The 60,948-nt window shown below is 38.6% G+C and overlaps 4 protein-coding genes across 4 annotated transcripts; all 4 read right to left on the bottom strand.

Moving 5' to 3' along the window:
* Positions 1–1,983: 1,983 nt before the first annotated feature.
* Positions 1,984–5,325, bottom strand: LOC133987384 (E3 ubiquitin-protein ligase TRIM39-like). The gene is made up of 4 exons (XM_062426734.1): positions 5,285–5,325; positions 3,903–4,172; positions 3,764–3,830; positions 1,984–3,209 (listed from the first exon to the last, which is right to left on the bottom strand). The coding sequence occupies exons 2-4, from the start codon at positions 4,161–4,163 to the stop codon at positions 1,984–1,986; spliced, it is 1,554 nt and encodes a 517-aa protein (XP_062282718.1). The 5' UTR covers positions 4,164–4,172; positions 5,285–5,325.
* A 1,480-nt stretch (positions 5,326–6,805) lies between these two features.
* LOC133999971 (E3 ubiquitin-protein ligase TRIM21-like) lies at positions 6,806–9,298 on the bottom strand. Its single transcript, XM_062439313.1, has 2 exons — positions 9,171–9,298; positions 6,806–8,646 (listed from the first exon to the last, which is right to left on the bottom strand). The coding sequence occupies exon 2, from the start codon at positions 8,630–8,632 to the stop codon at positions 7,403–7,405; it is 1,230 nt and encodes a 409-aa protein (XP_062295297.1). The 5' UTR covers positions 8,633–8,646; positions 9,171–9,298; the 3' UTR covers positions 6,806–7,402.
* A 5,069-nt stretch (positions 9,299–14,367) lies between these two features.
* Positions 14,368–17,297, bottom strand: LOC133987376 (E3 ubiquitin-protein ligase TRIM21-like). Its single transcript, XM_062426721.1, has 3 exons — positions 17,079–17,297; positions 16,898–16,964; positions 14,368–16,352 (listed from the first exon to the last, which is right to left on the bottom strand). Exons 1-3 carry the CDS (start codon positions 17,295–17,297, stop codon positions 15,079–15,081), a joined length of 1,560 nt encoding a protein of 519 aa, XP_062282705.1. The 3' UTR covers positions 14,368–15,078.
* A 9,241-nt stretch (positions 17,298–26,538) lies between these two features.
* On the bottom strand, positions 26,539–38,602 carry LOC133987368 (E3 ubiquitin-protein ligase TRIM21-like). The gene is made up of 4 exons (XM_062426708.1): positions 38,579–38,602; positions 30,680–30,751; positions 28,263–28,664; positions 26,539–27,752 (listed from the first exon to the last, which is right to left on the bottom strand). Exons 3-4 carry the CDS (start codon positions 28,660–28,662, stop codon positions 26,539–26,541), a joined length of 1,614 nt encoding a protein of 537 aa, XP_062282692.1. The 5' UTR covers positions 28,663–28,664; positions 30,680–30,751; positions 38,579–38,602.
* Positions 38,603–60,948: the final 22,346 nt, after the last annotated feature.

Below are 60,948 nucleotides of genomic sequence, written 5' to 3'. Positions count from 1 at the left end.
GGATAATAACGAGGCACAGGTGTAACACATTAGGGGAAGGGAGGCAAACAGGAGGGGAGGAAACTAGACAAAACAAGGGAAAACACACCAAAATAAAACAGGAAGTAGACAAGACAAAAACTAAACCTACAAAAATACATAACAACACTACCGGACCCTGACAGTATCCTCCCTGCCTTCCTATTTGTATGTAATATCTGTGTCTTTGTTGTTACAAATGAAAGAGAATAAAAGGAAATGTAAATGTAAGAACATGTCTTGGGGTCATAAGGAAACAAAAGTCCTTTAACAATCCTTTATAACTCTGTAACAATCATACAGTCAGTCCAAAGTTCGGCTCATTCTTTGTCCTGTAAAGGTTTATCATTGCTCATTTAGTTTTAGAAAAAAGTTTAATAAAACATGTTATAATTATGATAATATATATATATATATATATATTTCAGCCTTAAAATAAATGTCCCCAAAGTCAGATGACCATTCAATACATTTCCTTTGACTTACTTTTATTTTACAATTGTGAGAATATAATTACAGAATTATTAAATTATTGTTGTTTATTGTAATCATAAATAAAAAAACTGCTTAGTTTCACTTAACCTCATTTGACAAATGTCAGAAATGAAGAGTGTAAGTTTTGTGTTAATGCTGGTTGTTGAAACACAGTAAATATAATCAGCTGTACTCACCAGTATTTGAGTCAGTTGTTGAGAAAGAAGTTTAACTTTTCTTCAGATAGAAACAGACAGTTGTGTTGACTGCAGCTCCTCTGTGTTAACTTTCTTCTCTCCTGTAGTTGTTACTGAATCAAATGAGGAAGTTAAGAGGTGTGTGCAGTCTGTCCCTGCCTTTATCAACCTGTCCTCTCTCTCTGTGTGCTGTTATGCTGCCCTCTGCTGGACACAGGAGGGAAACACAGACATCTTGTACAAACCTCAGTTACTCAATAAGGTTTTTATGCGTCCATGTGGTTTAGTTTAAATTTAAAGGGGTTGAAATTTTAAAATAAACGTATGAATAACTTGCACACAGTCTTTTTTTGTGGACCCAGCATCAAATTACTGCTTTTAATCCATTTAGAGAGAATATATTAGAGGATTATGGCAAAAATGTCCAAGTGGTGTAACCATAAAAACTTTGTAGTTGTGGTCTGTTTGCTTAACGTGTATGTGTTCATTATTGTACCCAGGTCAGTCTTGGTAAACACATCTGGATCTCAATGGCACCACTCGTATGAACAAGTGTGTATTAAACCAGCAGTCAGGTGTCCATATGCACAGGTAAAGATGTTTACCTCTCTGTAATCATTCCTCCTGTTAATACTGACTATTAAAAGATCTCCTTCTAATGTGCTTTCATTGTAACACCTCTTTCAGACCGAGCTCCAACCAGGATTATTCCCTGGTCGATTTTGTGTCTGAAAGGGTCAACCACCTCTCATTGATACTGATACTAATATTAAATTATAAAACCTCATAAACCCCAATCAATATGTTTAAGTAGAACATGTACTGTACAACTGTAAAGATAACATATTTTCATCCTTTATTACAGAGACACACACTCTACTCTGTTCATGTTCTGATCTTGAACTTAGATGACAGTGAAATACTGAAGCTGAGGACACCATGAATCTTATGGCTGCATCATTACATCTAATGCAACATATCTTGATATATTGAAAATCACTGTAGATACATTATCCTAAAGTTCAGTCTTGATTTGTACAGTCTTGGTTTCTTTTAATATGTATCAGTTTTTCATTGATTGGTTTGTTTTTATGTCTCTACACTATTCAATCAATAAATCAATCAATCTTTATTTATATCGCCATGTAGTGAGTGCAGTGGCAGTATTGTCTGAAATATACTTTGTGTTTATTTACACCGTGGATTCTAAATGTACAGATTAATTCGATACGTGTATGAATTACATTATTGGCAGTGCTTTATTGTTTAATAAATGGCTGATCGAAAAAATCAATCAGGCAGTTTGATTGACAGGAGAGATGATCAGAGGGGCGGAGTTTTTACCACCATCATTAGTTAAGGGACTGAAGATTGGGTAGAGTTTCTCAGTGAAGGAGCAGCCAGTAAAGGAGTAGATAAGAGCTGCAGCATCTACGTCATAAAAGGAGACCAGACCCTCCTCATAATCCACAAACACCCCCACCTTCTGAGGAGGAGACTTCAGAGAGAGATCGACTGGAGGGTCACCCAAAACAAAGTAATAATTTTTTGTCAACCATATTGTCCAGAAACCATCTTCAGGACTCGGTGTGATTTCTCCCTTCCTGTTGAACGACTCTCTGGCCACTCCTAAAGTCCAGCCAGTCTTCTCTTTAACCTGAACCTCAAAGTAAAATCTGCCTGAAGACAAACTCTGCTTTCCTAACACACAAATATAAAAAGAAAATCTTTCTGGGTTGTCTGGGAGTTTCTTCCACACATCACTATCATATACCTGTTTCCCATCATCAGACAGGATGAGATCAGGATGTGCTGTATCAGGATCAAGAGTCACATCCACTGCATACTGCTGGACCCTCTTCAGCTCAGCCTCAAACAGCTTCTTCATCTGTTTACTGAGCGTCTTCTCCAGCTGAGCCACAACTTTCACCACAGTCCCCTCATATGATAGATGGACACTAACCTCTGTCCAGTCTTTGGTGGGTGGAGCAGCTTTCAGGGACAGGAAGTTTTGGAGGAAGTGGAGGTGGTCTTCAGAGTGTGAGAGCTTCTCCACCTCAGAGCTTCTCTTCTTCAGCTCAGAGATTTCCTGTTCCAGCTCTTTGATGAAGTCTTCAGCCTGTTTCTCTGTTGTTCTTTGCTTCTCTTCAATCATCTCAATGAGCTCATTCAGGCTTCTCTCAACAGACTCCTTCAGAGCGGTGAAGACCTGAACACCTTCTGCTTTCTCTCTGTCTGCAGCTTCCTCACTGAGGTCAACTGAGTGTTTGATCTCTTCAATCTTCAGTCGTCTCTTCTGGATCATCTCCTGAATTTCAGCCTCTGTCTTCCCCAGCTCTGCCTTCTGTCTTTCATATTCTTCTTTCAGGGGAACAACATCATGTGTCTTGTGGTCTAAAACAGAGCAGAACACGCAGACAAATGTCTGGTCGGTCTTACAGAACAGCTCCAGAGGTTTATTGTGCTTCGTACACATCCTGTCTTCCAGGTTCTCCACAGGGTCCATCAGCTGAGTTCGAACTAATCAAAATGTAACCAAAGAAAACAAAAAATACATCACTTATTGGAATGATAATACATGCTAACAACACAAATTAGAAACAGGTTTGGCCTTACAGACAGTATACTGAGGCAGAATATCTGACCATAGTAACTGATAATAACCTGAGACAGAAGGTGACAATGAACAGACTGAGTGACCACAGTCTAGCAATAAAGAAAGGCAGACCTGATAGGACAGGCTCTGCTGTCGTTGTTTTGAGGGAGCTTTATAGATAGAATTACACTTTCTATAAGGATAATACAGAAATATTAGAGAGGAATTCCTCCCATAATGTAAGAAAACAATTGCCCCTAATTATGAAGTCTAACAGAAAGAAAGAAATAACGCCTCACCCTGGGAGAATAGGACAATGTCACTTCCTTTCCAAACAGGTAGGACATTGGCATATAAACAGACATTTATAAAAAGAAACATTCTTATTACCATAATCTTCTTACTGCCACCATCCCCTTTAGTTTTGTATGTTATTTATTTATATGTCAAATGTCATGAATATTGAATTGAGCCTCACCGTAGATGAAGGCTAGACACACCGGAATCACCAGAAACACCAGAAGAACCAGACAGGACTTCAGGGCCTTCAGTTTGGTTCCAGTACAGACGTCACAGGGAACTTCTCCTGGTTTGGCAGCTTGTTGCTCTGAGCTGCTGCTGCTGGCTTTCTGTTGAGCTTCCTGTCTGAACTGAGAAACAACCTCAGAGAACAAAGTGTTGACCTTCATGTCAGGTCTTATGTTGAAAACCTCTTTACACATTGGACACAGGTACTGGTCATTACTGTTCCAGTGTTCATTGATGCAGTTTTTGCAGAAGTTGTGTCCACATGGTGTGGTGACTGGATCAGTGAACACATCCAGACAGATGGAGCACAGAAACGGATCTTCAGATAGGAGACAGCTGGCAGCAGACATATCTACACTCTGAGAGCAAATGTAAAAAAAAGTTAAATAAATGGATCGATAAATATTAGGTTGTGTTCATTGTGAAAATAGTTTTACGGGGTTCTTGGCAGTTGTCAATCATAATTAAGTTTGATACAGCACATTTATGGCTTTAGATGGAAAATGCAGCATTTGTTGGCACAGTTTCATGATGAGTCTGATTTGCTGTTTCAGCAGTAATTCTACTGCAAGTCATCAGTACAGTGTAGTAAAATATATGCACATGTATTTTAAAGTCTGTGTAAGTGTAATAATAAATATGTGTTCTGAGTTTGACATACCACAGAAAAGTGTGTTGTTAACCACCCTGCCAAATTTGAATGATTAAAAAAATCGCCAAATATATGAAATTAAGCTTCAAAGTTGTGTAAAAGTCTGCCTATTTCTCTGCTCCCAAACGCTGTGGGAGTGCCCGCCGAGTCCGCTGAAGCCCCGCCCCCTACCAAGTGTCACCTGTCAATCAAAGTCACCACCTCTACCAGAACCATGGACCCTAGTTCTGAGAGCTTTATGCTGCTAACTCAGCTGCTAGCTCGGCGGCTAGCTCGGCGGCTAACTCAGCTAACTATAGTAGTAGTAATGTGCGCTGAATGTATTTATACCTTTAGAGCAGCAGGGGCGGGTTTATGCCAATCACCGCTGCGTTCATAACGTGTCAGTGATTTTCAGACCCGCCCACTAAATCCTGAACACAGAAATCTTGAAACACAGTTTGTGGAGCCTAGCTCCACAATTCAAATATAAATGGTTGAAATGCTTTTTACACCTTTTATAGAAATACATTTACGACCTATTTAATGTGTTAAGAAGAAAATGCCTTAATTCACTTTACACGGTCTTTAAGAGCAGTGTTCTTGTTTGCTTCATTCATGAAGTTCACCTTTATGCACTAAAAAAGCAGATGAGATAAAAAGATGAAAGTCTATCAAAACTTATGAAAACAGCACTTATCTCAGTTCTCAGTCAAATAAAGACCCGACTCTGCACAAGCTATTGCCTCATATCATTGATCAACAGACATTAAAACCATTAGTTAAATATTAACATTTTGAATTGAGTGAATCATTTCCTCTCATTCACCCAGATCAAACAGGAGAAACTGCAGACAAGTTTGACTTTGGTAAGTTATTCATTTAATGGATTAAAATCTATTTATGGTAAAAATCACTACAAATGGATGAACTTCACACTCTGCAGAGGGACCAGACAAGGACGTTCACTATACTGTGCACTGTCATATATAGGATATATATTATTATTTATTGTACATGTATTTTTTTGTACTGTTTTTGTATTTGTATAGCTTCTTTGTTTATCTCCTTCACCTTTGAGCTGCTACCTTCCTATTATTTGCCCTTTTTTACTTGTACTTTTATTACTCACCTCTATTTTTTTAAAACATGACTGTGAGAGAACGTACAACAATTCCAATTTGCCTTTACTGTATTGTACTTGTTAAAATAGCAATAAACTCTATTCTATTCTCTCACTGAAAAACATTTAGTAATAAGTTTACTGGTAATTCTCTGAAATCCAGATTCTTTCATGATCATTGCAGACGGATCATTTGGCACGGTTTTAATTTGGTTAATTCAGCTACATTGAACAAAGCATATTCTAAATGTATTAAAAACTGCAAGAAAATAAGTCTGGACATTGCTCGCTATTTGTTGTTTTAATTCATTTGTTTTTGTTTTTCCTTACATGAATCCCCCAATTTTTATTTCTATTTTTATGTTGTATCTAACTTTGATCTGTTATTAATATCCTCTTGACATTCTGTATTTTTTCAATGTTCAATAAAGTTCTGAAAAAAAAAAAAAGTCTCTCAAAAGTAACTACCTAGAGCGCCGCCAGCGCCCCCTGTAGGTTTGGGGCACTTCAGCATTTACCTGAAGTTTAACACTTATTCACTACCAGTGCAGCATGACAGGATGAGTACGAGATAAAGAGAAACATACTATAATGATCCACAAGAGGAGAGCAGCCGAGAGAGAGAGAGCAGAGAATGGTGGATCTAAAGAATCAATTCAAATAAGCATCAGAATAAGTTAAACAACGAGGGTAGCAGATACATAAAGAAGCTTTGCATACCTGTGGTGTTCAAGGTAGTCAGGTAAGCAGGAACATGGCGTGTACCGAATGCCACAGAGAGCGTCCTGAAACCTCTTCATGTAATTCTTGTATTTTCTTCTCTCCTGTAGTTGTTAATAAACCAGATGAGGAAGTTGAGAGGTGTGTGCAGTCTGTCCCTGCCTTTATCAAACTGTCCTCTCTCTGATGTGTGATGTTATGCTGCCCTCTGCTGGACACAGGACGGAAACACACACAACTGGTACAAAGCTCAGTGACTTTGAGAGGAAGACTGATAGCAAAATAAAACACTTCCACACACAGTTTCTTCTTCTGCACAGGATTTAACTGCAGTGATGCTGAATAGCAGAGTAGTTTCATTCACCACAAAATGTCTTTTCATTCACTTTACAGCATCTGTTTTAGTCTCTGACATAAATCCACATTTTCTGTCTTTTAGGAATCAAGTTGAGGACTCAAAGATAGACTAAGTCACATGTTTAAAACAACCTGTCATGAGCTTGGAAAACAATTTTATTTGGTAATTATTCAAACACAGATCAGCCATCCAAAGTTATTTACATGAAACATCAACTATAAAATAATGAAAGACTAAAAACTCAAAGACATCAAAAGTAAAACAGTAGAAACAGTGAAAGAATATATTCAATGAAGTTTTAAACAGAAGATGATCAATTCTAATTTAATACACTGTAATCATATATTGAACATGACTGTAGATATATTTGCATAAAATTCATTCTTGATATAGACTTTATATCTTTACAAACTTTGGGATGTTCACTACATTTTAAAGCTCTGTTGGTTTGAACAAAGTTTCTTTTCACATGTTTCTCATGATGGATCCATCAACTATGAAGAGGTTATTAAATGAATAATGGAAGGATACTGAAGCAATAAAACAACAGTTAAAGGTAAAATCCAACTGTTCATTTTAAAATGTATCATCATTGTATGGTCTCTAATCCACTGACTGCTAATATAGACTATTGTGGCAGTATTGTAGTAGCATTGATACTGTGCATATTTACACAGTAGATGTAAAACAATCATTAACACATGAAGTAAATCAATTGTTGGCGCTGCTCAATAAATTGCTGATCATAGAACATAGATCAGACAGTTTGATTGACAGAACAGATGATCAGAGGGGCGGAGTTTTTACCACCATCATTAGGACCAGGACTGAAGTATGGGTAGAGTTTCTCAGTGAAGGAGCAGCCAGTAAAGGAGTAGATAAGAGCTGCAGCATCTACGTCATAAAAGGAGACCAGACCCTCCTCATAATCCACAAACACCCCCACCTTCTGAGGAGGAGTCTTCAGAGAGAGATAGACTGGATGGTTACTGCGAGCACTGTACTCATTTCTATTTCTCAACCATATAGTCCAGTAACCATCCTGAGGTCTCAGTGTGATTTGTCCCTTCCTGTTGATCGACTCTCTTCCCACCCCTAAAGACCAGTCAGTCTTCCCTTTAACCTGAACCTCAAAGTAAAATCTGCCTGAAGAGAAACTCTGCTTTCCTAACACACTGATAGATGTAGAAAATCTCTCTGATTTGGCTGGGAGTCTCTTCTTCCCCTTATAATAATCACCATGATTGACTTGTTTCCAATTATTTGACAGGATGAGATTGGGATGTGCTGTATCAGGATCAAGAGTCACATTCACTGCATACTGCTGGACCCTCTTCAGCTCAGCCTCAATGAGCAGTTTCTTCATCTGTTTACTGAGCGTCTTCTCCAGCTGCGCTACAGCTCGTCTCACCACAGTCCCCTCATATGATGGACGGACGCTGACCTCTGTCCAGTCTTTGGTGGGTAGAGCAGCTTTCAGGGACAAGAAGTTTTGGAGGAGGTGGAGGTGGTCTTCAGAGTGTGAGAGCTTCTCCACCTCAGAGCTTCTCTTCTTCAGCTCAGAGATTTCCTGTTCCAGCTCTTTGATGAAGTCTTCAGCCTGTTTCTCTGTTGTTCTTTGCTTCTCTTCAATCGTCTCAATGAGCTCATTCAGGCTTCTCTCAACAGACTCCTTCAGAGCGGTGAAGACCTGAACACCTTCTGCTTTCTCTCTGTCTGCAGCTTCCTTACTGAGGTCAACTGAGTGTTTGATCTCTTCAATCTTCAGTCGTCTCTTCTGGATCATCTCCTGAATTTCAGCCTCTGTCTTCCCCAGCTCTGCCTTCTGTCTTTCATATTCTTCTTTCAGAGGAACAACATCATGTGTCTTGTGGTTTAAAATAGAGCAGAACACGCAGACAAATGTCTGGTCGGTCTTACAGAACAGCTCCAGAGGTTTATCGTGCTTCATACACATCCTGTCTTCCAGGTTCTCCACAGGGTCCATCAGCTGAGTTCGAACTAATCAAAATGTAACCAAAGAAAAACAACAAATACATCACTTATTGGAATGATAATACATGCTAACAACACAAATTAGAAACAGGTTTGGCCTTACACAGACAGTATACTGAGGCAGAATATCTGACCATAGTAACTGATAATAACCTGAGACAGAAGGTGACAATGAACAGACTGAGAGACCACAGTCTGACAGACACATGCTCTGCTGTCATGGTTTTGAGGGAGCTTTACACTTTCTATAAGGATGCCATAACTACAGAAATATTAGAGAGGAATTCTTTCCAAAATGTAAGAAAAAAATTGCTCCTAATTCTGAAAGAAAGAAATAACGCCTCATCCTGGGAGAAAAGAACAATGTCACTTTCTTTCCCAACAGGTAGGACATTGGCATATGAACAGACATTTATAAAAAGGAAATTCTTATTACCATAATCTACTTAATGCCACCCTCCCCTCTTGTTTTGTATGTTATTTATAGACTGTCAAATGTAAAATGTCATGAATATTGAATTGAGCCTCACAGTAGATGAAGGCCAGACACACCGGAATCACCAGAAACACCAGAAGCACCAGACAGGACTTCAGGGCCTTCAGTTTGGTTCCAGTACAGACGTCACTGGGAACTTCTCCTGGTTTGGCAGCTTGTTGCTCTGAGCTGCTGCTGCTGGCTTTCTGTTGAGCTTCCTGTCTGAACTGAGAAACAACCTCAGAGATGAAAGTGTTGATGTGAAGTTCAGGTCGTTTGCGGAAACCCTTTTTACACAGTGGACACCAGAACTTGTTATTCCTATTCCAGTGTTTATTAATGCAGTTTTTGCAGAAGTTGTGTCCACATGGTGTGCTGACTGGATCAGTGAACACATCCAGACAGATGGAGCACAGAAACTGATCTTCAGATTTCAGATAGCTGGCAGCAGACATATCTACACACAGAGAACAAAAGTGAAATAAATGGATGAACAAATATTAGGTTGTGTTCATTGTGAAAATAGTTTTACGGGGTTCTTGGCAGTTGTCAATCATAATTAAGTTTGATACAGCACATTTATGGCTTTAGATGGAAAATGCAGCATTTGTTGGCACAGTTTCATTATGAGTCTGATTTGCGGTTTCAGCAGTAATTCTACTGCAAGTCATCAGTACAGTGTAGTAAAATATATGCACATGTATTTTAAATGCAGTGTTTGCTTCATTTATGAAGTCTGAACAGTCATATCAGCAATGGGAATTTTACCTTTATGCACTAAAAAAGCAGATGAGATAAAAAGATCAAAGGGTTACCAAAACTTATGAAAACAGGACTTATCTCAGTACTTAGTCAAATAAAGACCCGACTCTGCACAAGCTATTGCCTCATATCATTGATCAACAGATATTAAAATCATTAGTAAAGTGTTACCAAATGGATGTAGTGACTCTGCAGAGAGACCAGACAAAGATGTCCACTATACTGTCATGCTTTACCTTATTTCTACAAAATCCAAATAAATCACTCAGTTATTAAAATCATCAATGCCTACTCTAACCTCTGACTATTTAATACATGGGAACAAATCAATTATTTTACCATTAGCAGAAACAAAATACTATTAAAAGTGAGCTAATCAAGCAGAGGTGTGAACTAAGGGTGATGGCACACAAAGGAAGAGACACCAGCACCAAAGAGCCCAGCCACCAACACTTTAGTCCCCCATATACTGGAAAGGGACACAAGAAAAGACCATTAGTGAGGTGGCACAAAATAAATAAAAGATGCTGAAACACAGCAGCCATTTAAATTCCTCCTGTCACTGTGGAAACCAAAGAAAATCACCCAGGAAGCAACATGATTGTGTACAAAATAAACTGAATGTCAATAATTAAGAGCCCCAAACAACAGAAGTAAACACTTGAAAATGGCTCTGAGAATGCAACAAATATTGTACATATTGTCAACAAACGTGAGTCAGTGGCTCCGGGAGATAAGAGACTCTATGTGGACCTTATCTGGCTTCTAGCAGCATTTACCTGATGCTTAACACTCATTCACTATCAGTGCAGCATGACAGGATGAGTACGAGATAAAGAGAAACATACCGTAATGATCCACAAGAGGAGAGCAGCCGAGAGAGAGAGAGCGGAGAATGGAGGATCCAAAGGAGCATAAATCAGTTCCAATAAGCATCAGAATGAGTTCAACGAGGGAATCAGATACATAAGGAAGCTTTGCATACCTGTGGTGTTCAAGGAAGTCAGGTGAGCAGGAACAGGGCGTGTAACGATGCGGTGAGGGACTCATTGTGTCGTGTGTGTGTCTTATCTGCTGTAAACGCCTAAGCCTCAGGCATTTTGTTAAATCAGACAAGACAACTCATAGGGTGTCATCAAAGGTTATCAGTAGTCTTTGAAGGGTTTCTGTCCTTTATTACTTTACGACTTCACATTTGTTGTACTTTATCACTTTGTCACCATGTCTAATTCAAACTTCCACTGGGTTGCTGGGCAGAACGACTGTGTGTCCTTCTCCATGCTGGCATGTACTGAGTAAAAGAGAAAGATTCATCACTCCGTCGTCTGTGCTTTTCTTCAGAGAAACTTCTATTACAGAACTTCTACTACACTGCTTTGGTGGAAAATGGGTAAGAGAGCGTCCTGAAACGCCTCTCTGGTTTTATATTTCACCTGTCTGAAAATGATTGGCTGATGATGGACGGATCATTCAAGATGTGCAGCAACACATATATTAATAAACCAGAAAGGAATATACTATATACACTCTGCTACATCAGCATAGTGGGAATACTTCACCTCAGTAGTCTTCCTTCTCCCTCATCACAGGTACTATCCAACCCACATCAACATGTATAAGTGTGAGATACCTACGTTTCTTTTGACTTATTGTTTTCTATTGATCTGTGTCAATTGTGAGATCACCAGAATCTGGTCTTCCTCTCATCATCCAAATATGATGTTATCTTCTTTTTCTGCAGTGTTGTTTTATTTCAGCTCTGAAAGAATCAGTCAGTCTAAAGTTCAGCTCACTGTTTGTCCTGTAATGTTTTAACCTTTTCATGTAATTCTTGTATTTTATTTTCTCCTGTAGTTATTAACAAATCAGATGAGGAAGTTGAGAGGTGTGTGCAGTCTGTCCCTGCCTTTATCAACCTGTCCTCTCTCTGATGTGTGTGTTAGCGGCACCAGACTTAGGGGAAATCTGGACCAGCCGCAAGGGTTACACAGGCTAGGGAGCACTGTGTAGCCAATATATACATTAAATAGCTCTGTGGATTAATAAAGAGAGGACCAAAGTTAGCGTCTTGTTCATGCCTGAACTTGTTTATTTCTGACACACAATTGTATACAATTCACATTCCATCTTAATTCTCTGATTAGTGGACGTAAACTCAATACCAACATATTTAACCCAATAAAATAAAACACAGTGTAACCAAACTAATAGTAAATAATAAAAACATTCTGCCAAAAGAAATATAGCTGCACACGAATTCAAAATAATTCAACATATTTCATATAAACAGAAATGGGCTTCACTCAATTTATAACATATACAATCCTGCTTACACTCATCTTACTGTTACAGGTCTCAGCTGAGAGCCTGAATACAGATAATATACCTGAATAAACAGCAGAAAAGATGAGACAGTTGGTGTTACTTCTGTCCAGTTCAGCCTCGCTCAGCAGAATTATTTATTTACAAATATGCAAAAATGAACCTCATCATAACTCTTTCTGTATGTTTCCCAGTTTTCACTGTTATTCCAAACAAAGTACCACAATATCGAAAACATAAACATAATGTAATAATACAAATAAATGAGTATTTTTAACCTCTTTTTCCAGATAAAACACATTTTTCATTCACTATTTAAGAGTACAGTAACCCTCAGTTCAATCAGTATACTGCTGCTTTAACTAATTATCATTCAGTCCTTTCACTGAGCTTACATTTACATTTTAGTTCACATCCAACAAAAGAAAACACTCAAATACAGTTTCTCTCTAACCTGTCAGTGTGAAAATAAAAAATAGCTAAATACTGCTAATGTATCAGTTAGCAAACATGCACGAGCTGCTGGCTGGCAAAGCTAACTTCTCTCAACACCGCTTATATTATGTCATATACATGAAGATATTAACATTATACCTTAAACAGTCAAACAGATAATATTCACATAACGGTATGAAATGTACTGGCGCCAAAACTAGACCAAAACTTACGTTGGTAACAGAGAAATTTAACGGCTGGCGGCATCTTGAAAAAAAACAACATTTCTCTACTTGTTCAGAAAAGCACATAAATACATATTCCACTTTTCCAAAACCAGTTTAACCTGTACATTAAGCATTCAGTAACATGTACATGTTCTTATCTAAGTTGTTAATACTTCTCAAACCTGAATAAACAGGAGAAAAGATGACAGTTGGCGTTACTTCCGGTCAGTTCAGCCTCGCTCAGCAGAATGAACGAGGAAACGAAAGTCCGCTCAGAAGAGGGTCCAACAAGGAAGTAACACGCCACACTGCCCCCTGGTGGCCACACTGACATCTGCAGGGTATATTGTAAGGAAGCCTTATAGGTTTAACAAGGGACAATATTTGACCATTATGACTCATATTAAATACTCTTCTCGGCTGAATGATGGTCAGTGTTTATTTTCACGAACCTTGTACACACTTGAACACACCGTAAGAGCTACGAAAGAGGACAAAATAAAATAATTATCTTTCTTTATAACAATGAACGTATCATATCATAGCCTTACAAGATTCACCCAAATGAAATTATGTATTTTGAACTGTTACAATAACTTACAATCATAGAAAAATCACTTTTTAACCCATTTTAACCTAAAGACAACCTCTAGTAGAGCGCTGTATGTACAATCATATTTAACTTGAAATCAAAGTTTTTATTCCGTCATTTTGTGTCAAATATGCAGTTTTAACCATATATTTTAAAGCTAATATAAAACACACAAATACATCTCTTGCATTAATAAACAAATCAATAAAATAACTGGCTTTATCTCCTTTAATCTAAACGGATAAGATGCTAATTGGCATTCCCGCTAGCCAAAACACATAATCATAAAACTGCATGAAACTATAAAAGACACCACAATTTGAGCTAGGCATTAAACATGAAATGAAAAGAAATGACCACAAACCTTGTGCCCTTATCAGCCAGGTGCTAAATAAACAATATCTGTTTTCCTCCCGTCAGGTATGAATGTATCTGACTGTCTTTGTAAAATGTTAGTTATTACAATAAATGTTAGAATCGTTCAATTATTAACCAAAGATAGGAGAGGTATACATAAAAAACTAAATCTGTAGCATTTTCAACCTACTACATGTGCTATTATGCTGCCCTCTGCTGGACACAGGAAGGAAACACAGACAACTTGTACAAACCTCAGTGACTTTGAGAGGAAGACTCTGATAGCAAAATAAAACCCTTCCACACACAGTTTCTTCTTCTGCACAGGATTTAACTGCAGTGATACTGTATAGCAGAGTAGTTTCATTCACCACAAAATTCACTTTACAGCATCTGTTTTAGTCTCTGATATACATCCACATTTTCTGTCTTTTAGGAAGAAAGTTGAGAACTGATGGACTAAGACACATGTTTAAAACAATTTGTCATGAACTTCTTGTAAAACATTTTAATTTTAATTACAGTATTCAAACACAGATCAGCCATCCAAAGTGCTTTACATGAAACATCAACAATAAAAAACATCAAAAGTAAAACAGTAGAAACAGTGAAAGAATATAATCAATGTAGATTTAAAAACAAGTAGATTCTAATTCAATACACTGAAATCATATTTTTGTATAAGCAACAACAGTCAAAGGAAATACAAATATTCAATACATTTCAAATATTTTGTTATTTTAAAAAAGTAATATGAAAACAGGCTGCAGCTGAATATTATTTTTCTCTTCGTGTTCAATCATTGAAGCTAAACATTGAAATATTCAAACATCATGAATTTTAATGGCTGCATCAATACATCATGTTTCTCTTGACGGCTCCATCAAAACTGAAATACAAACAGATGAATAGTGGAAGGATGCTGAAGCAGTAAAAATATGAGTAAAAGGTAAAAATCCAAGATACAAAAAACTACTTTATACTGAACATATACATCTGTACATTTATTTATTTACCTTGAATGACTAAATCTTAAAAGTTTTGATTATAATAATCAGATCATCATTGTTTGGTGTTGTTTTATGTCACTAAATTAAAAAAAACTATTGCCATGTATTGACTGCTGTGTCGTTTTCGTAGTATAAATACTGTGCCTTCATATACCTTACACAGTAGACTCAAAATGTACTAATTGATTTACTTATTAAACACTGTTCATTATTGGCAGTGCTTCGTTGTTTAATAAATTACTGATCATAAAAAATAAATCAGACAGTTTGATTGACAGGAAAGATGATCAGAGGGGCGGAGTTTTTACCACCATAATTAGGACCAGGGCTGAAGTATGGGTAGAGTTTCTCAGTGAAGGAGCAGCCAGTAAAGGAGTAGATAAGAGCTGCAGCATCTACATCATAAAAGGAGATCAGACCCTCCTCATAATCCACAAACACCCCCACCTTCTGAGGAGGAGACTTCAGAGAGAGATCATTTAAAAAACCAGTGAGAGCTTTGTAGTTATTTCCATTTCTCAACCATATAGCCCAGAACCCATTCTGAGGAATCAGTATGATTTTTCCCTTCCTGTTGATCGACTCTCTGGCCACTCCTAAATCCCAGTGAGTCTTCCCTTTAACCTGAACCTCAAAGTAAAATCTGCCTGAAGAGAAACTCTGTTTTCCTAAAACATTACCACAATCTGAAAATCTCTCTGGGTTGTCTGGGACATTCTTCTTTACATCACCATGTTGTACTTGTTTCCCATCATCAGACAGGATGAGTTTAGGATTTGCTGTATCAGGATCAAGAGTCACATCCACTGCATACTGCTGGACCTTCTTCAGCTCAGCTTCAGCAAGCAGCTTCTTCATCTGTTTACTGAGCGTCTCCTTCAGCTGAGCCACAGCTTTCACCACAGTCCCCTCATATGATGGACGGACGCTGACATCAGTCCAGTCTTTGGTGGGTGGAGCAGCTTTCAGGGACAGGAAGTTTTGGAGGAGGTGGAGGTGGTCTTCAGAGTGTGAGAGCTTCTCCACCTCAGAGCTTCTCTTCTTCAGCTCAGAGATTTCCTGTTCCAGCTCTTTGATGAAGTCTTCAGCCTGTTTCTCTGTTGTTCTTTGCTTCTCTTCAATCGTCTTAATGAACTCATTCAGGCTTCTCTCAACAGAGTTCTTCAGAGCGGTGAAGACCTGAACACCTTCTGCTTTCTCTCTGTCTGCAGCTTCCTCACTGAGGTCAACTGAGTGTTTGATCTCTTCAATCTTCAGTCGTCTCTTCTGGATCATCTCCTGAATTTCAGCCTCTGTCTTCCCCAGCTCTGCCTTCTGTCTTTCATATTCTTCTTTCAGAGGAACACAATCGTGTGTCTTGTGGTCTGAAGAGGTGCAGAGAGTGCAGACACATGTCTGGTCGGTCTTACAGAACAGCTCCAGAGGTTTATTGTGCTTCATACACATCCTGTTTTCCTGGTTCTCCACAGGATCGATCAGCTGATGTCTTTTCTCATGTGAAGATGTCAGATGAGGCTCCCGCTGTGTTCGAACTAACCAAAGTGTAACCAAAGAAAAAGAAAAACACATCTGTATTGGAATGATATTTCATGCTAACAACACACATTATAAACAAATTTTGCTCTAAACAGATAGTATACAGTGGCAAAGTACCTGACCACAGTAACTGATAATAACCTGAGAAAGAAGGTGACAATGTACAGACTGAGAGACCACAGTCTGACAGACACATGCAGACCTGCTCAGAAGACAGGTTCTGCTGTAATTGTAATGAGGGAGTTTTAAACAGAATTACACTTTCTATCAGCATGTCGAAACTACAGAAATATTAGAGAGGGATTCCTTCCAAAATAAAAGAGAGAGAGAGGAAATAATCCTCATTCTGGAGGAAAAGAAGAATGTGCAGTGTTGGCTGATAAATAAGTAATTTCTGTCACAACAGGTAGGACATAGACATATAGACATACATTTATAAAAGTTACCTCTCATTACCATATTCTATTTACCATCGCCTCTAGTTTTCTATGTTATTTATAGACTACATGTCAAAGGTCATGAATACTGAATTGAACCTCACAGTGGATGAAGGCCAGACACACCGGAATCACCAGAAACACCAGAAGCACCAGACAGGACTTCAGGGCCTTCAGTTTGGTTCCAGTACAGACGTCACAGGGAACTTCTCCTGGTTTGACAGCTTGTTGCTCTGAGCTGCTGCTGCTGGCTTTCTGTTGAGCTTCCTGTCTGAACTGAGAAACCATCTCAGAGATGGAAGTGTTGATGTGAAGCTCAGGTCTTGTGATGAAAATCTCTTTACACATTGGACAGAGGCACTGATTATTACTGTTCCAGTGTCCATTGATGCAGTTTTTGCAGAAGTTGTGTCTACATGGTGTGCTGACTGGATCAGTGAACACATCCAGACAGATGGAGCACAGAAAGCGATCATCAGATTGCAGATAGCTGGCAGCAGACATATCTACACACTGAGAGCAAACGTGAAACTGAAAAAAAAATTGCAGAAATATTCATTAAGTAAGTCAGTATTTAATAAATGTTGCAGTTATGATGAAAAAAAGACCTTTTTTGTTGTTCAATGTAACTATAATTGACTTAACAATACCATCCTCATTATTTTTGTATTTTAATTTAAAGTCTATTTGCTGCTGAAACACTAATGTTTTAGGCCCTGAGTCTTAGATTTTGATAATGTTTGTTGATCAGAAGAAGTAAAGAAAATCCCCCTGGTTTAAGGAAATACAGCTCTATCTGTGTCTTTATGTTTGTGTCTGGTTTAGTTGTGTAACAGAATGGCTCAAAAAATGGTTCGGATGGTTACATGGTAATTTAGGTTCTCTGAGTTCTACATATTCCATATGTATGGGGACTGACCCCACTGGGGCAGCTTTTGTGTATTACTCTTTAAGACACATCACCTGTGGTGGCAATACACTGATTGGCAATATATAAGCACTACACCTGTGTGGCCACTCCAGTTACCATTGTTTGGAAAGCATTTCGGAGCAGCTAGTAGCTGGAGAGATAGTCTCTGCACTCAGAGAACCTACGTTACCATGTAACCATCAGTTCTGTGTCATGTCAAGACTATCTGTCCATTCTACATATTCCATGTATATATATGCAGTATCTCACAAAAGTGAGTACACCTCTCACATTTTTGCAAATAATTTATTATATCTTTTCATGGGACAACACTATAGAAATGAAACTTTGATATAACTTAAAGTAGTGAGTGTACAACTTGTATAGCAGTATAGATTTACTGTCCTCTGAAAATAAATCAACACACAGCCATTAATGTCTAAACAGCTGGCAACACAAGTGAGTACACCTGACAGTCAATGTCCAAATTGCGCCCAATTATGTCATTGTCCGTCCCTGTTGTCATGTGACTTGTTAGTGCTACAAGGTTTCGGGTGTGAATGGGGAGCAGGGCTGTTAAATTTGGTGTTTTCTCTCTCATACTCTCATACTGGTCACTGGATATTAAACATGGCGCCTCATGGCAAAGAACTCTCTGAGGATCTGAAAAATGTAATTGTTGCTCTTCATAAAGATGGCCTAGGCTATAAGAAGATTGCTAACACCCTGAAACAGAGCTACAGCACGGTGGCCAAGATCATACAGAGGTTTTCCAGGACATCTTCCACTCGGAACAGGCCTCGCCAGGGTCGACCAAAGAAGTTGAGTCCACGTGTTCAGCGTCATATCCAGAGGTTGGCTTCAAAAAATAGACGAATGAGTGCTGCCTGCATTGCTGCAGAGGTTGAAGAGGTGGGGGGTCAGCCTGTCAGTGCTCAGACCATACGACGCACACTGCATCAAATTGGTCTACATGGCCGTCGTCCCAGAAGGAAGCCTCTTCTGAAGCTGATGCACAAGAAAGCCCGCAAACAGTTTGCTGAAGACAAGCAGTCCAAGGACATGGATTACTGGTACCATGTCCTATGGTCTGATGAGACCAAGATACACTTGTTTGGCTCAGATGGTGTCAGCGTGTGTGGCGGCACCCTGGTGAGTAATACAAAGACAACTCTGTCTTGCCTACAGTCAAGCATGGTGATGGTAGCATCATGGTCTGGGGCTGCATGAGTGCTGCTGGCACTGGGGAGCTGCAGTTCATTGAGGGAAGCATGAATTCAAACATGTACTGTGACATTCTGAAGCAGAGCATGATCCCCTCCCTTTGGAAACTGGGCCGCAGGGCAGTTTCACACCTCCAAGATGACAACTGCCTTGCTGAGGAAGCTGAAGGTAAAGGTGATGGACTGGCCAAGTTTCTCTCCAGACCTAAACCCAATTGAGCACCTGTGGGGCATCCTCAAGCGGAAGGTGGAGGAGCGCAACGTGTCCAACATCCACCAGCTCCGTGATGTCATCATGGAGGAGTGGAAGAGGATTCCAGTAGCAACCTGTGCAGCTCTGGTGAATTCCACCAAGAGTGTTAAAGCAGTGCTAGATAATAATGGTGGTCACACAAAATATTGATAGTTTGGGCACAATTTCACTGTGAGGTGTATTCACTTGTGTTGCCAGCTGTTTAGACATTAATGGCTGTGTGTTGAGTTATTTTCAAAGGACAGTAAATATATACTGCTATACAAGTTGTACACTCACTACTTTAAGTTATATCAAAGTTTCATTTCTATAGTCTTGTCCCATGAAAAGATATAATAAAATATTTGCAAAAATGTGAGGGGTGCACTCACTTTTGTGAGATACTGTATATATATATATATATATGGTCCTCCTCAAAGTCGAGGGAGACTTGCTTGCCTCCAACATCTCAGAGGAACTGAAGGATATTAGGGGCATGCAAGAGAAAGGATCCACTCCCTGTGGTCTCCTTGGAGGTGAAGCGATTGGCCACAGCTGTGCCAAAGTAATGCCATGTTTCACTCACAACCTCTGGATGCAGCCGCCACTCTCTGGCTAGGGGTCCCCCCTGGAGAGCTGATCCACAGCAAAAATTTTCTGACCATAGTCCTCAGGGACTTGAGCTGGGTATGAGCCCACTCCCATAGTGTCTGAGCCAATCTGAACAGGTGAGGGGAACCTAGGCCCCCATGCCTGTTGAGACTGCCTGTTGATACACGGAGCACATGGTGGTTCTGCAGCCCTGGCAGGAAATGTAGAAGTGCCCGATGGATAGCCTGCAACTCCAAAATATTTATGTGCTGTTCTAACCAGAGTCCATGCCAAAGTCCAAGGTCCAGGAGGAAGCACTGCACTGGGTGCATGTTCAGAAGAGCCAGGGGTACAACATGCACTGTGGCTGCCATCAACCCCAAGAGGCAGAGACACAGTCTCCAGGTCACCCTGGCCCAAAACCAGAACTGTGACAAGCAAGCCCTGGGGGCAGCCTGTCTCACAGGAGTCAAGGAAAGAGTCCCTGCTCTGGCATCCAAACACATGGCCAAGAACTCTGTGGACTTTGAGGGCTGGATACTGCTTTTCTTCCTGTTGAGATGCAGGCTTAGGTACTCTTAAGTGCTGCAGGAGCCAAGTTACATTGCTGCAGCACTGCTGCTCCGAGCGAGGACCATGCCCGACAATTCTTTAGCTGTTTAGCCCAAGATCGTCTTAGTGGGGGACACCAAAGCCCCCAAACCCTGATCCATTGGAGATCAGGAGGTACACAGCTAATCCTCTCCCAACCGTTCACACCTACCAGCCTTCTACACAGACCTGTTCAACGATGGGCTTCAGATGACTTAGCAAAATGCTTCAATACCAGGTCTTCAACATCAGGAAGCAGCAGTATGGAAAAATCTGCGACTGAGTCACGTCCACATCGTCAAACCAGGAGGCCTGGGAGGAGGGCTTCATCCTTTGAGTTAATGCCCAGGATGCCCCCTGCATCAGACGCATCTGACATGGGGGATACCAGATGCAGTTCCTCCTGCCCTAACCAGGTGGGGGCAGGGTGCTGGATAGTAGATGGGGCCACAACCATAGCTGCAGTAGTGGGCATTGCCACTCTTGCCCTGACAGACACTCCAGGGGTATGAGGTGATTGTGCAACTGGGTCATTCCAAACCAACACTCTTGGCCACTTCATATTATACAGCCGCTCAGTGAGAGTGGCTAGATGTTTCATAGAAAACACCCGAGCCCTAGCCTCACTACAACTGGCAGGACAAAACAATGCATGCATCCTGGCTGAACCATCCATGCATGGCAGCAATGTACAAACCGGTATGGCCTGCTGGGCTAGCCATTTGCTCCTCTATACAGTACTCACTGAAAATAATGCATGCACTAGTGGCACTAATCACTCGCCTTACAATCACACGCTAACACGAAAGCAAAGTTTTAGCCTGTGGAGGCATGCTTGTTGCACTTTCGTACAGCTTCCCGTATGTATTACCTTTGGCCAAAATGCACCCGTCGCCCTCCAACAAGGTCGGATTCTATGAGGAACTTTAATGGCAGTGCTGGATTTCACGGGAGACAATCTCTATGCAAGCGGACCGGTACAACCACCGTCACAAGGCACCACTCTTTCACCAGCCTGTGTGATAAAAAGATTGCAGCTACACAGAGAGGGGCATGTAGACCAGCTCTCCCAAACACAAAGTAAGTGGATAATATTGCACATAATATGTCAAACACATGCTACTCTCTTTAGGCTCTCAAAAGAATTACACATACAACTGCTTGCAGTGGCAATCAAGGAATCGGAGTGGCCACACAGGTGTAGTGCTTATATAGCCACATGTTGCCAATCAGTGTGTGGCCACCACAGGTGATGTGTCTTAAAGAGTAATCCACAACAGCTGCCCCAGTGTTGTCGGTCCCCATACATATGTAGAATGGAGAGATAGTCTTGACATGATAGAGAACACTAAATATCAGGTTGTGTATAACATTAAAACTATTTTAGGAGGTTTTTGGCAGCTATTAATCATAATTGACTTTGATACAGCACAGGACATGAATGGCTTTAGATGGAAAATGCAGCATTTGTTGACACTGTTTCATGTTGAGTCTGATTTTCTGTATCAGCAGTAATTTTCCTGCCATTCCTGTCGTCAGTACATCATAGTAAAATATCTGCAAGTCTAGTTTTGCAAAACTGCAAGTGTGTAATTAAGCTGCAGGTAATTAGTTAGGGGGATTGGGTGATTTACATTTTGTATTTTAAATGCATTGCTCTTGTTTGATTCATTTATGTTCATGTTATGTATAATTTATGTTAGCCTAACAGTTATATCAGAAGTTACAGTATGTGAAAATGGACATTTCACCTTTATGCACTAGAATGGCAGATGAGATAAAAACATCTAAGTCTATCACAACATATGAATACAGCACTTAATCTCATTATAGCCTAATAAAGACCCAACTATCTGCATAAACGAATGCCACATATCATTAATCAGCACAGATATTAAAATCATTAACAAAGTTTTAACATTTTTTATCAAATCAGTAATTTCATTGCTCATTCACCCAGATCAGGTTTCACTAAAGGTAGACATTCGTCAAAAAATTGATGCTGCCTCTTCAATCTGAACGTTTCCCATCAAAATCAAACCAATACAAAAAGTTATCCTGTCATTAGATACAGAATGTGCACTCCTGGTTGATTCCTGATGTTAATGAGAATACATTTGAAGTTGAACATTCATTATGACTCCCAGTCAATGCAAAACACCTTCCAGAAGGAAATGCAAAAAATATGGTATAGAGGAGGGCGATATTTACAAAAGCCCAATTAAAGCTTAAATCAAGGCAAAAACCAATATCCAATAATAAGCTTCAACCACCATCCCTACTGGACAGCATCAATAAAACTGCTAACTCAAACAAATGTCTGTCAAAATTATACAAATATTTATCTTCCACTGACTCCACCAAACCTCTTCCAATGCATACATGGGAAAAACATGAGGACCAGTAATGACTTCTGGACTCAAAAATGCAAAAATATCTTTAACATGCTCATGAACACTAACACAAGACTTTTTCAATACAAAGTCTTTGATGTTACAAATGAAAGAAACAGAATAAAACGAAATGGACATTGTAGTGCCTTCTTAGCATATTTTCAAGAAATATAGACCCTTGCCTCTGTAAGTGGTTTCTGACTAACCACTCTTTGTTTCAAACAATCATGGACTTTATTTATATAGCACTATTCATACAGCAAAACATATCACAAAGTACTAAACTTGAACTTAAACTTTCTCCTTACGTGTGTGGTTAAAAGACATTACTGATCTCTCCTTCTCATCATGAGTTCAACCCACCTGTCTCCAATTACTCATTCATTTATAGGATTGGTCACTGCCAACTCCCTACCACAGATGCAATACATATTAAAGGACAGCAGGGGGAGACCTTCAACCATACATATCCATAAATAATACCAATATAATTAGGTGAGCACTCTTACATCCATAAAAGTAATTAACCCTCCTGTTGTCCTCGAGTCAAGGAAGGAAGGGAGGAAGTAGAAAGGGAGGAAGGAAGGAAGGAAGGAAGGGAGATAGGAAGGAAGGAAAGGAAGGAAAGGAGGGAAGGAAGGAAAGGAAGGAAAGGAGGGAGGGAAGGAGAGAGGAAGGAAGGAAAGGAAGGAAAGGAGGGAAGGAAGGAAGGAAGGAAAGGAGGGAGGGAGGGAGGGAGGGAGAGAGGAAGGAAGGAAAGGAGGGAAGGAAGGAAGGAAGGAAGGAAAGGAGGGAGGATGGAAGGTAGGAGGGAGGGAGGGAGAAAGGAAAAGAAGAAGGGAGGAAGGAAGGAAAGGAGGGAGGAAGGAAGGATGGAAGGGAGGAAGGTAGGGGAGGAAAGAAAGAGAGAAGGAGGGAGGGAGGAAGGAAAGGAAGGAAGGAAGGAAGGAAAGAAGGAGGGAGAAAAGAAGGAAGGACAGAAGGAAGGAAGAAGGGGGATGGAGGAAGGAAGGGAGGAAAGAGAGAAGAAGGAAAGAAAGAGAGAAGGAGGAAGGAAGGACAGATGGGAGGAAAGAAGGAACAGTCCAAACAGATGGGGTCAATTTGACCCGGGAAGACGACACAAAGGTTATTCAAACAATAATATTATAATAATATAATACATTAAATCATAATTAAGTCAAATGTCTCTAACAGAAATGAATATAGAAATAAAAGAACATGTCTCTGGGTCATAAGGACACAACAGTCCCTTTATAATCCTTTACAACTCTGCAACAATCATGCAATCAGTCCAAAGTTCAGCTCATTGTGTGTAAATGTTTAACTTTGCTCATTTAGTTTAACGTAAAATATAATTGTATAGAAATCTTAAATCTTGCATGAAGATAATGATCCGACAGGTGCAGCAGTGTCTCACAACAAGAACTCATTTATACATTTATTCTTCAATTCTTTTCATTAGTGTTGTTGGAATATTATTGGAGATATTGTTCTTAATGAATGATACACGTTTCAGTCTTTAAAGAAATGTGTCCAAACTCAGATGACCATAAAAAAAAATCTCCTCTCACTAACATTTATTTTACAGTTGTGAGACTTTCATTACAGGAGTATTCATTATTTGTTGTGTATTGTAATCATAAAGAGAACAATGTTTAATTTCATTCAACCTCACTTGACAAATGTCAGAAATGAAGTGTACTTGTGTGTTGAACTGTAAGTTTTGTGTTAATGCTGGTTGTTGAAACACAGTAAATATAATCAGTTGTACTCACCAGTGTTTGAGTCAGTTGTTGAGAAAGAAGTGAAGAACTCAGTTTAATTTTTCTTCAGACAGAAACAGACAGTTGTGTTGACTGCAGCTCCTCTGAGTTAACTTTCTTCTCTCCTGTAGTTGTTAATAAATCAGATGAGGAAGTTGACAGGTGTGTGCAGTCCGTCCCTGCCTTTATCAACCTGTCCTCTCTCTGTGTGCTGTTATGCTGCCCTCTGCTGGACACAGGAGGGAAACAGACAACTTGTACAAACCTCAGTTACTCAATAAGGTTTTTTTATGTCCATGTGGTTTAGTTTAAATTTAAATGGGTTAAAATGTGAAAATAAACGTATGAATAACTTGCACACATTCTTTTTGTAGACTCAGCATCAAATTTCTGCTTTTAATCCATTTTGAGAGAATATATTAGAGGATTATGGCAAAAATGTCTAAGTGGTGTAACCATAAGAACTTTGTACCAAATAATTCAACTTGCTTAAAAACAGTAAATTGTCAATAAAACACCATATCAACTAGTTTGGCATGATCTTACATTTTAACTTTATATTAAATAAAGGTAATGGAATACAATTGTAATAAATATTGCTTATTAGTATTATTATTATTATTATTAGTAGTAGTAGTAGTATAAGTCCACTTAATTACACTGTAGGTGGATAAAATATGTAATATTTATTATTCTTTTGTGGTTACACCATTTGACATTTTCAGGAGCATTCAGTCTTACTTTTGGTAAAAAATGGTGCAAATGTCATTTCAAATGATATAAAACCAACAAAAATACTAAATGTACATTTTAATAAACCTGATGCTGCTTTTAAAACTATTTTAAAGATATTTTTGAATTGCTCATCTAGTCAATCCTTATTTGTCCCTGAGCCATATGGAAGACTGCCATCGAGTGCACACAGTGACTCAAGACTGTGAAGCCCAGCAAGCCTCTGTTCCCATATCATGTGATCATATCACACACCGTTAATCGGCCCTGATGGTCGATTTAACGATGGTTATGTCATTGGTCTCAATGGCATCACTCGTATAAACAAGTGTGTATTAAACCAGCAGTCAGGTGTCCATATGCACAGGTAAAGATGTTTTCCTCTCTGTAATCATTCCTCCTGTTAATACTGACTATTAAAAGATCTCCTTCTAATGTGCTTTCATTGTAACACCTCTTTCAGACCGAGCTCCAACCAGGATTATTCCCTGGTCAGTTTTGTGTCTGAAAGAGTCAACCACCTCTCATTGATACTTACTGACAGCAGTTACATTATATTTGATTGTAAAACATCATAAACCCCAATCAATATGTTGAAGTAGAACATTATTGATCATCACTATAGATACATTTGCATACAGTTCAGTCTTGATTTCTTTTAATATGTATCAGTTTATCATTGATTGGTTTGTTTTTATGTCTATTCTCTATTTGTAAAATATTGGACTAGTGAGGATGGAGTGTTGGTTTTACAGGATAGTAGATGCAATGGGTTGTTTGTTAGAACAACAATCACACAACAAGGAGGATCCAGTTCCAGTCCATTTTATTATTCAAGCTGGTTTGTATCTGGCAATAAGAACAAGGCAGGAAATCATAGGTCAGACGTATGCATAATAATAACCAACAATCAACCAAAGATATCTAAGAGAAAAACCATTACTCAAACTAAAGAGGTAGGAATAATCTTCCATTACATTTATCATAATTACTAAACAGAATAATCATATGGAAACAAAGGGACTTACATCAAATACGCAGCTTAAACTATTGTGCAGGTAGGTCAGCCAGCTCCTTTGTTCTCCAGAGAGGGAAAAAGGCTTACACAGGTGAGCTGGCTGCCTAAATAGTCTCTGGGGGCGGAGCTAGAGTGAGATGTGGTGGAAGGAGGTAGGGATTTTCTACACTATTCAATCAATCAATCAATCAATCAATCAATCAATCTATCATTTATATCGCCATGTAGTGAGTGCAGTGGCAGTTTTGTCTTAAATATACTTTGTGTTTATTTTTATTAATTAAATCAATCAGGCAGTTTGATTGACAGGAGAGATGATCAGAGGGGCGGAGTTTTTACCACCATCATTTAAATGGGGACTGAAGATTGGGTAGAGTTTCTCAGTGAAGGAGCAGCCAGTAAAGGAGTAGATAAGAGCTGCAGCATCTACGTCATAAAAGGAGATCAGACCCTCCTCATAATCCACAAACACCCCCACCTTCTGAGGACGAGACTTCAGAGAGAGACGGACTGGAGAAAAAACGTAATTTCCTGTCAACCCTGTTGTCCAGAAACCATCTTCAGGACTCAGTGTGATTTCTCCCTTCCTGTTGAACGACTCTCTGGCCACTCCTAAAGTCCAGCCAGTCTTCTCTTTAACCTGAACCTCAAAGTAAAATCTACCTGAAGAGAAACTCTGCTTTCCTAAAACAAAAATATATGAAGAAAATCTTTCTGGGTTGTTTGGGAGATTCTTCCACACATCACTATCATATACTTGTTTCCCATCATCAGACAGGATGAGTACAGGATGTGCTGTATCAGGATCAAGAGTCACATCCACTGCATACTGCTGGACCCTCTTCAGCTCAGCCTCAAACAGCTTCTTCATCTGTTTACTGAGCTTCTCCTCCAGCTGAGCCACAGCTTTCACCACAGTCCCCTCATATGATGGACGGACGCTGACCTCTGTCCAGTCTTTGGTGGGTGGAGCAGCTTTCAGGGACAGGAAGTTTTGGAGGAAGTGGAGGTGGTCTGCAGAGTGTGAGAGCTTCTCCACCTCAGAGCTTCTCTTCTTCAGCTCAGAGATTTCCTGTTCCATCTCTTTGATGAAGTCTTCAGCCTGTTTCTCTGTTGTTCTTTGCTTCTCTTCAATCGTCTCAATGAGCTCATTCAGGCTTCTCTCAACAGACTCCTTCAGAGCGGTGAAGATCTGAACACCTTCTGCTTTCTCTCTGTCTGCAGCTTCCTTACTGAGGTCAACTGAGTGTTTGATCTCTTCAATCTTCAGTCGTCTCTTCTGGATCATCTTCTGAATTTCAGCCTCTGTCTTCCCCAGCTCTGCCTTCTGTCTTTCATATTCTTCTTTCAGGGGAACAACATCATGTGTCTTGTGGTCTAAAATAGAGCAGAACACGCAGACAAATGTCTGGTCGGTCTTACAGAACAGCTCCAGAGGTTTATTGTGCTTCGTACACATCCTGTCTTCCAGGTTCTCCACAGGGTCCATCAGCTGAGTTCGAACTAATCAAAATGTAACCAAAGAAAACAAAAAATACATCACTTATTGGAATGATAATACATGCTAACAACACAAATTAGAAACAGGTTTGGCCTTACACAGATAGTATACTGAGGCAGAATATCTGACCATAGTAACTGATAATAACCTGAGACAGAAGGTGACAATGTACAGACTGAGAGACCACAGTCTGACAGACACATGCTCTGTTGTCATTGTTTTGAGGTAGCTTTACAGATAGATTTACACTTTCTATAAGGATGCCATAACGACAGAAATATTAGAGAGGAATTCTTTCCAAAATATAAGAAAAAAATTGCACCTAATTCTGATGTCTAACAGAAAAGAACAATGTCACTTCCTTTCCCAACAGGTAGGACATTGGCATATAAAGAGACATTTATAAAAAGGAAATTCTTATTACCATAATCTACTTACTGCCACCATCCCTTGAAGTGTTCTATGTTATTTATTTATATGTCAAATGTCATGAATATTGAATTGAGCCTCACCGTAGATGAAGGCCAGACACACCGGAATCACCAGAAACACCAGAAGAACCAGACAGGACTTCAGGGCCTTCAGTTTGGTTCCAGTACAGACGTCACTGGGAACTTCTCCTGGTTTGGCAGCTTGTTGCTCTGAGCTGCTGCTGCTGGCGTTCTGTTGAGCTTCCTGTCTGAACTGAGAAACCATCTCAGAGATGAAAGTGTTGACCTTCATGTCAGGTCTTGTGTTGAACATTTCTTTACACATTGGACACAGGTACTGGACATTACTGTTCCAGTGTTCATTGATGCAGTTTTTGCAGAAGTTATGTCCACATGGTGTGGTGACTGGATCAGTGAACACATCCAGACAGATGGAGCACAGAAATGGATCTTCAGATAGCAGACAGCTGGCAGCAGACATATCTACACACAGAGAGCAAATGTAAAAAAAAAAAAATGAAATAAATGGATCAATAAATATTAGGTTGTGTTCATTGTGAATAGTTTTACGAGGTTCTTGGCAGTTGTCAATCATAATTAAGTTTGATACAGCACATTTATGGCTTTAGATGGAAAATGCAGCATTTTTTGGCACAGTTTCATGATGAGTCTGATTTGCTGTTTCAGCAGTAATTCTACTGCAAGTCATCAGTACAGTGTAGTAAAATATCTGCACATGTATTTTAAAGTCTGTGTAAAGTAAAAATAAATATGTGTTCTGAGTTTGACATACCACAGAAAAGTGTGTTGTTAACCACCCTGCCAAATTTGAATGATTAAAAAAATTGCCAAATATATGAAATTAGGCTTCAAAGTTGTGTAAATGTCTGCCTATTTCTCTTCTCCAAACGCTGTGGGCGTTCCCACCGAGTCCGCTGAAGCCCCGCCCCCTACCAAGTGTCCAACCTGTCAATCAAAGTCACCACCTCTACCAGAAACATGGACGCTATGTCTGAGAGCTTTCTGCTGCTAACTCAGCTGCTAGCTCGGCGGCTAACTCAGCTAACTGGCTAACTGTAGTAGTAGTAGTGTGCGCTGAATGTATTTATACCTCTACAGCAGCAGGGGCGGGTTTATGCTAAGCCTAGCTCCACAATTCAAATCTAAATGTTTGAAATACTTTTTACACCTTTTTTAGAAATACATTTATGACCTATTTAATGTGTTTAGAAGAAAATGTCTGAATTCACTTTACACTGTCTTTAAGAGCATTGTTCTTGTTTGCTTCATTTATGAAGTTCACCTTTATGCACTAAAAAGCAGATGAGATCAAAAGTATATCAAAACTTATGAAAACAGCACTTATCTCAGTACTCAGTCAAATAAAGACCCAACTCTGCACAAGCTATTGCCTCATATCATTGATCAACAGACATTAAAACCATTAGTTAAATATTAACATTTTGAATTGAGTGAATCATTTCCTCTCATTCACCCAGATCAAACAGGAGAAGCTGCAAAAAAGTTTGACTTTGGAAAGTTATTCATTTAATGGATTAAAATCTATTTATGGTAAAAATCACTACAAATGGATGAACTTCACACTCTGCGGAGGGACCAGACAAGGACGTCCACTATACTGTGCACTGTCATATATAGGATATATACTATTATTTTTATATTACTATTATGTATTTTTTTGTACTGTTTTTGTATTTGTATAGCTTCTTTATTTATCTCCTTCACCTTGGAGCTGCTACCTTCCTATTATTTGCCCTTTTTTACTTGTACTTTTATTACTCACCTCTATTTTTTTAAAACATGACTGTGAGAGAACGTACAACAATTCCAATTTGCCTTTACTGTATTGTACTTGTTAAAATAGAAATAAACTCTATTCTAATCTCTCACTGAAAAACATTTAGTAATAAGTTTACTGGTAATTCTCTGAAATCCAGATTCTTTCATGATCATTGCAGACGGATCATTTGGCACGGTTTTAATTTGGTTAATTCAGCTACATTGAACAAAGCATAATCAAAATGTATTAAAAACTGCAAGAAAATAAGTCTGGACATTGCTCGCTATTTGTTGTTTTAATTCATTTGTTTTTGTTTTTCCTTACATGAATCCCCCAATTTTTATTTCTATTTTTATGTTTTAATTTAACTTTGATCTGTGATTAATATCCTCTTTGAGATTCTGTATTTTTTCAATGTTCAATAAAGTTCTGAAAAAAAAAAAAAAAGTCTGTCAAAAGTAACTACCTAGAGCGCCGCCAGCGCCCCCTGTAGGTTTGGGGCACTTCAGCGTTTACATGAAGTTTAACACTTATTCACTACCACTGCAGAATGACAGGATGAGTACGAGATGAAGAGAAACATACTATAATGATCCACAAGAGGAGAGCAGAGAATGGAGGATGTAAAGAATCAGTTCAAATAAGCATCAGAATAAGTTAAACGAGGGAAGCAGATACATAAAGAAGCTTTGCATACCTGTGGTGTTCAAGGTAGTCAGGTAAGCAGGAACATGGCGTGTACCGAATGCCACAGAGAGCGTCCTGAAACCTCTTCATGTAATTCTTGTATTGTCTTCTCTCCTGTAGTTGTTAATAAACGAGATGAGGAAGTTGAGGTGTGTGCAGTCTGTCCCTGCATTTATCAAACTGTCCTCTCTCTGATGTGTGATGTTATGCTGCCCTCTGCTGGACACAGGAGGGAAACACACAACTGGTACAAAGCTCAGTGACTTTGAGAGGAAGACTGATAGCAAAATAAAACACCTCCACACACAGTTTCTTCTTCTGCACAGGATTTAACTGCAGTGATGCTGTATAGCAGAGTAGTTTCATTCACCACAAAATGTCTTTTCATCACTTTACAGCATCTGTTTTAGTCTCTGACATACATCCACATTTTCTGTCTTTTAGGAAGAAAGTTGAGGACTCAATGATGGACTAAGACACATGTTTAAAACAACCATGAACTTGTTATGAGGCTTTTTAAACTATTGTATTTGGTAATTCTTCAAACACAGATCAGCCATCCAAAGTTCTTTACATGAAACTATGAAGGTAATAATAAAATCAAAGATATCAAAAGTAAAACAGTAGAAACAGTGAAAGAATATAATCAATGCAGATTTAAAGACAAGTTGATTCTAATTTAATACACTTATCATACTTTTGAATTAGCAACAGCAGTCAAAGGATTTTTACAAATATTCAATAAATGTAAAATATTCAGCAAATTAAAAAAGAGTAATATGAAATCAGGCTGTAACTGAATATTATTTTTCTGTTCATTTTCAAACCTTGAAGCTAAAAGACACACGATAAAATATTCAAGCTCACTAATGAAAAAATATAGATATAGATATATTGAACATCACTGTAGATACATTTCCTAAAATTCATTCTTGATACAGACTTTGTATGTTTACAAACTTTGGGATTTTCACTAGATCTTAAAGCTCTGTTGGTTTGAACAAAGTTTCTTTTCACATGTTTCTCATGATGGATCCATCAACTATGAAGAGGTTATTAAATGAATAATGGGAGGACACTGAAGCAGTAAAACGACAGTTAAAGGTAAAATCCAACTGTTCATTTTAAAATGTATCATCATTGTATGGTCTCTAATCCACTGACTGCTAATATAGACTATTGTGGCAGTATTATAGTAGCATTGATACTATATTTACACAGTGGATGTAAAACAATCATTAACACATGAAGTAAATTAATTGTTGGTGCTGCTCAATAAATTGCTGATTACAGAAAATAGATCAAGCAGTTTAATTGACAGGACGGATGATCAGAGGGGCAGAGTTTCTACCACCATCATTAGCACTAGGACTGAAGTATGGGTAGAGTTTCTCAGTGAAGGAGCAGCCAGTAAAGGAGTAGATAAGAGCTGCAGCATCTACGTCATAAAAGGAGACCAGACCCTCCTCATAATTCACAAACACCCCCACCTTCTGAGGAGGAGACTTCAGAGAGAGATCGACTAAATAGTTATTACAAGCACCGTACTCATTTCCATTTCTCAAAACTATAGTCCAGAAACCATTCTGAGGTCTCAGTGTGATTTGCCCCTTCCTGTTGATCGACTCTCTGGCCACTCCTAAATCCCAGCCATTCTTCTCTTTAACCTGAACCTCAAAGTAAAATCTGCCCGAAGAGAAACTCTGCTTTCCTAACACACAGGCATTTCTAGAAAATCTCTTTGGGTTGTCTGGGAGATTCTTCCTCACATCACCATGATATACTTGTTTCCCATCAGCAGACAGGATGAGTCCGCGATGTGCTGTATCAGGATCAAGAGTCACATCCACTGCATACTGCTGGACCCTCTTCAGCTCAGCCTCAAACTGGTTCTTCATCTGTGTGCTGAGCGTCTCCTCCAGCTGAGCCACAGTTGTCCTCTCAGTTGTTCCCTCATATGATGATGGATGGTGGACGCTGATCACAGTCCCGTCTTTGGATGCCAACACAACAGAAATATTAGAGAAGAATTATTTCCAAAACTTGAGATGAAACTTGAGATGACCTAAAGTCACTTCAAATGACCATATTCTACTCACTGCCATCTCCTTTAGTTTTATGTATATATTAATGAATTGAATTGAGCCTCACAGCAGATGAAGACCAGAAACACCAGAATCACCAGAAACAACAGAATCCCCAGAATCCACAGACAGGCATTCAGTTTGGTTCCAGCACAGACTCTTGGTTTGGCAGCTTGTTGCTCTGAGAATGTAAGTCAATGTAATTAATAGACATTGTACCTAACTGAAAGAGAGAGCCCTGCAGCTGATTTCCTCTGTTTTCCCAAAAAAAGACAGCAGGTGGTAGAAAGAAGAGAATAATAAGTTGGTCTGTAAGTTTAAGCGTACAACAACTTTTTTGTTTTGTTTTTTTTGTCTCTTATGAGTTTTAAAAGAGTAAATGGTCAGTCAAACTGTCTTGTTTTTAAACGAGACACAGTAATAACTATCAGATGCTAAATGAATAGGACCTGAACGTTTGATCTAGATCATGGAGGTTTTTGCACAGAGGAAGTCAAGAAAACTCTCCTGGTTTAAAGAAAGACAGTCTAGTCTGTGTATTTATGTTCATAGCTGTTTAGATGTGTAATAGAATGACAGGCTTAACAAATGCATCAATAAATATTAATTTGTGTAAAATGTTATGACAATTTCCATAGGTGCGTGGCAGCTATCAGTCATAATTAAGCTTGATATGATGCAGCACATTTCAGGCTTTGCATTGACAATCAGTGCTGGGTGCAAAGTGAGCATGATCCAGACTTTTTTTAAAACACTGGAGTTTGGTCACATTAGTTTGTTTAGAAACGGCTCCAAAGACTAATAACAGTGATCATGTTTTCAGAGAGTAGTTATGTGTAAGGCAGACACTACTGAGCATGTGCAGCTTTAAGCAGCTTTACCTTCATAAACTTCAGGTAGAAGATGAGGAGGACGAGGAGGGAGAGGAGGACGAGGAAGACGGGAGGAAGTTCCTCTGTTCTTTGAAGCCCCCAGATCATCACTGAAATTCACTGAGAGAGATATTGGTAATTAATAATAAATCAAATGTAATAATATGGAATTTATCTATGAAAATAATGTTACTGTGTTCTTGTGAATAAAGTTGATTGAGAATGACTGCATCAGAGTGGAAGTGAAGACTTTTCCACTCTTCCTGTGACTGAGCTTCTGGTCCTGAGCTGCGGTCTGATAATCTCTGCAGCAGATCATTCCTGTTGATCTTCTTTAAAAGCTTCTTGGTCGCCTCCACAGCTGCAGGAAGTTGGTAGGTCTTCACCATCAGATCCACGGTAACTCGTCTCTCTGCATTCTGCAGCTGGGATGCTTTGATGGTTTGGTAGCCTTCCAGTCTTCCATCCTTCAGACACCACTTGAATTCCACAAATTCCTCATCTGTTAAATCCTCCAGAGTTTTCAAGAGGTTTTCCTTTCTCACCATCTTTCCCTGTTAAAATTACAAAATATGTTCAACATGAAACACCAGTCCACAGCCAGACTTTCAACTGTTTAAGTCTTTGATCCTGCCTGCTTCCCTTTTTGATTCTGCTGTCTGCTAACCAGCCTTTACCTCGAGTTAAAAACTCATTAAATGTTACCTGTTGCTTAGTCTTGCTTTTTAGTCCAAAATATACCTACCAGAAACATAATCATAAATGTATCACATATATTGCAGGCTATATGTGCTGTAAGGTTTAATTACAATGAGAATTGAAGGACAATAATAATGTTTTTGACTGATTGAGCAGTAAAGCCTTGGTTCAAATTTGTAAACTGGTATTGGAGTGTGGGGCTAGAAGAGCTGATAACTTTCAGTCAACAAGACTAAAAGAAATTGTGCAACAACATCAGTTGTGTAAGTTCATTACATGTCCCACTGTGTCAGACAGCACCAACAAAGTCTCAGTCACAATCTGTGTTTGACTGTTTGATATCAGTTTGAAGAATTGTGTCAGATGTGTGATGAATGTGAATCATAAATGGAAGATAACACACAGTCTGAGGTTCAGGAAGATGTATTTAACACTCACAGAGAGACAACAGCTATCTTTTTCCTGACTGAAGTCTTGTTCTGCAGACTGAGAGAACTGAATCAGTGGAGTCTTTATGAGCCGGTCAGAAGAGCTGAGACACATGAAGAGAGATTAACATCTCAAACAGGAACTAAATCAACACATTTCCTCATGTGAGAGAAAAAGGGCATGATTGCTTAAAAGTATTCCAGTAAGTTGTGTCTCTACACAACTCGTGACACATTCAATTCAAATTCAATTCACATGGACTATAAACCACCCAGCAAACATGCCCATGTGGGTCCCCTGTGGGTTTGCTGTGTTGGACTCATAGCCATCATGCCCTCTTGGACTTTGGACTGTGGGCAACCAACAGAAACCCCACATGGACCCAATCAGTGGTGAATAATCCCTACTTGATTATTGTCATGGTCATTTTTTCATCTTTAGTCTGGATTTCCGCCTCTGGTCTAAAGAACACAAGAGTTGCACATTCTGTGTCTATAAATACCAGTTTGTGTGCGGGAAATGGTGTTTGGATCATTTTGTGATTTTTGACCCCTGGTTTATGTGAAATTGCCCTGAGATAACTTCTGTTATGATTTGATGTCATATAGATAAAACTCAACTGAACTGAATTAAATTTAAGCTACACACACATTTAACAGAAGGTTCAGAGCTCTGCTTCACATACTCTTTGTTTCTGGCCAAGTATACGTGATCTCAATAAGACGGTTCATTCACATCACAATCACAAACAATCTGAAGAATAGCACCTAATTAAACTTTGGAGTCACTCAGAGGAACAAATGACTCTGACTTTAAGCTGTTTTTAACTATGTTGCAGTTCATCTCAGTACTGAGGAGATAGATGTACGTTTTGTGTTAATGCTGGTTGTTGAAACATAGTAAATATAATCAGCTGTACTCACCAGTGTTTGAGTCTGTTGTTGAGAATGAAGCTCCTCGTGTTTCTGAGTCTATTTGAGGACTTTTTTCTTTTGCAGCTTGTTTATAAGGTTTTTACTTCCTCTTATCAACTGTCATTTCAGTGTGAAGTGATGACTTTTCCACATTTTTTCATTATTTGCACATTCAAAGCACTTTCAATGAGCTGACGGTCAGTTCTGCTTCTAATTTTAGTCAAGTCTAATTATGCTGAATCTGATACAATCTAATCTGACATACTCTGACCAACCACTTGAGCAACCACTTGATAACATTGTGCAACCCAGTCTCACAGCTGATTAAGTAACTCAGTTTGAGGACTTTCGAAGGTGTCTTTTCGGGATGGTGATGAGCAGCAATGGGGCTCCTAAGGCTGCGTTCAGACTACAGGCAAATCTGATTCAAATCTGATTCCTTCTCAAATCCGCTCTGTTCAGACTGGGCCACATTAATGACCAATCTGACAGGTTGCTGTGGCAACGTCGTCGGAGCAGAGGCGCCATCTAGCGTGTATTGTGTGATGTCATATAATTGCGACAGTGACAGCAACAACAAACCCTCGAGCTTCGCTTGAACGGAGCAATCTCCCCAAAGATTAAGAATTTGGTTTGGTCCTCTGTCCAAGGACTGATGTTTTCGACGTCCTCCATTGCCTCCATTGATATCAGCTAGCAACAACAACTGGAATAAGTGCGGGTCTCATAGAGTGACGTAGCGTAGAGACGTAGAGAGGCGTCACGGACAGTCAAAACCGATTTGAGTGTTTGGAGCTGTTCAGACTCAGACACATCTATCCAAATGCGATTTGAAACTACCTCCCAAAGGTGGATTTCATCTGGTTTGAAAAAATCGGATTTCATGTGATTTATGACAGTTCAGACTTCATAAGAGCCATCTGGTTTCAATCTAGATTGGCTAATCTGATTTTGGCTTGCAGTGTAAAGGGAACGATCCTTGCTCCGTTCCTGTTCACTCTGTACACCGCTGACTTCAGATATAACACAGAGTCATGTCACCTCCAGAAATACTCTGATGACACGGCCATTGTGGCGTGTGTCAGAGATAGACAGGAACAGGAGTACAGAGACCTCGCAGAAGCCTTCACTGCCAACTGCCTCCTGCTGAACACCGCCAAAACAAAGGAGATGGTGGTAAAACTAAGCCCCCCCTTCAGCCTGTCATCATCCAGGGACAGGTCATTGACGCGGTACAAAGCTATAGGAATCTAGGTGTAAACCTGGATTACAAGCTGGACAGGTCCACTAACATAGACGCAGTGTACCACCAGGGGCAGAGCTGCCTCTTCTCCCGACGTCACTGACATATAGCCCCAGTTAGCATAGCTGGCTTTCCCGGCATAAAGTTAATGGTTTATTAGATTCAACAGTTAATTTACGTGTGTTTTTCTTAGTTGATGTGTGTCGCAGGAAGTGGAAGAGCCTCAGGGACACATATATGAGAGAAAAGAGGAAGTGATCTCAGCCATGGTTGATGATTGAAGAAGCAATGTTGTTGTTATCTAGTGAAAATGGGCTGGCTCACTACTGGCCATAGACTGTATATAAGAAATGGACGTAACATCCGTGACGTCACCCATTGGTTTGTGAACTGCTGCTCGGAAGCCAATAGTATCGGATCTGAGCAGCGCCATTTTGAAAATTTCAGGTGCATGCCAGGAAAAATAAAAACAGGGATTCTACTTATATGGGCATCAGGAGGAGCATGAGGCGCCCTCCTGAACCTATGAACCAATCAACCTGTCAAACACGACGTAGCCACGCCCTAATGCATACCCTGCTTTATCGTCACATAAAATCAGGGAGGCCTAAATTTCACAAATGAACAGCGATTTTTTTAATCATTCAAATTTGGCAGGGTGGTTAACAACACACTTTACTGTTGCATGTTAAACTCAGAACACATATTTATTCTTACTTTACACAGACTTTAAACAATAAACGTCTTAATTTAGTCAAACTAGCAATGAAAACGCCACACAATATACAACTATACAGACTAATTATCATTTCTATGATTATACAAAGGAAATTCTGGTCGAATTTGGTAATATTGTCTGCATTTAAATCTCCTCAGACCGCATGGATTAGCAAAGTGCCTAATGCTGATATGAAACAGTATAACAAAGCACATTTCATCAGCCAAATTATAAGAAGAAGAAATTTTCCGCACTTACATTCTCATGGACGCACATCTACACAAATAAAGTCCACACAGGTGAGTCAAGCAGCTTGCACTCTGTCCATGAGACTTGCATAACTTCTCTATGGAAAAAAACTGCCAGAATTTTCTGGGGCTATGATGTCATAGCAGTCTATCATACAGCTCCATTCACAATCTCTTGGCCTTTTTTACAATTCAAGACAGCAAGCAACAGATATTAATGAACCAGAAAGGAATATACTATATACACTCTGCTACATCAGCATAGTGGGAATACTTCACCTCAGTAGTCCTCCTTCTCCCTCACCACAGGTACTATCCAACCCACATCAACATGTATAATTGTGAGATACCTACATTTCTTTTGACTTATTGTTTTCTATTGATCTGTGTCAATTCTGAGATCACCAGAATCTGGTCTTCCTCTCATCATCCAGATCTCAGCTCTGCCTTTATTCACCACCACCACCAGTATATAGACTCTAACAGAGGATATACCATTATAAATATGATGACATCATGATGGGGTCTAATCCCAACATTTCTTTATTATATGCATGTTCAATCAAAAAATGGCACTTAAGAAATGAATTCCCTCCTGATTGAACTACTGTTATCTTCTTTTTCTGCAGTGTTGGTTTATTTCAGCTCTGAAAGAATCAGTCAGTCTAAAGTTCAACTCAGTTTTTTCTGTGATGTTGTAACCTGTTCATGTAATTCTTGTATTTTATTTTCTCCTGTAGTTATTAACAAATCAGATGAGGAAGTTGAGAGGTGTGTGCAGTCTGTCCCTGCCTTTATCAACCTGTCCTCTCTCTGATGTGTGTGTTAGCGGCACCAGACCTAGGGGAAATCTGGACCAGCAGCAAGGGTTACACAGGCTAGGGAGCACTGTGTAGCCAATATATACATTAAATAGCTCTGTGGATTAATAGAGAGAGGACCAAAGTTAGCGTCTTGTTCATGCCTGAACTTGTTTATTTCTGACACACAATTGTATACAATTCACATTACATCTTAATTCTCTGATTAGTGGACGTAAACTCAATACCAACATATTTAACCCAATAAAATAAAAGACAGTGTAACCAAACTAATAGTAAATAATAAAAACATTCTGCCAAAAGAAATATAGCTGCACACGAATTCAAAATAATTCAACATATTTCATATAAACAGAAATGGGCTTCACTCAATTTATAACATATACAATCCTGCTTACACTCATCTTACTGTTACAGGTCTCAGCTGAGAGCCTGAATACAGATAATATACCTGAATAAACAGCAGAAAAGATGAGACAGTTGGTGTTACTTCTGTCCAGTTCAGCCTCGCTCAGCAGAATTATTTATTTACAAATATGCAAAAATGAATCTCATCATAACTCTTTTTGTATGTTTCCCAGTCTTCACTGTTATTCCACACAAATACCCACAATATCGAAAACATAAAAATAATGTAATAATACAAATAAATGAGTATTTATAACCTCTTTTCCAGATAAAACACATTTTTCATTCACTATTTAAGAGTACAGTAACCCTCAGTTCAATCAGTTTACTGCTGCTTTAACTAATTATCATTCAGTCCTTTCACTGAGCTTACATTTACATTTTAGTTCACATCCAACAAAAGAAAACAGTCAAATACAGTTTCTCTCTAACCTGTCAGTGTGAAAATCAAAAAATAGCTAAATACTGCTAATGTACCAGTTAGCTAAAATGCACGAGCTGCTGGCTGGCAAAGCTAACTTCTCTCAACACCGCTTATATTATGTCATATACATGAAGATATTAACATTATACCTTAAACAGTCAAACAGATAATATTCACATAACGGTATGAAATGTACTGGCGCCAAAACTACACCAAAACTTACGTTGGTAACAGAGAAATTTAACGGCTGGCGGCATCTTGAAAAAAAACAACATTTCTCTACTTGTTCAGAAAAGCACATAAATACATATTCCACTCTTCCAAAACCAGTTTAACCTGTACATTAAGCATTCAGTAACATGTACATGTTCTTATCTAAGTTGTTAATACTTCTCAAACCTGAATAAACAGGAGAAAAGATGACAGTTGGCGTTACTTCCGGTCAGTTCAGCCTCGCTCAGCAGAATGAACGAGGAAACGAAAGTCCGCTCAGAAGAGGGTCCAACAAGGAAGTAACACGCCACACTGCCCCCTGGTGGCCACACTGACATCTGCAGGGTATATTGTAAGGAAGCCTTATAGGTTTAACAAGGGACAATATTTGAGCATTATGACTCATATAAAATACTCTTCTCACATAAATGACATAAATAAACAACCCAAAATGACATAAATTGTGACCATACATTTTGTGTGCGTCACATTACACTAGGATAATATATAAACAAACCCTTTGTACAATATTCTTACAGGTTATGCTCTTACACACACACACACACACACGCACGCACGAACACACGCACACACACACACACATTGTTTACATAAAAAATTAAATCTGTAGCATTTTCAACCTACTACATGTGCTGTTATGCTGCCATCTGCTGGACACAGGAGGGAAACACAGACAACTTGTACAAAGCTCAGTGACTTTGAGAGGAAGACTGATAGCAAAATAAAACACTTCCACACAGTTTCTTCTTCTGCACAGGATTTAACTGCAGTGATGCTGTATAGCAGAGTAGTTTCATTCACCACAAAATGTCTTTTCATCACTTTAAAGCATCTGTTTTAGTCTCTGACATACATCCACATTTTCTGTCTTTTAGGAAGAAAGTTGAGGACTCAATGATGGACTAAGTCACATGTTTAAAATAACCATGAACTTGTTATGAGGCTTTTTAAACAATTTTATTTGGTAATTATTCAAACACAGATCAGCCATCCAAAGTTCTTTACATGAAACTATGAAGGTAATAAAAAAAATCAAAGATATAAAAAGTAAAACAGTAGAAACAGTGAAAGAATATAATCAATGCAGATTTAAAAACAAGTTGATCAATTCTAATTCAATACAATATAATCATATTTTTGAATAAGCAAACAGCAGTCAAAGGATTTTAGCAAATTAAAAAGAGTAATATGAAATCAGGCTGTTACTGAATATTATTTTTCTGTTCATTTAAAACCTTGAAGCTTTGAAGCTAAAAGACACAATGAAATATTCAAGATCACAATATTGAATTTTATGGCTGCATCAATACATCTAATGAAAAAAACAACAACTTATAAACTAGACTAAAAACTCAATAAAATAGATTAAAAAAATAAAAGATAAAACAAAAAAGACAAATAAAATCAGTAAGAGGGATAAGAAACATATAATATTAATTATAACAAACTAATTGATTAAATAAAAGTATTGATTGATTGAGATTGAAGTAGAATTTTTTTTATTTCTCTCTCCTCTTCTTCCTGTCTCCTCTCTACTCCAACCAGTCGAGGCAGATGTTCTCCCACTTTGAGCCTGGTTCTGGTTCTGAGGTTTCTTCCTGTTAAAAGGGAGTTTTTTCTTGCCATTGTTGCTAAGTGCTGCTCATGTGGGAATGTTGGGTCTCTTTAAATTAAACCTGAAGAGTTCGGTTTAGACCTGCTCTATGTGGAAAATGCCTTGAGATTAATTTTTTGTGATTTACATAAAGATTGATTGATTGATTGATTATAGAACGAATATCAATGATAAGTCAGAACAACCGTAAAACAAACAAACTATGAAAAAAAAAAACAGTTTGAAAAAATGACAATGTGATAAAATGGAATAAAAAAATACAATGTAATAAAAGCTAGATTTAAAAATAAGAAGATATTAAAAAATATATAAAATAAAATAGAAAGACAAAAAATAAAAATGATGACAATTAAATACAGTAAAATAGATTAAAAGCTGATAATAATAATTTAAAAAATACTTGTAAACTAGACTAAAAACTCAATAAAATAGATTAAAAAGATAAAAGATAAAACAAAAACGACAAATAAAATCAGTAAGAGGGATAAGAAACATATAATATGAATTATACCAAACTCATTTATGAAATAGAAGTATTGATTGATTGATTGATTGAGATTGAAGTAAAAATATTTTAAGTGACATCAGCTGCAAACATAGTTTGAAGTATTTGTGTGCTGACTCTGATGATGTCGAGATATCTGATGGAGAAAACCAGACAATGAGATATAAATAAAAATATATATATGAGATATTAATAGATACAACATTCATCTTTTTCTTCATTTATTGGGTAAGGTTTTCTTTTGAGAATTAAATGCAGATAAACAAGCTTTTGATTGAAACTACTTTAACATGTGCTGCCTTGTTTTAATGAATCAAAATGAACAAACACTTACACATCAGGTTTTAGCCTGTGTCATCTCAGGCAGGAGGTTGGCCTGAAACAGAAACATACAACATATCTGAGAGAGCAGAATAATTAAAGACATTATGGTGTCAGCTGAGGTTGGTTGGTGACAGATCCATGCTGGGCAGCAGTGCTTGTTGTGCCTCCTGTGTCTCTCTGAGCTGCAGCTGAATGAGAACAGACAGAATAATGAAGAACCAGCAACTAGAGCTCAATGTCCTTTAGTCAACACCTGAACTGTGTAGTATGAGTTTAGAGATTATGTTTTATTTAATGAAGACCTGAAAGATGGAAAACAATAAAGCTTGATAAAATTTGCTGGACTTTTCGTGACCAACAGAACTAAAGAAGTAAATTATTATATATGAAAGGATTCCTAGTTTTAGTCTCTGTAGGATTTAAATCATCTTAAAGTTGTAAAGTAAGAATAAATATGTGTTCTGAGTTTGACATACCACAGAAAAGTGTGTTGTTAACCACCCTGCCAAATTTGAATGATTAAAAAAAATCGCCAAATATATGAAATTAGGCTTCAAAGTTGTGTAAAAGTCGCTGTGGGAGTAGCCGCCGAGTCCGCTGAAACCCCGCCCCCTACCAAGTGTCACCTGTCAATCAAAGTCACCAACTCTACCAGAAACATGGATGCTAGGTCTGAGAGCTTTCTGCTGCTAACTCAGCTGCTAGCTCGGCGGCTAACTCAGCTAACTGGCTAACTATAAACTGTAGTAGTAGTAGTGTTATATATTAACAATAACTCGTCACTAGGCAGGTTAACCACTGAGGAGAGTGAACTCTCGGTCTTATATAGTAGGGGAGGGACCATGGTCGTAGCCCTTTTTTGCAGGCTCAGAAAATCAGGAAGAGTTTAAGGCTCTATCTCCACAATTCAGTACTGCATAGTTATCAGCCTTTTCACATGTTTTCTGTAACCATTTTCCAACATGTATAATATGTTTAGAAGTAAATCAATGAATTGACTTTACACAGACTTTAAAGTTGTTTTTTTTACCAGCAGTTTTGTTTGTGTCAGCTGCTTCCTAAGCTTTATTTAAACATGTAACTTTAATCTTGCACCTTAACATGGTGGAGGGGTTAGCGTACCGCCCCGACCCTGGTAACACCCAACAGGATCGCATGCATGTACATCTGTTTAAGATTCAGACAGTCAACCTGCTTAACATAACACTTTCTAACGTGAGATCTCTCACTTCTGTTATTCAATGACTTGATTTTTTTTGGCAAACCTGGAATTCATGTTTTTAGTCGTACATTAGCTCCCAATGACTGCAGTCAGCTCATTGGGCTTTATCCTCCCTGTTACGATTGTTTAAACCCACCTAGGAATAGCAGACTTGGGGTGGCTTAATGAGCCACATCTGACTGAAATCAAATCATCATCAGAGTTGTCTTATTTCATATCTAGTCTGGTGGTAAATTATAACAAGGTTGTTTTCACATTAATGACCAATCCTGTGCTCTTGTCTATATTTTTTTCTTTTTTTAATATTAGGACTCTTGCACATGTGTGATGGCCTCTTCCTAACGCTGATATGCTTTAGACTGCTGTTATGAATCTCTGAGGCCGGATCTGAACAACTAACCATGCTCTTTATGGAGTAATATATCAAGCTTTAGATACAGACACAATACTTACAAACAGGGTTAGGAAGGTTACTTTGGAAATGTAATAGATTACAGATTACTAGTTACTCTATTTAAAATGTAATAAGTAATGTAACTTATTACATTTGATGACTTTTCTAATGTCCTAACAAATGTTTTCAGCTGTTAGGGTAAATGTTCCCTCCATCTGTCCTTCCTTCCTTCCTTCCTTCCTTCCTTCCTTCCTTCTTAAGATGTAAGTCCAGCTGTTTTTCATGGATACTGACATGATTTATAAGGCAGATAATTTCTTATAAAGCAACAGTTATCTCTTATTTGTAAATGTTGTTAGTTCTCTTAATGCCATTGTTCACCACTAGTTATGTTCTCTGAGAAACGTTAAATTTGAAGACTTCCTGTTGCACATTTCTACAAAAAGTATTTATTGAGGAATTAGTCACATTGGTATGGAAGTGTATCGCATTTACTTTAAAAAAAACTTAAAAAACGTTTTTTGGACTAATTTTTTTTTCTGAATTAAGTTAACCTAGTGTTGCTGCTCCTAATCTATTGAAACATATTTCTGTCATGCCAGAAAAAAAGCATCAGAGTTCACGTCTCTGCTTCAGACTAACTATGACTTTTACGATATAACATGATATATTTCATGTTATAATGTGATTAGATTTTCAGCTCTGATGATACTCTTAGGTTTAAATGGAGAGTTCTTTTGAGGAGATGTTGATTACCTCGTCTCATCTGCATCTCTTCTCTGCCACTACTACCTGCTGCGTTTGTCATGTCAGTGCCACCTAGGGGTGGAGAACATGACTTGTTATTAAAAAGAAGGGAGCGTCTGTAACGTAAATATCCAGATAGATAAATGCCCAACCTAGTTGGTGTATTCTAGGCTGGGCAGTTACAAATATCTCAGAGGGTTTTGTTCTTGTGATACAGTTTATTTTTCTTACCTTTTTTTATCTTTCCCTTTCTCTTATTCATTATGGAGTCTGTATGATTATGTGTAAGTGTCCTTAAGGTTACAGTCTTATTGCTAGCTTGCACGGATGTTGTATTTTTGACCACTTGTATTTATAGATCATATTTATTGATCAAGTGACATCAAGTCCTTAAGTGTATTGGTATTTTATTGTATTTTACCCATTTTTATATTTCTCTATTCCCTCTAATCCTCTCTATTGGCTGACAGGTGATGCACATCATTAGTATTAATCCAGGTGCTCATCATTTAGCCAGTGATCTTTTAAATCGTCTCATTGGATGATTGAGGCAGCTCTTGTTTGTATATTAAAGTGTGAAAATGCTGCCCATCATATGCATGATGAAGGTCTGAGGGACGAAATGTTGCAACTCATTGAAACTATATTGATGAGTGAGACAGTGTGGAGGAGCCTTTTTCATTTTGGTTTCAACACTACAAACTATTCTGCTCTATTCTGCAGTGAATGTGTGATATATTTGTGAAATATGACTGAAATCCTTCCTTCCTAAGATCAGCTGTTAGGGTAAATGTTCCCTTTAAGCACCAAAATCTAAGTCCCGCTGTTTTTCATGGATACTGACATGATTTATAAGGGAGATCATTTCTTATAAAGCAACATTTATCTCTCATTTGAAAATGTTGTTAGTTCTCTTAATGCCATTGTTCACCACTAGTTATGTCATGAATGTGTGAAATCTGAAATTTTGTATGGTAACAGACATTTACACAGTGTCTTACCTTCATCAGAGTTTTGATAGTCATCTGAAATGAAGAACAAAACAAAATAATGATAACTGATATTGTTGGTTTATGTAGATTTAATAACAACATTTAATAATGACATTTTAGCTAAATAAAATATGTATTACATTAAATATCATTAACACTCTAATTCTAAAAGGTCAGGTGTAGTTGCTTGAATCAAAAGCCAACAGACGTTATTGTTACAACATAACTTTTACAGATACAAACAGATTATAATTATTAGAGAAACAAGTCCATTTGTGCATTGGTGTTGATTCAGCTCTCATTTATATTTGACATTAATTACACAGAATGGTTGAGTTAACAGAAAAGACAGATCGAATCTTTTTATATAGTGTAGGTAATATTGCTTAATAACCACTGACCTGTTCGAATTTCACAGGTCCACACTTGATCTCCCGTCCTTGTATAACAGAGTTTAAGGTTGAAGTCTCTGTCTGGATTTTTAATGACCACTTCACAGTAATTTGGGTCTTTGCCCTGACAGCTGACTTTTAATTCCTATGTAAAAAAAAAGAAAAAAAGAAACAACATAAAAAGAGAGAATGATTTAGTTTTTTTTCCAAAGGTAAACAGTAAAGTTAATCATTTATAATAAATAAATAACTGAGTTGATTAGTGACTGGTCATTAGGAACAGTGTTTTGTAAATGCTCAGCTCATTCACATCTCTGTCTGGCTGCTGATCGTTCCCACACTCTGAACACAGAGAGCAAAACTGACTCCATGAGCAGTATTAACCCTTTCATGAAGAAGCTTATGTGTGACTTCACCATCACTTACATCTAAAAATAAGGCCATGTATGAAAACACCTTTTGTACACTTCTTTGCAATCAGTCTGAACTCCATACTCCGTAACATATATCTAACCTGCTCACACGTTTGCTTCATGCCTGCTGCCACACTGCTCATACAGGTTAGGCTTCCTACTGATGTTCATAGACCCACAACATTTCAAAAGACCTCTACCCAACATCTACCTGTAGGCTCTGAGGAAGGAAGTTAGTATCATTGCTCCCAACTTCTTACTGTGTGATATCACTGTTTCATTGTGCTGAGTCATGAAATCACTCAGATTATACCTGAGGGGTGATTATAGCTGTGTCCATGTCTGCAGTGAGGGTGAATCTTTCTTCCATTTCCAGGTACCTGACTGGACGTAGCTTTATGATTTCTTTGTATCCATCATTGTTTTCCTTCTCATCCACTGTCTGGAAAAAAGCAATATACTGTAATTAAAATCTGCTTTGAGGTTACAGTAACAAACATATTCATTTGTGTTTTAAAGTTATTTTTACAACAGAGTGTTAGGGCCATGTGAGATTTCCAGCATTAGTCATGATGTTGAGGAAAGTATATTTTATTTTGAGAATTCATTTTTAATATCATATCAATTATGTGAAATATTTATTTTGAGAATAACCAAATACAGTGCTGTAGAATTGTGGTTTAATGATTAAACAGGTGAGAACAGCCTTCATTAAATATGAAGTGTTAGTATATGTGTGTATATCAGTCAGGAAATACTTAGTGTATCTCAACCAGCACCCTCACAACTCTATTCTCACAATTTCACTTTTTTCACCACTGGTCCTAATACTCATTTGTTTTCTTTTTAATTCTTATAATATTACAAAAGTGTGGCAGTAAATATTAAATAACCTGTTTTAGACCAGGATGATGTTGGATCAGGTACACATGTAGGTTGAGGGATGATGGGTTTAGTTTATAGTATATTAACACGTTGCAGTCTGTTTCCCCTGGAAAGCCATGTTCCATCAGGAACGCTCTTGGAGAGAAAGGCTGTTCAGGTAACTTGACATGGCGTTGTGTGACCTCAGACACTTCTTCATCAACATCCCCACAGGCACCGTCAACGTGTAGTACTGCAAACTTGTCTGATATTGTAGAATCATCTGCACAAAATACAAGCACACACGTTTAGTGAGGAGAAAGGAACTGTATCACAAAACATTTAAACACATGCTGTTCTAATATGATAAACATGACATACTGCTTAGTAAAGTCTAAGTTGAGGAAAAGTGGCAGCACTTCACAGAGCTTCTGTTATGTTCAACTTACAAGTTAAGGAATAATAATAATAACGATAATAATAGTTATTAGTGTACATATATAGTATATCATTTCTGTTTGGGTTTCTATTGTCTTCTTTGATAGTAAACTTATTATTTTGGGTTGTGGACAAAAGTTCAGATGTAAAACAAACCACAGTAATATGTGTATAACACGACTGTAACAACAAAAGAGAACAACACAACAAACTTATTTGAACACCTCAAGCAGAAACACCCAGCTCAATATGAGGAGAGACAAAAATCCTGAATTATCTTGTTTTTTTTTTTATTTCCAATTTTTTCTGTTAAATGTTTGTTTTATGTAAAGCACATTGAGTTGCCATTGTGTATGAAATGCGCTATATAAATAAAACTGCCTTGCCTTGATATTATTCTAGGGTCATATCACCACACACACACACACACACACACACACACACACACACACACACAGACACACACACAAAGAGACAGAAGGTAGAACAGAAAGTACTTGTTTAGTTTGAGACTAATAACAGTGATCATGTTTTCAGAGAGCAGTTCTGTGTAAGGCAGACACTACTGAGCATGTGCAGCTTTGAGTCTGTATTAAATTAACATGAGAGGCACGAAACCTCACATCACCATTAAAGATCTGAGATGTAAATGAGCCACAGTTCAGATTTAAAGTCACTAAATCTGCTGCAGTGTTAAGTTATGAAACGATTCCTTCCTGAAACAATATTCAGTAGAGCTCCAGAGGAGTTCTCATCTGTTAATAATGTGAAAACTACACCAACAAATGAAGCTTAGTGAAAGTTCTTTTTGTATGCTCACGTCATAGTTTTATTTCTCATTCTTTAGTCTTTCTGATCCTTCTCACAGCTCATACTGATCTCTGTCAAAGCTCATAAATTCCTTGCTGTTATTTCTGGAGCATCAATTGACACATCAGCTGATCACATCAGCTGTTCAAGTCTAACCAATAGCACGGTGACACACCTCCATTGTCAGCCTATCATATTGCAGCTGTCTCTTTAAATGTTCTTCTTCTCTGCTCAGGTGCTTTATTGATGTTGTTTTTGTGCGACCCACCAGCTCCCAGTCTTCAGATTCATCAATGCAACACTTAATCCTCATCAGCTGATCAGTCTCAGCAGAGTCTGATTGACATTGTTTGTCTGTGTGCTCTCTCTCCTCCCATCTTTATCCCTTTCTCTCCTCTCTCTTCTCCTTCTCTCCCTTTCCCCCCCTCTCCCCTCAACCCCAACCAGTCAAGGCAGATGGCTGCCCACCTAGAGCCCGGTTCTGCCTGAGGTTTCTTTCCGAAAGGAGTTTTTTCTTGCCACTGTCGCCAATTGCTCGCTCATATGGGAATGTTGGGTCTCTTTAAATAAAATAAAGAGTAACTTCAAGAGACCTACTCTATGTGAAAAGTAATAAACATTCTTTTACTTTATTCTCTCGTCTCTCCTGATTGAAATACAAACCAGAGATTAGTCTGAGAGGAGGAAGGTCCTCTGTTCTCTGAACCCTTAAGATCATCACTGAGAGAGATAATTAATAATCAATACATATCATAATTTGTAATTATCTGTTACAATAATGTAACAGCATTTGTGTTCATAAAGTTACAGTATCAGAGAGGAAGTGAAGACTTTTCCACTGACAGTGAAAGCAGAGATGTTTGTGTTAATCATGGTGGACACAGGTCTGTGTGAATGTGGAAGTTCTTCAGTATTAAAACTAATAAATAACATGAATGTAATATTTCTGTGTGATCTCCACAGTCTGGATGTGAGAGATGCATCTTGTGTGAACAGGTTAATATCTGGTTTCAGTATCTAAATGCAGCTCTCACCCTGCAGTGACATCATGTTTCAGGCTGTTCTCATTATCTGTTCGTATGACATCATACTAAAAGTTGTGCGCAAATGTTTCGTACATAATCCTACGAATTTAAATACACGCAGTAACACGAGCGATCAGTGCGCAACGCAGTTTCACTGCAGTTTGTAAAATAGCCCCAAAATATAATCTACTGAATCGTGTTCACGAATATTATAGTATGAAATATAACCGCTATATTAACTATTATTTAACCAGGAGATTTTACCCTGTTGTGTCTTTATAATTCCCAGGAAGACTGGATAATTCACTAATGATTTTATTTATATCCTCAACATGTCTTCACACAAAAACAAGAAAGTGTCCTGGATAACTCAACCACATGCTAGGTGAATGTTATGACCATCAGTTTGAATTATTTCACCTTCAAAAGAGAAAAAAATGTTCATGTCTCAAATCTTCTGCTCATAGTTGTCTACAGCTTCTATGAGGATAATAATAAGGATGTGAAACAAGAAATAAATCTCATTTAGATCAGTTGGAATTACCAGTGACATCATGTGTTTCCCAGAAGAGAACCCCTCTGCTCCCTCCCACCTTTTTTATATTTCATTTCGTACAATATCATACGAATTGTGAATGAGAATATGTTTGTTTCTGTCTTCCTGTGACTGACCTTCTGGTCCTGAGTCTGATAAACTCTGCAGCAGATCATTCCTGTTGATCTTCTTTAAAAACTTCTTGGTCGCCTCCACAGCTGCAGGAAGTTGGAAGGTCTGCACCATCAGATTCACAGTGTCTCGTCTCTCTGCATCCTCCAGCCAGGATTTTTTGATGGTTTGGTGGCCTACCAGTCTTACACGGTTTAGGAGACGGTTGAATTCCCCAAATTCCTCATCTGTTAAATCCTCCAGAGTTTTCAAGAGGTCTTCCTTTCTCACCATCTTTCCCTGTTAAAATTACAGAATATTTTCAACATGAAAGATTTGCTATTCCCACAAACACCAGTCCACAGCCAGACTTTCACCTGTCGTGGTGTTTAAGTCTTTGATCCTTCCTGTTTCCCTTTTTGATTCTGCTTTCTGCCCAACTAAACTTTGCCTCGAGTTAAAAACCCTTTTTAAACTTTCATCTTACCTGTTGCTTAGTCTTGCTTTTGAGTCCAAAATATACCTACCAGAAACATAAATAATGATAATCATAAATGTATCACATATATTGCAGGGTAAATGTGTTGTAAGGTTTAATTACAGTGAGAACTGAAGAACAGTAATAATGTTTGACTTAAGGCTTGGTTCAGATTTATAAATTGTTATTGGAGTCTGGGGCTAGAAATGTTAGTTGTTTCTTAATTAATTGTCAAAATTCTATATTTTCTGTTTGTATTTCACATGTAATGTACAACCATTACAAAAAAAAGGGCTCAAATGTGAAATCAAGGTGTGAGGAAATCACAAAGAGCTGATAACTTTCTCTGGAGATAAATGAGAAATCTATTCAGTCAATAAGACTAAAATAAATTGTGCCACAACATCAGTTGTAAGTTTATTACATGTCCCACTGTGTCAGACAGCACCAACAAAGTCTCAGTCTCAAACAGGAACTAAAACTACACATTTCCTCATGTGAGAGAAAAAGAGTTTGATTAAAAAGGTGATTGATTGGTTAAAAGTTGCAACAGTATGTTTGGTCTCTACACAACTCGTGACACATTCAATTCACATGGACTATAATTCACATGGACTATAAACCACCCAGCAAACATGCCCATGTGGGTCCCCTTTGGGTTTGCTGTGTTGGACTCATAGCCATCATGCCCTCTTGGACTTTGGACTGTGGGCAACCAACAGAAACCCCACATGGACCCAATCAGTGGTGAATAATCCCTACTTGATTATTGTCATGGTCATTTTTTTTTACACACTGTTGCTCCAACATGATTTACAACAAATGGACGTAAACGTTTCCAAAACATCAAATGCGTGATTTTCCTCGACCACCTTTACCAGACGTGATCTTTTTCAGAGGTGCAACAAGCTGGACCTGTAAGGTGGCTATCATTACAGTAACAGTGGTCACAAGTTAAGTTAATTTGGCCAAGGTGTTTTGAAAATCACACGTCATTAGAGATGGCCCGTTCGCGAACGAATCAGTTCAAAAGAACGACTCTTTAAAACGAACGAACTGACCTGATTCACCGTTTCACTTCTCTCTCGTTCGTTCGTTCGTTGTGTTCACTGTGTGTGGTGAAGAGGGACTGAGAGACCCAGCCAATCGTATGTCGTGTCGTCTACTCTGTTGAGTCACTCGCTCTCAAGATGCGTTCACAGACACTCAGGAAAGATACTGTTCTGTTGAAGCACTCATTTCCAAGTGTTAGCGAATTTTAAGCTAAATGCTAGCTTCCTGAGTGTCTATGAACGCATCTTGAGAGCGAATCACTGACTGAACGAGACCGACTGAGATGAATGAACGGAGTGACTTAAGTATCTGGGCTTAATCTCTCTTTTTTAATAACACACATAACAGTAACGTGGCCCAGTTCGTTGCAATATTTCTGCCAAGCTTTTAAACATGTTTGTCAGCATATTGGGTCTTTATTTCTTTATTTAGTAGCCCTTGCTGAAAGTGAACAAAAAATGAAGACAATAAATTAGCCACTGTTGTATTGTACATGATCATGAAGTTGCAGCTATGTATTAACTTTGAACTACTGTGTTGTGTTGACCGTTAGCACGATCGTTTGAGAACGACGAGCTGAGAACTGTGCAGCACTATGATTCACCGGCCGCTGAACAACGTTGTACCGGAAACACGACTGAACGAACTAATGAACGAACTATGTGAACCGATTCTTCCAACTGAACTGACCGACGAGAACTGAATCTCGACAAAGAATCATGAAATCCATCACTACACGTCATGTTAATAGCATGAAGCTAAGTTGTTTTTAGCAGACATAGCATTGCTGAGCTCTTTCTGCAGCTGGGCACATCTGGACCTCTGCTATGCCAATCTCCAGAAGAGGAACATAGATTCAGTCAGTGGCTGCATCCAGCAGCTCCAACAGGACATACTAAAGATCAGGTAGTAGCTGCATTACTGTTATTAATATTGTAAAGTGTTAAAAATACTTTATAAAAGACATAACTATGAAGTGTAAAAAACTAAAATGCATAAATGCAGGATAAGAAATGATGGAAGTAATTTTGACTATTACAGTTGATTTGGGTACATTTCATTATTAAAATAAGTTAAATAAATTATGCCTAATCACAGCAGTGTATAGTGCTTAATGCGCCATCTATTGTCATGTTTAGGTATTGCAACAACTAACAGATTACAGTGAAATCAGGACTGAAGACACAATAACTAAAATATAGGTGGTGTCTCTTTTTAAGCATATCACCTTATTGGAAACTCTGCTTTAACTGCTGGTAACTTTAGGTGATGTGAGTGAATTTTATCATGTCTGGTTATAATGTTTTATTCCTCTCTCTGTGGGTCAGAGATACCATACTGGGACAAACCAGGGGACATTGTCTTGTGTTGTGTTTAGATTAGTTTTCCTTTCTTATTTTTATTTTTTTGCTGCGGTATGAAGTGGTGCTACGGTTTGTTTGACACGAACCCTAGGACCACCAACCATCAAACTGCGCCCCCCCAAACATTTATGTCACCAGCCGCCACTGTTCAGATCTCTGCTTCACATACTCTTTGTTTCTGGTCAAGTATACGTGATCTCAGTCAGCACATATTCATACGTTGTGTCCGCACATATTCCTATGTGGTGAGCATACGTGCTCTCAGTCAACATACAATCTGAGTTCAACCACTGTATCTTTGCATGTTGCTCAATAAAGCAACATTTGGTCTCAGACGCCATCTTGAACATGAGTCCATCAGCCATTTTAAATCTTCTGAGTTTTGTCGGATTTTCACATGAACACACACACACACACACACACACTGTCTATTTAATGTTGTACAGGAGTGAATATTGCCAAACTCTCCTTTACTAAGAACTCCAAAATCCTTCAACCAGTACTAACTATGGATATGGTAATTGTGTTTGTAGTTATATAGTGTAGCATATTATATTTATTGAGACTGAATCATTCTCATAATGAGACTCAGGGCGCACTCACACTAGGGCCAGTTGTTCCGTACCGTGCTGAAGCACAGATGTCCCCTGTCCCCCACTGGCCCGCACATTACTCAAGCACGGTTGCCTCCGACACATTGCACAAAAACATATAGACAGTTTACTCTCATAAAACATGCACAGGTGTGTGTTGGTGTGCTGTGAGCCGGTAAAACACAACACAGCTGATCAATTAACACAACACTAATACAGCACTATGATTAAAAAGTGCAAGCTTGTTCTTCTGAGTCATGCCTGTGTAGTATGCAGAACTAGATACTAGTGTAAAAGCAGACGTACTGATTAAACTCTTTACTCCAGTAAAAGTAAGACTTAGTTTAATGACTTAGAAGTCGCCAAATGACTTTAACAAATTTCGTTAGTTTATATAATGCAGATTAGTAAAATATGACTTTTATGAAGGTCACAGTCACAGATAATAAACTTAGCATTTCATAATTGTGGTAGCAGCGGTGCAGCAGATGTAATGAAGTCCACGCAGCACGCTGGATGCTAACTAATATTAAGCCTTTAGCCTTTTCATTATAATTTCCATGGACATAAAATTAGTTCTTTTGCTTTAATAATGATAAAATAATACACAAAGAATGGTTGGATTGGGAACCCATACATGCATAATGTCTCCATGTTGCATTTAGTGTTGTGAAATGACCAGGGCTCAGCTAGTGTTGGGATTCCCTGGAAAATTGGCTTCTTTTCCAGGGATTTACAATGTCTTATTTTCGGGAAAAATATGAATCCCTAGTGCGCATGCGTGACCAAGTGTACCGTGCCTAAGCACACCTCTTCCAACCGTACCGTACCAGGGAAGTGTACCGTACTCAAGCACGGTACACTTGCACTCACACTAGCCAAATAATCTGGACTTTAGGAGGCAAACGTGCTCGGGCACGGTACGATTGCCTAGTGTGAGTACGCCCTCAATCAACTGACTACCTTTCTCCTGTCTTCCTCTGAGGTTTACAACCATTTCTCATAATTAGTTAACTCATGGCCTCACAAAACTCAAGTTTGTCTCTATTTAATAAATATTTGCAACCCAAACGAGAGACAATGAAAGGTGACAGAAAAAAACACCCTACGGTATTATTAAATGTTTCTATTTTCCTAACAATAACCTGATTTAGTCTATACTATATAGAGATGCTTTTAAAAATATAACACAGACACTGCTGACTTTTCTGGGTTGTAAAGTCTTCACTGAATTCTCTTTAAAAGATAAATTAATTTTTACAATTTTGAAATTATCTTTAATTATTTTAACTGGTTCATCAGATCTTTGTTTATGATGTTGATGAAACCTTTATCATTATTTTTATGAAGTGTTATTTATTTGGGAAATCTCATGGACATTAAGTTGTTGATGTTTTGCAAAAGAAACGTGCGAGCAGGTTACACACACACACAGACACACACACACACAGACACACACACACACACAGACACACACACACACAGATCACAATCACAAACAATCTGAAGAATAGCAGCTAATTAAACTTTGGAGTCATCAGAGGAACAAATGACTGACTTTTAGCTGTTTTTAACTGTGTTGCAGTTCTTCCCAGTACTGAGGTGATACTGGAAACCAGTCACAGTTGGTTTGTATTTTAGCTTGTGAGGAGAAATGTAAGTTTTGTGTTGATGCTGGTTGTTGAAACACAGTAAATCAGTCAGAACTTTTAAAGTCAACCTGCTCTGTGATCTGTGTCATGGTTAGCAGCTCTGAACTCAACTAAAGGTTTTTAATAACTGTGACTTAGATAACAAGGCTTCATAGATGACCTCTGACCTTCTCATGTAACTGTAGCCGTCTGCTAAGTTTTGTGTTGATGCTGGTTGTTGAAACACAGTAAATATTATCAGTTGTACTCACCAGTGTTTGAGTCAGTTGTTGAGAAAGAAGTGAAGAACTCAGATGGTTTCTTCAGACAGATAAGAGTTGTCGACAGCAGCTCCTCGTGTTTCTGACAAACTAAGTTTTATTTGAGGAATTGAAACGTTTCTCTTTGTAGTGATGCTCCACCTCTTACTGCAGCTTGTTTGTTTCCTGTTGTTATCTGTCACTTAAGTGTGAATCATCCTCCCATCATCCTAATCTCAGACCTGTCTTAATTCTAACCTTAACCCACCTCCAGTATCTAGACTTTATAAATAAGATGACATCACAATGGGACAATAAAATAACTGTCACTAAAAAAATGATTTCTCTGCTGATTGAACTTCAGTTATCTTCATTTATCTGCAGTTTTGGTTTATTGTAGCTCACAGAACAGTTTTCAGAATCAGATATCAGGTCTTCTGCAGCTCTGAAATAACCAGGCAGTCCAAAGTTCAAACCTCAGTGACTTTAATGCACATGTGCATGCACACATGCATGTGACATGAACACACAGATTGAGAAACACACACACACACATACATACTCATTAAGACTACATGCATGCATGCACATAGACACACATACCTATAAACATTATATGAATTATATGAAGTATTGCCATGAATTAGGGAACATACACATGTGCACATATACACTTATGCAACACATGTAAAATGATTTAAATGATGTACATTTTGTGTGATCATGTCACTATTTATTATGTGCTCAATTTAACAAATTGATGATATGAGAATATGACGTTATGACCAATTTTAAGCAGAAAATGTAACAAAGCCTCTGGTCTTGACTCGAAATACAGAGCTTGAGGTGCACGCAATGCATTTCTATGTGAGGGCTCTGTAGCTTGAGCGAGGATCGCCTGCTGCCTCCACTCCACTGTCTCTTAACCAGAACACACTCTCTGCCTCTGCTGGGTTTGACATCAGTAAACATATTGCATTAAAGCTGCAAGCAGCACACACACACACACACACACACACACACACACACACACACACACTCTCTCTCTCTCTCTCTTTAGACTGAGCAACTGAAATGAACTGCCACTTTGATGAGTCAAACAGGAGAGGAACTTATTTCCAGTGAAACCTGTAGATATGTTTGTAGTTCATGCTCATGTAATTCGTGTTTGATCTAGACTTTGACAGCAATGTCAGTGAAATAGTTGACAGACTGCACAGATGTCTAAAAACATAAAACAGTTTTTTCCAATTGCTGAAACACAATTTTGCAAACTAGGCTAGTTTTATCAAAAATACTTAACACAATTCACAAAACCACACACCCAAACTGCAAAATGAAAAGGCACCTTATAAAGTTGTTTCATTCTGATTTGGTTTCGCTTGAGGATGCGAGCCAATGTTGACAGACTGACTTGTTGAATGTTGTTGAATATGGTGTTGTCTTGGATGATGTGCCTTTGAATTTCTCGTAATCTGATTTCATTATTTTCCAAAACCAAGTTACAATGGCAGCTTCCTGTAGCCCGGTGAACACGTGGCCCCTTCCTCCACCATGGTTGCGTCTCTCAGTCCTTTAGAAATACACAAAAACACAAATATAGGGCTTGGACAATGCAGCCTAAAGATATTTCCCCCACAATAGAGTAAATTGTACAGGAAACGTGTACAGTTAGTGTATGACATCAGCCATTCATGAAGTAACCAGGTGTCACCCAACAGACACACTATGACATGGGGTGTACTACATAGTGTGAAAGAAATCTTGGTTACATAGCTGTACTCCAGTCTAAATGTCTGGATGACACAGGCGACAGTAAAACGGCTCAAGTTGGGCTGCACTCTCTGTCCAGCCTCTCGCATTGTCAGCCCACGGTTGATGCCATTTTGAATTGCAAAATGTGTCTAAAGCAGAAAATGTGTTTAGACTTTTGGAGACTTGAGAAGAGGTTTTGCTCTCTGTGTGTCAATTTAAATAACTGTGCTATGCATGTCATTTTTTTGTGTTAGCAATTGGAAAAAACTGTAATGATATCACTGAAACTTTACTGAGGATGAAGCAGAATGTCTGAATATCCAACATCAACCTGTCTACATCACAGCTGATTTGACCGTGGTGTCCGAAACATTGGTGTCATAACATGCTGCACAACCTGATGTAAACAAGCTACACATAAAGAGTTCATGTGGCATCATATTGTAGTTTTCAGACATGTTTTGTATCAAACTGGCTCGTTCACCAACAGCAATATGCAACACGGACTCGACTAACGCTAAGTACCGAAATTGTTATCTAACAGCTGTTAGCTTCAACTTGCTAACGCTAATATTTAGTACAGGAGAAGCAAATTAAACAAGGCAACAGAACAAACTGCACTTGAAACACTCTTCTTTATGCAGAGTATTTTTATTTAGGGCACATGGTTTACATTAGCCAGTGGTCACAACTAAATTAGATGGACTCACCTGCTGTTGACCGGACGCTCCAGTGTTTCAGCTCTGACTTCCTTTAGGGAAAGCATTGCCACCTCCAACACATCCACCTCCAGGCATAACATGCCAAATGACCGTACCCTGGTGATGCAGGAATGGTCACGCAACATATGGTCCAGACCAGCCTCCTGACAGCAGACAGACTCTGTCACAGTGGGCATCGGCACGCCCGCCGATAGGGGGGGACAAACAGGTCTGTTGTCCCGGGCCCAGGGTAGGGGGGGGGGGGGGCCCAGAACTGGGCCCACATTAAATTATGGAATAATTTTTCAAAATAGGCCTATTTGTGGAAAAAAAATTTAATATTTGAGTTAAATAAAAGCTTTTAATTGTTTTCTTCCAAATCGCTCTTGAAATAGTGGTAAAGAACCCCCCCACCCCCAACACAAAAATGGTTTGGCCACTGGTCAAAACTTGATGTTGTCATTTGAAGTTCAGTAGCTAAAAATGCCCGGTCAGCCCAAGTCCGGTGCTCAGAAAAGTAAAGAAAAGAGAAGAAGAAAATAGAGGCCTTAGAGATTTTCCAAACAAATATTTAAAAAAAGGTGGTGACAGTGAAGCTGGAACTAGTAAAGTCAACGTAGAGAAAGGTAAGAAACAGCGCAGCCAACGTTTACCGGCAGCCTTGTAACGTAACCTAACAGGTCAGCTCTAATGTTAACGTCCATTAGCTTGTATAAAAGCCTGACACAACACGTTATCTTTCACAGAAACAGTTGAGTTTGGTAGCTCCGTCAGAGAGGAGAGAGATCCAGCTGCAGTCAGGTGATAGAGAGAGTGATGCGGGAGAGCTGCCCCGCAACGGAGGGACAGAGTCAGGCTACCAGTGAGAGAGAAGAGAAAGAGAGCGGGAGGGGTCCGCTGCCCCGCAGAGAGTCTGAGCAGGATGGATCAGAGACTGATCAGACATTTAATATCAGCGATCCTGCATTATGGCCCAATAAAATGACCGAGTCTGATAGAGTAGGAGTAGGAAGAGCAGAGGAGAGGCAGTGTTGGGGAGACTTAAACTACATGTAGTTGAACTACATAGCTTAACTACAATTAGCTGTAACTTGCTGGTAGTTAAACTACATTCATATGTTGTGCTGCGTCAAGTATTTCAACTACTTTTTGGGTCATTTTTTGTAATTAAACTGCTCAATTTACAAACTACAATTTTGGCCAATAACATGAAATATTATTATTTTATTTTTTAAAGATTTTGTTGGCATAGACGCCTTTATTTAGCAGTGTATATGGCATGCGCTCTAACCACTCGACCACCTGCACATGAAATATTTTTTATTAAAAAAAGACCTATATAATATACATTCTATTTTACCATTATTGTGTTCCAGAACTCTCTTTGAAAAAGGGCATGAATCATGACATGCCAACATTGTTGTTCAAGACACACCGATCTAGAATATGTCTACCTCATTCAAACTACTGTCAGGCTGAACTACATGTAGTTTTACAAGCTACGCTTGCAAAGTAGCTTCCCCAACACTGAGGAGAGGAGAGGAAGAGAAGAGGAGAGGAAAAGCAAGGGAAAAGGAGAGATCCAGGTAGGTGGGGGCCCATCTAAGATTAGCTCGTCCCAGGCCCAGGCAAGACTGTCAGCTGGCCTGGGCATCGGTGTACAGTGGCCACACTGACACCAGGTGATGTTGCCGAGCCGCTCTTCACCCCCGACCACCGGGTCCACGACTTCTTCCACCTGTGCCACTGCTCTATTCCCATGCTGTATCTGCTCAAATGCGTACACCAATCGGATTTCTCACAAACTCAGTTGGTCTTTCAAGTTCATCTTCTTCCATTTTCCAACTTCAGTAACATTTGGACAATCTGAAGAGCCGTGTAGTAACTCATCACGGGGCATCAGAAATGTAGTAAATCATAATAATGGGGAAGCCATTATTTAGGGATTGGAACTAGTCTCATCACGGGAGCACGGAAAATGTAAGAACTTGAGATACTGGCCTCACTAAGGGGACACCAAAATGTTGGAATTAGCAATAACTAGAAATGATGGCCTCGCTACGGAGCACCATAATGTGGTAACTAGTCTCACTAAGGGGACTCTATGATGTTGTACCATAAGAGCCTTATCACAGGGACACCGTTTGTAGGATCTTGAGCTCACTAGAAATCATGGTGTTGGTGATAGCCTTGCTACAAGGCAACCATACATGTAAGAGAAGAAAAAGGAATGCGTTTGGTTATTAATAATGACTAATAATTGTAAGTTATGTCGTGTTCAAAATTTGAGGAAAGCGATGCAGGCAACGTTTGAGAGTTCAAAGATCAAAGTGTTTATTTTACAAAGCAAAGAATTATACACAGCTGTGGACTTGGTCTACTTCGCTCGGAAGTTCTGTAGAAGAAGCCTTAAGTATGCATTTTAATTCCTTATATAAGTTGCAGTTTAGGTGATGCTATGTGCCACATCCTCATTGGCTCACACTGGATGCTTTTGTTCTACTTTGGGGGTTTTCCATATCCTATGTGGTCCTGTCATATGCTTTAAGTTTATTGTTGTATTTGGCGCCACTTCCTCTTAATTAGCCCGCAGGAACCCTAAATCCTCCAGTGGAACGGCTTAGATGCATAAATTGTCCTGCTACTTGTCTCGCATTGTTTACTTTCTTCCTCCTTTGTATCAGCTGTGGTGGCCTTCTGTGCTTACAGAGAAGGGAACATATACTCTCACTTCTGTATCTTAGGGTTGAATTAAAGGTCTTAGCCTTCTAGTGAACTTTAGAGTCAGCAACACACAGCATCACTTCAAACCACAATAACGAGTCTGTCTGACTCTACATTTTTTGATGAGATAAGCAAAAACTTATTGGTGTTACATTATGTCTGATTAAAACTGATTAGCAAAAGGATACAAAACCTCACAGTTATTAACAAGAAATTAAAGAACAATCAATTCTTATGAT

Source organism: Scomber scombrus, chromosome 2 (genome assembly GCF_963691925.1).
Source record: "Scomber scombrus chromosome 2, fScoSco1.1, whole genome shotgun sequence".
Classification (NCBI taxonomy): domain Eukaryota; kingdom Metazoa; phylum Chordata; class Actinopteri; order Scombriformes; family Scombridae; genus Scomber; species Scomber scombrus.
The sequence above is the reverse complement of the archived record's forward strand: the minus strand, read 5'-3'. Positions and strand labels throughout refer to the sequence as shown.

Excerpts from the sequence above, each read along its gene's own strand:
- LOC133987368 (XM_062426708.1), bottom strand. The coding sequence starts at position 28,662 with ATGTCTGCTGCCAGCTGTCTGCTATCTGAAGATCCATTTCTGTGCTCC. Across the intron at positions 27,753-28,262 it reads GTGTCTGGCCTTCATCTACG|TTCGAACTCAGCTGATGGAC; the intron begins GTGAGGCTCAAT and ends CATTTTGATTAG.
- LOC133987376 (XM_062426721.1), bottom strand. The coding sequence starts at position 17,297 with ATGTCTGCTGCCAGCTATCTGCAATCTGATGATCGCTTTCTGTGCTCC. Across the intron at positions 16,965-17,078 it reads ACACTTCCATCTCTGAGATG|GCCCTGAAGTCCTGTCTGGT; the intron begins GTTTCTCAGTTC and ends ACCAAACTGAAG. Across the intron at positions 16,353-16,897 it reads GTGTCTGGCCTTCATCCACT|TTCGAACACAGCGGGAGCCT; the intron begins GTGAGGTTCAAT and ends CACTTTGGTTAG.
- LOC133999971 (XM_062439313.1), bottom strand. The coding sequence starts at position 8,632 with ATGGACCCTGTGGAGAACCTGGAAGACAGGATGTGTATGAAGCACGAT.
- LOC133987384 (XM_062426734.1), bottom strand. The coding sequence starts at position 4,163 with ATGTCTGCTGCCAGCTGTCTCCTATCTGAAGATCCGTTTCTGTGCTCC. Across the intron at positions 3,831-3,902 it reads CTCAACAGAAAGCCAGCAGC|GCCCTGAAGTCCTGTCTGGT; the intron begins AGCAGCTCAGAG and ends ACCAAACTGAAG. Across the intron at positions 3,210-3,763 it reads GTGTCTAGCCTTCATCTACG|TTCGAACTCAGCTGATGGAC; the intron begins GTGAGGCTCAAT and ends CATTTTGATTAG.